This window comes from Cibotium barometz, chromosome 54, assembly GCF_041138505.1.
Source record: "Cibotium barometz isolate CiBa-2024 chromosome 54, ASM4113850v1, whole genome shotgun sequence".
In the NCBI taxonomy this organism is placed as follows: Eukaryota; Viridiplantae; Streptophyta; class Polypodiopsida; order Cyatheales; family Cibotiaceae; genus Cibotium; species Cibotium barometz.
The window spans coordinates 14,858,782-14,930,870 of NC_141099.1; positions in this window are offsets into that span (position 1 = coordinate 14,858,782).

Sequence of the window (72,089 nt, forward strand, 5' to 3'; positions counted from 1 at the left end):
CAGAAATTCTTGGTAGGACTTTATGACATCCAGAACTACAAGAAATTGTGAAGAAGACAGTGTTTTCTAACCAAATGATTTCGAAGGCGATTGTAGAGAACATAAAGACATCACTGAGCATGGTCAAAGGCATGGAAAGTAAAGATAAGCTAGCTGCAAAGAGAGCAGCACTTCACATGGTTGTTAACAATGTGGCAAAAAAACAATACGGTGATAGGAGAGTTGCTAAAGCCCTTGGTATCCAACAAGGAAATTTGAAGAAACATCATGCTGATGTACACGCTAAACAATTCAAATGGGTGGGAGAAGGTCGCAAATGCAGGAATAATTGTCTAAGTGAAGAGGTTGTTCACTCTGTCATTCAATTTTAGACAAGCAGCACAAGGGTGTCTCCAAACAAGAAGGATGTCTAAAGGTAGAAGATAAGTCGAAAAAACTACAGAGTTCATCCCAGCCATTACTTGGATCTTACCGAGGTATATCTACATCATTATTCTTTTCTTAAGAAAGGAAATTTGGCTCCTTCAATTATTATCCAAGTGTATACAAAATCTTGCATTAGAAGAGATACATCAATCAAAACTCCCTTCAACACCTAAACTAATCACTGGCCAAGTTTTTCTTTTTGCTTCTGCCAAAGGGAGTCAAGGGCACTATCTACATCATTATTATCTTCAACATGATATTACCTCTTTGATCTTCTTCTCTGAATTATTCAGATCATTAGTATGATTAGTACTAATAGTACTAGCAGTATCAACACTAAAACCACTGAAGCTACTATTGGTAGTATCAGAGTTCATACTTACAAACTCTTGGTTTTGTAAATTTTTGGTTTTGGTTATGCAGGCAGAATTCTTCATGAACTTCAAAGAACAACATCCCTCCATTAACATTGGCTTTCGTGCTATTGAGAGCCTGAAGCCTTATTTTGTTAGAAAACTTAAGGAGAGTTGTTGTGTTTACCATACAAGACTTGAATTAATGCGGCTTGCTATGAATTCCATGAGGACCGATACAAAATCATTACATGGAGATGCATGTGATTGCTTGTGTATGGTTTGCAGGCCAAATGAGGAGGAAAAGTACAATGCCTATGCAGTGTCAAAATTGTGGAGGTCAAGAGTATGCCCAAAGGAAGAGTCAGCTGAGTGGCACAAGCTTGCATGCTTACCACAAACTGTAAGAACTATCGGAAACCTTTTTTTTGTCCTCATGAGCTTGATGCAGCAAATCAAGAACTGGTAAAGTGGAAGACTTATGAGTATGCCAAAGAGGACATAGGAAAAGGTCAAATAAGGAAATGCATAAAACAAGACATTATCCCACTGTTTTTGCAGCATTTGAATGTGTTCATCCCCCATAACTTTCGAAGGTAATGGCAGAATTCTCAGTTCAAAGAATGCTTGAAGAATTTGCTATATGATGTGGTGATGTCTATTGTTGACTTTGCCGAGAATTATACCTTCAAGGTGCAGAACGATCCAGTCCATGCATTGGTATAGTGACTAGTGTACAATATTGGTGCAAATTTACTATTGAAAGGAGGATGGAAATTTAAAGAGGCAATCTGTCTTTTATATTTCAAATGATAAACAGCATGACCCAATGTTTTAAACTTCATTATCAACGTCTTCTATCTCAAGGACTAAAGTTTACAAGGCACTCGGTTTGGTCGGATTGAGAAGCATCTCGATTTAAGACAGCACGGCCATTTTACTTCATTTTGCAAGGTGTGTGTTGGTCTGTGTTACTACTATGTTAGTACTCTATGTTAGTCTGTGGTAGTACTCTGTGCTAGTCTGTGTTAGTTTGTGTTAGTACTCTGTTGTGTACTATGTTAGTACTATGTTAGTACTCTATGTTAGTCTGTGGTAGTACTCTGTGCTAGTCTGTGTTAGTTTATGTTAGTACTCTATGTACTATGTTAGTACTATGTGTAAGTAATATGTTAGTCTATGTTGCTCTGTGTTAGTACTTCTGTGTTAGTATGTGGTAGTACTCTATGCTAGTCTCTGTTAGTACTATGTTAGTACTCTGTGTTAGTTTGTGTTGGTATGTGTTAGTACTATGTTAGTACTTTGTGTTAGTACTCTGTGTACTATGTTAGTACTATGTCTAAGTACTATGTTAGTCTGTGTTAGTACTATGTTAGTACTCTGTATTAGTTTGTGGTAATACTCTGTGCTAGTATGTGTTAGTGCTCTGTGTTAGTTTGTGTTAGTCTATGGTAGTACTCTGTGCTAGTCTCTGTTAGTCTGTGTTAGTAATATGTTAGTACTCTTTGATAGTTTGTGTTAGTACTATTTTAGCACAGTCTCTGTATGTAAAAATCAGTATTTTTTTGCACTCAACTGAATTTTGTTGTTTTGGTTATTATAGGTACTATTCACTAACCATCAGTCGAATGATATGGAACTTCTTTGGTATTGGGCATGGTGGTGCGAGTGCTGTGATAAAGCGTGCTCTAACAACTAAGCAATTGGATGCAAATGGTGCTGAGCAATTGGATGCAAATGGTGCTAAGCTACAGAATGCCCATGATGTTGTTGAATGGTTAACTTGGAAGATGGCAAATGATGGAAAGCAAAGGTTTTTTGTGGAGGTGAAGATCAATGATGTTGATAGGAGCAATGTATACGCATGCCGAATAGTCAAAGGTACTCGTCACAAAACACATTGTGTGTTGGGATTCAGTCATCGCAAAGACTCTACACAAGTTCTGTTTCGAAGTTTGTCATGCTTTTGTTCCTTCAGTGTTGATGATGAATCTTGGGACAAGTGCATCAATCTAAGCCATGTAAAACCATGGAAGTTGCATAAGCTAGAGTGTAATAGAGAGGACCAGGGATTTTATATTCACGTGATCACAAATTTTTTTTTGTTAATAACATGTGTGAACATGTTATTAACATGTTCACAAAAAAGCCGGTGGCAAGCGACCTGGTAACCGGGAAAAATCCCGCCGGGCTTTTGCTTACCCCGGCGGGCCCGCCGGGCTTTTGCTTACCCCGGCGGGTCCCGGAGGGGTCGTCACATATCCCGGCGGGGTACATTTTTCTATATATATAGGCCCGGGGGGCCCTTTGGGATTTCATTGCTGACAGCATACACAGGTAATAAAAACTTGTGTGTGTGTGTGTGTGTGTATGTGGGTGTTCGTGCGGGCAGCCGCCCACTGTCGCAATGCGCGGCAGGATGTGGGTGGTCCGCCACACGATGGATGTGTGTGTGGGTGAGTTCGTGCGGGCAGCCGTCCATTGTCGCAATGCGCGGCAGGATTTGGGTGGTCCGCCACACGACTGGTGTGTGTGTGTAAGGCCATTCTTCGGAATGGTGCTTACCCTGGGGCACTTAGTCGGTAACGCGGCTAGTCTGTGTCCTATGGTAAGTATGGCACGCCGTAGCGGTACTAGTCGGTAACGCGGCAAGCATAGTATCGTTATGACGATGTCACCTTCCCTTCCCTTCCCTTTGTCAAATGCGGACATATGGTCGGTAACGCGGCCAGTGTATGTTCGTATCTTATTGAAATTCCCATAGAATCGGGCGGCATTTTGTCGTTAACATGGCAAGTTGGTGTCGTCCGCTAGTGCATAAAATGTTTTTTGCATATTGCGGCATTTGATCGTTAACGCGGTCGAAAAAGTGTCGTAAATTTGCTTGCGTATTTCGGCATATGATCGTTAACGCGGTCGAATAAATGTCGTAAATTTGTTTGATTTTACTTGTATTGTTTTTATTGTGTTTGATCCATGCGATACTTGGTTGCTAACGCGGCATTAGTATTTCAAGGATCAAAGTTTACATCATATTGTCTAAACGTTTTATTTTATAATATTGTGTTTCGTAACTCGAAAAATATGAATCTCTCTCTTCTTACCCCCCTCTCTCTCTCATGATACACTTCACAACTCTTTCTCTATCTTTCTCATGATTCACTTCACAACACGATAGATGTGTAGATAATGATTTTTTTTTATTTTTCTTAAAATACACATAATTTTTAATAATTTCTTTTTTCTCCCTCTATTTACTTAAAAATTAAAACAATACATTATTTTTCTCTTAAGGAACTCATAAAAACATTAAAAATGACATTTAATGTTTCTTTTCTCTATCTGTCACAACTCTCTCTTCCTCTCCTCTCTCTCTCTCTCTCTCATGATACACTTCACAATTCTCTCTCTCTCTCTCTCTCGCAATGATACACTTCACAACTCTTTCTCTCTCTCTCTCTCTCATGATACACTTCACATCTCTCTCTATCACGATAGGTATGTAGATGAGGAGTGCTTTAGGATTACAAAACATTATTTTTCTCTCTTTAGGAACTCACAAAATTATAAAAAATGTCATTTAATTTTTCCTCTCTCTATCTGTCACAGCTCTCTCTTCCTTCCCCTCTCTCTCTCTCTCTCATTCGATAATGAATACACTTCGTAAGTAATAATGCGCTTGTTGCGGTTGTCCCACGTTCGATAATGTATTGCATGATGTTGAGTTCAGTAATATTGTTTGATATATTCTGTTTTTGATTGATCATTGATAAGTAATGATACACTTATTGCTGTTTTCTCACGTTTGATGATGTATTGGATGATGTTGAGTTCATTAAAATTATTTGATATTCTGTTTTTGTATGAACATTGACGATATTGATATACTTGTTGCTGTTCTCTCACGTTTGCTTGATGTTTATTTCAGTAATGTTTGATATTCTGTTTTTTTGTTTGTTTAGTGACATTTGCTAGATTTACGAAGACAATCAACATGCTTTCTCCCGAAGAGCGTAAAATTATTCTGCGAGCAATTCGCGTTGAAGCGGTCATCACGGTATCACAATGTACTGATGATGTCGTCAAAAAGATCAACGAGTCTGAGATACTCATGCGAGATCTCATAGACCAAATATGGGAAAATGCACAGCGTCGGCTTCGAAGCGGAGGCAACGCTGAGCTGCTAGATAGACAGAAGATAGCAGATTTCAACCATCAGCACATAACACGAACCATTTTGGGGAGCATGCGAGTAACGTGCAGTGATCTTAGAGATGCTGCCCCGCCTGAAGCCAACATGCAACGTCTACAGTTATGGGACGTTGTATGGAGCGAGCAAAGGGCCAAGAGCAAGCGCATGAAGGCGTTGGATGCAGAGTCCCTCCCCAAAAGAGTGCGAATTGCCCAGGACGTTGCTGCAACGTCCAGTCAGGCAGATGCAAGTGGTACAGGTGTCATTAATCGTACCATCTACAATTCTATGTGCACACATCTTATTGGCATCCCGCACGAAGCTCTTCACGAAGGACGAACAATTGGCTCCGGTGTGTTTGGAACAGTAAAAGAGTATGCAATTAAAGGTATATCATTTTTACCGGAGCACATCACTTTTTGCGGAAAGCACTACAAAGGGGAAGACAGCGCGAAGTTCGAGAGCTTCCAAGCAGAGCAGGGTATGCAAGTGCTACATCCATCGATTGTCCGATGCATTGCCTTTACAAAAGAGGCTCCTTGGATCACAATTTTCCCGTACTATAATGGCGGCGCTCTTGGTGATACTCTTCTGAAGGTTCCCTTCAGATTCAGTGAGTTCACCAGAGCCATTTTTCGTTTGGATCGAGGATGGAGACAACCCCCACCTGATAATATCCCTTTAGGTCATCTAGAACTTTCAAAAATAAAAGAGGTAGTAATAAATATGCCACATATTATGCATGCCCTGGTGGAAGGGGTAGCGGCAGCACATATGGTAGGTATTGTACATACCGACCTACATCCTTTTAATGTAGTGTTGGATTATACAAAAGAGCTAAAGCCACGCATAGGTATTATCGATTGGGCGTTGCTGCTGAGAGCGCCCAAAAAACGGGTGTCTCTCAATTTTGTTTTTGAAGCAGACAAGAACCCGGAGAAGGTGGCACAGGCAGTCTCCTACGCAGACAGAGAGCGAAATAAACGGCCGTGGATAGCCCCAGAGCTTTATGATTCATTTTTGGCAGATGCATACACTCCTGCATCTGACGTTTTTGCCTTGGGATATTTATTACAAACTTTATATGACTTCTGGAAGAAAGTGCAAGAGTTGTGGATGGATAATAGTTCCCATGACAAAGTTACCATGGATACTATTATTCATAGAGTCAAAAATTGGATGTTCCTGCCTAATCGCGATGAGCGAAAATCAATTTTGCAAGTAGTTGAATTTTTTAGATCACTAAATACTGACCCTACGAGGGCACAACGTCCTCTTGTAGAGCTATCGGTGGCATTCACCCCAACTTTGTAATAATACAGTACCAAGGGATTAAGTTTCAGGAATGGCATTTTGGTTCTCTCTTCAAAATTTGATGTGTCCAATGTTTCAAAATTTTGTTTCTCTCTTCATTGAGTCTTTGCAACATCTCTCTCCTCCTCCTGTGGTGTTTAAGTTTATGTTTCCTCTTCAAAATTCGATGTGCGAGCATTGTTTGAAGTGTTTTTGGAGTCAAGTGGATACACTTCATCGAGTCTTTGCAATACATATCTCCTCTCGTGGTGTTTGACTTTAAGATTTTGAGATTATGGTCAATTTATCTTACGTTGATCTTTACAGTTCATTAAAATCCTAAAGTCATTTATGTTCATGCAGATATGGAGCAGGCGCAAGCGAACGAGCATCAGGAGTTAGCCAAGAAGGCTTACGAGCGAATGAAGGCCCTATCACATGGCCTGACAGCCCGCGAAGCGACACGAACAGCATGCAGGTTATCCAAATGGACTAATCCAACTTATGCCCAGTGGAAAGACATAAACAAACGCGTGACTACAGAGATGATAAAGGAAATATGGCCATGTCCAGATGGCAAAATTAAGAAGGAAAGATGGAAGATTTCTCGGTGCACCCACAACGATATCAAAACTAATGCCGAGCGCATTTTCTTGGAGGTGTACGGACGTCCTCTCCATAACGCCGACGCTCCACTGTATTTTGCTAAAATGTTATATGCTCAATTTATCTTACAAACTCCAGTGGACTTCGCCTCCAGAGAGGCCACTGTCAACACCCACGACATTCGTGAAGAGACAGTGACATTTACATGAGAAGAACTTGCACTCATGGTGGAGGGCGCTGGACTGGAGTTAAACCAGGTTAAAGAAAGCTTGGGGGCCCAGTTAGCAGAGAAGGAGAAAGAAGCTGACCGATTAACTCAAGCGTCAACTCCTCCCCCGGCCAATAGAGGGATTCAAGAGCAGCTAACAAAGATCAGCCAAGATGTACAGAGCATCTCTTCACGTATTGCTCCTGTGCGCCAAGGAAACCACATCTCTCATTTTTTGATACATCCTGATCTTGTGGGAGTTTCTGCTGAGGCTACAAGTTCCTCCACCCCCCAATGTCCTGTATGTTACAAAGTATTCGATGGGTGGAGCGGCCATTATATACTACCATGTGGACACTACTACCACTTAATATGTTTAGTGAGACAAATGCAAAATACTTCTACATGTGCATTGTGCAGTGTCCCAATAAATCAAGGTATTTATACAGTGTTCGGCATGGCTAGCGAATATAAACCACCAGGACCTTTAGATGCAACTCCGAGTGCAATTCGTAATTTATTTCAAGATGAGAGTTAAGAAAAACAAATCCTACTTTTGTATTGATAATTTCTTCAAATATGATCATTTGTACAAGTACTTTTTATTAAATTAATGAAGTGACTTCTTCCTCTATGTCAATATCTTGCTCCAAAATTCTTTCACCGTTTACTCTCTCGTCTGCTAAATTAAGTTCATCTAAGTCAATGTCTAAATTGTCTTCTATCTGAAGGGTGGTGCACAACGTACGTCCAACATCAAAGTTCTCGTCTACTACATCATCACAATTGTACATCCATCTGGGCATATCTTCTTCATACTCTTCGCTTTCAATGTCTCGCAAGATCTTTTCATTGCAGTACATGTAAACAAGTTTATCTGCTCGATCTGCAAGAAGTCGATTGCGAATAGTACTATGAATATATTTATACATGCTCCAGTTCCTTTCTGAGCCTGAGTTTGAAGAGCACTGACTTAGAACCTTCATCGCAAGGTTGCGCAATAAAGCATAATGCTCACCACCATTCATCATCCACCACTTCCATGCAGGTTGCTCTTTGGCCATTTGTTGAACAAGGGAGTTGGAAAATAAACCTTCTTTCAACCGAAATGAGGTCATCTCCTTTATGCACTGTACACGATCATCATCATTATTATAGAAAGTGTTTACCACTTTATAAAAATCTTGCACCACCTCAACGTTGGACATCAAATCCATATTCCAATATTCAGGATCTAACATGTAAGCAGCACTGTGCAGTGGCGAGTGCGCTCCAATCCATCTAGCATGAAAGTACTTCAACAGAACTTTTCTTTGTCTACTAGAGAATGGTACACGCCATTGCTTTTCCACCACTGAATGCTCTAATTTCTCAGGACACTCCAAACTCCGCTGGACAGTCCACCATTGCATCCATGCTTTTCCGAGATTAGGCGCTCTTTGATCAAGACTTCGTACAGCATACATAACAGGCATCATTACATGGTATGCATCCATCACACTGTTCCACCAACTTCTTCTCGTAAGCGCTCCCTTCAAGACTTTGATTTTCTCTTTCACTTTTTCAAGTTGAGTGTTCTCCCAGTCATGAAATGCCATGCATGTAAATGTTTCACAAACTGCATCTTTATTTCTAAGAAGAGACTCAAAAGTGTAAAAGTGAGTGCAAAACCTAGTCTCCGCTGGAAGCTTTAACATAACTGACATGCGAGGTCGAAACATATCTAAAACTCTCTGTCTCTTGAGCATGAATTTCACAAGCTGGCGAGCAGTGTCGACGATCGAGGCAAACCATTTGGTATCATCAGATTTATACCAATCTTTTAATACAAGATTCAAACTATGAGTATTACATCCTACCGGAAAAATATGTGGATATTGTCGCTGTAGGATTCTGGATGCATTTTTACAATTTTTTGCATTGTCCATGACGACTTGGACTACATTCTTGGCACCCACTTCCTCTATCACAGAGCTAATGACTTGAGCAATGTAAGCCCCAGTTTTGATTGAACCAGCTGAATCCACGGCACGGATGAAAGTCTCACCTCTAGGTGAAATAACCATTACATTAATTAATGGTTTTCTTTGCACATTAGACCATCCATCACTTACTATACTACATCCAGAAAGCTCTATATTGCTAAGAATTATTCTTTGTACACGTTCTTTTACTGACGCATAACATTTCTCTAATAGATCATTTTGCATAGCATGGTACGTAGGCGGTGAAAATCCTGGTCCAAACTCACCAATTTTCTTCCATGCTCTCTTCCAGTGGTCACTGTCCACCATCATCATAGCACTCCCAGAAAAGTAAATCACTTCAGCGAGGACGAGTTGTGCATCATCGAGTCGACCTTGACGTAGGCTTTCTTACAATGAAGTTTGACGCATGGGTATATTTCCTATGTCAAAGTTTCGCTTGCAAGAAGATGCACTGGGTAGATTACTTTCTGGTTGCACATTGCCGTTCGGGGTACAAGTAGGCGATGTAGCGGGAGTTTGATGATTAGAACAACAGTGTTCTTGCTGCCTTGATACATTAACGGTAGGAGTGTCATTTTTTCTTGAATCTTTCTTTTGCATTTCTTCTCTTATGCGTTTGGCCACTATAGGTGCAGAGGGGTGGGTACATGACTTTTTCTTCGGTCCGCCTAAAAAGTGTTCTCTTAGTCGAGGAGCCCCACCTGATTTTACTGCATGGCATAGCTTGCACTCCCAATCTATGAATCGATCACCAACGTTAATTGCATATTGCCACTCTATCCCAGGTGCCTTTTTTTTCCTACTATTTGAAATTTGGACTCTATTGGAGGTACCACTGGATCCAACATTGTCCTCCATCTCAACAAATAACCTATTCAACCAAGCGTATAACAATGAATACACAAATGAAAAAACAACAAATCACGCACGCATAACAAAAACATACATTAGCAAACAAATTACTTCGAAACTATCTTGACAAATTCAAAAGATCATCACATAACACAAAACTACTTCAAACTATCTTGCAAGGTCTTACTACAAAACTACTTCGAAACTATCATGCACATTGCACTCCCAATGAAGGATGCCTTTTGTACCCAATTAAGGATACTTTACACAATCAAAGATCTATACTTGCCCAATACTCTAGTATAGGACAATAGACCTTCTTTAACATTCACAAAAAAAATCAAAGATCTATGCTTGCCCAATACTCTAGTATAGGACAATAGACCCTTGTCTACTCTAAACTATATCAAGTATCAAGAACCAATACAAGCCCCTAAGCAGGACTCTTGGCTCCATCAAACCATTCATAAAGCAGAATGAGGTAGATTACGTACGTGGCTCAAATGCAAAGCTGAATGACTCCAAATTTGTCCCTAAATCTCCGCAAGTATTAGCTACGAACCACACCCTGCCCCCAGTTCAAAGAACTAAGGACGAGTGGCTCAATAGCCTTAGGAGTGCCTACAAGGAAAGACGACAGCCCCTAAAATAAGGACGTTCTTCCCAAGAGGACACTTCTAGCAACTCGAGAGCTCTACAAGTACTTTGAGGAGAGATATCACGCCCCCAAAACAAGGACTATCTTCCCAAAAGTTGTACGATGGGTGTCGGGCAGTGTTTATATACAGAATAGTACCCCGCCGGCATTTCTTATTTTTCCCGGCGGGCCCGCCGGGCTTTTACCTTTCTCGGCGGGCCCGCCGGGAAAACTACATATCCCGGCGGGCCCGCCGGGAAAGGTGAAAGCCCGGAGGTGTTACTGGAGTAGTGGGTTCCGGCAGGTCATTTCTCAGGTCATGTGAATATACATTGTGATCACAAGTTTTGATATATTAACACTATGTTTTGTTAACGTGATCACGAAATTGTGAAGACGTTAATGAAATCCCTGGAGAGGACAATAATACAATAGTTGTGGAGTAGGATGACATTGTCTACTTGGAGGAGCAGGACAAATTAGCTGATATGTTGGAGGTCGGAGACCACCTGACAGTGCTAAAGTCTCCTAAAAACAAAGACGATGAGGATTACTACATTGTGCTATGCAAACAAGGCAAGACAATCCTCTCAGAGCAAGTGAAGGATGGTTGGGGTAATGTTTTCAACATTGGAGATGCAGTGGTGCATGGTATCTATTATGCTAAATTGCCACAATGTAAAAATAGTTATGCCTTACTAAGGGAAGCACCTACAACTACGTTGCATGCTAATGCAATACTTGCAATAAAGTTCCCAATGTTACAAGAAAAGCACAAGGTCAAATGGTACACAATAGTTTATCGTGTCCTTCTGAAGGTGCATGAAAACATCCTAGGTAATGTCTCACTCCTTAATTCTTAGGTAACGGTGAAGAAGGTTCATTGAGGGACAAGATTGGCAAGCTGGTTGCCTACATGGTTGACTTGCTTAACCACATCAAAGAGCTAGCAAACGGAGGTTTTCCTGCATGAGAGTGAACTAGGACACATTGACCCCTTATAATAGTTAACAATTAATGGTCTCATGTATTGTTTTAACCTGTTTGGCTAATAGCATATCCTTCTCCGCGTTTTAAAAAACGTCTAAATCCTAAGTATAGGAACAAAATATTTCTTTGCTATTAATTAATCAGTTGAGAGAAAAGAACCTTAGAAAACCTTAAAGTGGATATGACTTGGGGATATGGGGCCAAAACCTTAGAGTGGATGTGATTTGATGTGTGGTAGTAGTGAGTGAATTTTCTCGAAGGGGAGAGACGTGTTAGAGAGGGAGAGAGTGCCTGAATATGCCTTCAATTTCATCTCCATCTTTGCACCCTATATCTTCTCCTCCATCTTTGCATGGCCGCCCTCTCACTTCACATTCACACACATTTCATTTCAAGGGAAGTCTCCACTCAAGGCCTTCTCTCCTATAAAGGAATGCAATTTCATCTCTACAGCCTCACTATTTCGCTTTCCTCTCTACGGCCTTCTCTACAGACTCACTAATACAGCCTCACTATTTCAAATTAATCTGTAATATGCCTAGATACAAGTATAAGGAGTGCCTGATGGGGACTTGTGATTGTACGGACCACCATAGCTTTTACTCTCTTCTTCTCCCCCAACCATTCTCTTTTTCTGAACTTCACTACTGGATTTCTCTTCTAGGTTCAACTTCTCAGCATCTTCAAAATCCAATGTGATCACCTCAGCTTTGTTCTCATCATCTGGATCACCCACAACATAGCCCCATCATAATTAGATGAGAGCTAAAAATGTGACATAGCAAAAATCAACACATAGAGACTAGCATGTAATAATTATGACTATCAAGGAGACCAACCTTCAAGATTGTAACAACAATATGTAAACCAATTGTGCCATACCTTGCTTTTGCAGATGCGCTTTTTTGACTTTTTATAACACCCATTATGCATTTCTTTTTTTAGAAATGGAAGTCCCTTGCGCTCGAGACATGCCCTCCACAACGTCAATGTCTATTGGACTTGAGTCATAAATAAAATGTATTATGTAAACCAACATGCCAATTAAAATGCATTATGTAAACCAGCATGCCAATTAAACCCGTATTATCTAAACCACATGCCAATGTATTATGTAAACCAGCATGCCAATTAAAATGTATTATCTAAAGTGCCTACGTTCACAATCTACTACCCCTTCTGGAAGAGGAGCTCCATCACTTGAATCCTCGTTTGGGTAGCCTTGAGTATTATGCTCAGAGCAGCTTAGAAGCTCTTTTTGGTGGAGGGCTTTCCTTTTGCATTCATCTTCATTGTATGAGTCTCCTGCATCCTCCTTTTGGTGGAGGGCTTTCCTTTTGCATTCATCTTCATTGTATGAGTCTCCTGCATCCTCCATGGATTCCAAGTGCAGGCTGCTTTGACCTCCTTTCTCCTCCTCCCCACCATCTAGGTGGTTGGCATCAAAGGCAGGTGGCACCGTATGAATTGGCTTCTCCCTCATGATGGCTTCAATATGCCAGATGGGCTTTGTGCAACTTGCCACATTAAGCAGCTTGCCAGATGAGCCTTGTGTAGACCCATGCACACCTATACTGGCATCTTCCTCATGTTGCTTTGTGCGAATGCTTCCAAGCATTTTATATTCAGCACGTTCAGAAGTGGATGTTGCACCTGCAAGCAGTACAAACACAACAATGTGTTAGTACTAAACTAAATCTGCAGGACAAGCTAAAAGTCATAGTGCTAACACAGTACTAATATAGTACTAACAACCACATATAGTACTAATATAAGATAGTACTAAGTAAGCACTATGATAGTACTGAATTGTACTAACATACTGCTTACTTTGTGAGTACTAATTAGTACTAACAACTACCAATTAACATTGTGTACAATCCTTTACCAGATACTACACAAAATAGTACTAAATATTGCTAACACAGTAGTAGCATAGAACTAAAGAGTAAAAATTTGTATAGTACTAACCTCTTTTATTGTGCTAATTCAAAAGCAAATACTACTCACATACTAGTACTAAAGAGTCCTAAGACAGTGGTAGTATAGTACTAAAGTATTAACATATATAGTACTATTCTAGTACTATAGAACAATGACCTATAGCACAATTGGAAACAAGGTCCAACCTAGTACTAAAAAGTACTAAAAGAGAGTGGCTAATAGTACTTCAAGAGTAGTCATGCAAACTAGAAAGCTTTAAATAGTACTAAAAGAGTAGTTGAATGCAAAGTGTATGAAATAGTACTAAAAGAGTAGTTGAATGCAAAGTGTATGAAATAGTACTAAAAGAGTAGTTGAATGAAAAGTGTATGAAATTGTACTAAAAGAGTTACAATATTAAGTACTAAATTAGTATTTTAAATGCAAAGAGTACTAAAAGTGTATGCAAAGGGTACTAAATTTAAAGAGTACTAAAAGTATATGAAACTCTACTAAGAGAGTTACAATATTAGTAAATTAGTATTTTAAATAGTACTAAAGAGTACTAAAATTGTAATGAAATACTAGTATATTAAATTGGACCTTTGAGTTTTAACAGAGTACTAAAATATATCTAAAATGGTACCTAAGGACTAGTAAATAGTTCTTGAAAGTAGTTCGTAGTACTAATAGGAACAACAAAGTACAAAATAGTAAGCAATACTAATCACTTATGAAAATGTACCAAAAGAGTTACTAAATAGTACTACATAATACTAAATTATACTGAGATAGTAGTATATTAAATTGAACAGGTCTCTGAGTTTTAAGAAAACACATACCTATAGGGGGTCTAAAACCCATTGCAGACATCCAGTGGATATGCTTTCGTTGCATGACTGAGCCACGCACTGTGTGGAGTTGGAGAAGTGATGTGATGTGCACAACATATGGTATGTGTGCATGCAAGGGGTAAACACAACGTCCAATGCCTCCAAGTTGAAGCGCAGGTCACAAAACACACACCTACATAGACAATGTACAAGAAGATCAATATAAGCTTCTTGGTATATAAGCACAAACAACATAAAACCCTAAACCTATTGCATATTACCAGAAATGTTAACAAGCAGGCTGGCAGGGGCTGAAGGATGCACAATTGGAGTTGGATGAATTGCACTAAACCCCTAAGCATAAAGAGCATGAGTCAGGCACATTATGTTCTACACAAATTGATCGTTGCCCTTCATCTGCTCTTCAATACCAACACGAGTGCGCTTTGCAGACTGTAGCTCACTTCTACTAGCAGTATCTAGCTCTCCTTGCATCATCTCTCCCTCTTTTTGCAACTCGGTTTTAAGCACCTCGCTCTACGAATTTCGGATTTTCCTTAAAATCCAATCAGAAGTGGCTGTAAACAGAGTCACACTTCTTCTCTGCTTCACTCTCCAAGATGGAGGCTTCCTAAAATTTGGCTTGCAATGACTGGTTCATGAGTTCTATAATACGAGACTTGCATATGAACAATGCACTAAGGTGCCCCCATAAATCAGTACTTCTATTCCTAAACCACCACCTTACTCACTCTCAGCCTTGCATGGTGTTTTTTGTTTGACCTTACCAAATTTCAAAGGGTCTGGATCCTCTAGTTTGATGCATGTGCTGCTAGAAGTACCTCCCCTTTGAAACGCAAACCTATGCTGAGCAAAATCATCCGAGTCAACCTCAATGCCTCCTTGTTGTTGCGATGAGGCAAAGGCACGGGCAAGGACATTGCCAACTTCATTGTTGATGTTGCTGTCGGTTTGGTAAATCCTCATGTACAATTTGTGAAACTCGTCCTGTGAATCCTTGTTGGAGGCGACTAATGTGGAAGCCTCTACGTGTGCCAGAATGCGAGGAGCCCCATGTAGTTGAAAACCACTTGTTCAACTCTGTTCCACCCGAGATTCACTCCTCTAGGAATCTCAAGTGAACTCGTATGCACCTTAGGCTCCTTCCTCTTTGCCTTTTCCCGAGCTTCCTTTTCTAGTGTACTCTGCACCTTAGTCTCTTTGCTCTTCAAGGGAGACTTCTTGACAGGCCATTTCTTCAAAGTTTTCACATGCGATTTCTTCACAAGGCTTCTTTTGGGGGGCAGGGGAGTTCTTCACTGCCTTCTTCATCGTTGATCGATGAATGAGAACGAGAAGAAAATGAGAGAGAGAGAGAGAGAGAGAGAGAGAGACGAGAGATGAGAGACGAGCGATAGAGCTCTCTAAGAGAGATGCAACAGGATGGCTCTGAGAGAGATGATGGAAGCTTCAGGACGACAGTGGGAATCCAAAATAAAAAATGAGAGAGGGAGAGAGAGTATCGTACAGTGTGCATGATGCATGGATTTCATACCAAATCCATACAAAATCTTAAAAATACACTAAACGTCTCTAATATTTTTAAGATTTGGTATGGATTTCATACCAAATCCATACCAAATCTTAAAAATACACTAAACGTCTCTAATATTTTTCTTATGAAAAAGGTACTAAATTACATATGCACAGTACTAAAGCATTTTGCCAATAGTATATACACCGTACCATGCTTTCATCCTTAAATGCAAGGGCTTCCTAACTTCGAGAGTCCCACAATGAGATCCAACCACTAGCTAGAATCAAGGAGACTTCAAACCCTTTCTTGCTATTATGAAAGCATTAAGATGGATGAAATCCTATAAAACAAGATTTATTTCTTTTTAAAAGATCTTTAAGTTTTATACTTACCACTTTTTTAAATTCTAATCACTTCTTACTCAAAAACAGCACCACCCAATGCTCCAAAATCAATGTTTCTATGTCGCAAAGCATATTGCTTGATAGGCTGTCCTCTTATGAGACAACAACTTAATAAAATATTTGACGATTATTTGGATGGGTTTTATGACCAACATAAGATGCTACCTACTTCTTTTTGTGGGAAGCTTTTTTAAATATGTTACCTCGGGGGGTTCATCTAAAAATATGTAAATGTAGCACATGAGTTCATCAGGAAGAGTATATTAATTCAAAAAAATTACAGAATTATATTTAAATGAGGGATTTTTTAAATCAACTTTGAAAAAAAACCGTAAGTTTACGAAGAAAAAAGAATCATTTTATTCATAAAAGTATATAAATGTAAGAGGTTTTTTAAATACCCCTTGAATGCAAGTGATACATAAAATGTCTTAGAGGTAAACCCTAAAGTGTGTTGCTTGAGTTTAATGAAAGCAAATAGTGTGGATGTGCCAAAAGAGCCCTTCATTGAATTATTAAGGGTGTGTCAAAGGTGGCCAATAAAGCTAAGTAACAATAAACAGAGGCCTTCATTGAATTATTGAGCGTGTGTCAAAGGTCACCAATAAAGCTAAGTAACAATAAAGAGCAACAACTAATGTTTCTGGGCCTGAACAGTTGTTTCATTTTCCAACGTGCAGATGAATCACAAGGCATTTAAGCATTCAGATGGAGAGCATAGATTACAAAGTTTGTATATCGAGAAATTTTTTTTCCATGACTTGTTTACTTATCAAATGATGTTTTATAATGTTTCCATGAGAACGTGGTTACTGTACAAAGTGCCGGCCACTACCACTATGCCACCCAAAAGAGAACTAATGGCTACACAGATGAGAAACACAGAACACCAGATACTAAAACAATACTACGCATGGGCTCCTTCTGGTTTTAATGTACACATTTGTCGTAAAGTAGGGTACCATGGGTCATGTCGGGTGATCCAGCTTGGAGCTGTGCGAAAGGGTGACCGTGGTAGCAGAACTTACAATGGCGGCGAGAGCAGCAATATGTTTTTCCTTGCGTGCTAGCTCTAGATCGTGGCTCTAGCAAGGCTTTGATAAACAGGAGGAAGTTATGAAACAAGGATGAGTCCAACGAGTTGCCGGCAAAACCCGCAGCAGAAATCCACTTGCCAGCAATCAACCGTCGCCTGGTGTCTGCTGCAAGGCCACTATCGCCACCCTGGCTCTCTACGTGCATAATCATCACATAATGGCTCTCTCCTCCTGCTCCCTGCTCCACCCCTCACTACTTGAAGCGGAGCAATGATCTTGCTCTCACATCTGCTATTTTTCTCTGGCCATGATTAAACATCGCACTGCATCTAGATGTAGATAAAGATATACTTTGGGCTGAATTGTAATCACAGCCACTACAAATATGGTTTCAGCTACCTGTTTTCTCTCCTCGCTCCTCTGCAGCTATATTGCGCCCAGGCACTCCCGGGTGTACAGCGAGACTACCTTTTCCTCGCATGCTTCCGAAGCAGATCTGGCAGCGCACTTTAGAGAGCTCCTAGAGGTGTGCGCTCCCTACCTTATCCTGAAGTGGCTCGCAAGTGTCGTAGATATGGTGCTCGCCACACAGGCCTCTCTGCAGGTCCTTGTGCCAAGCTTCCAAGCGTCCACCATGTCCACTAAAGTCTGTCGGCTAATCGAGCAATACATGGACGACAGCGTGAGACTGCTGGACGTGTGTAATGTGCTGAGCTACGCAATAGGACAGTATGCCCGTCGTGTCAAGGCGATTCAGGTCGCCCTCACCTACTTGCAGCACGGCAGAGGATCATCAGCTAGCAAGAGTAGCATGCTGCGGGCGAGAAATGTTCTCTCATCACCGCCCGTGGGAGCGAAGCTAGGTGAAGATCCTTCAAGCACCTCGCTCCACGTGCGGCCGCATTCGCAGCTAGCAGCGTGCATCTCCATGCTGAACAGAATGGGAGACAAGCTCACCCCTTCAGATGATCCTGTACAACACGAGGATGCAGTTGAGGCACCCACTTGCCCTTCTGAACTGCCCGCTGCGATATATGGACGGCAAGTTGCCACCATCTTCGTCTTCAAGCTTCTTGCATGCGCTCTCTCATCTGCAAACCCTAGGGAACTTCAATGCCGTCCTATCTCAGGTGGACGGCTATTGTGGGAGGCTCTTCTTCTCACCCTGCAAGGCAAACTTTACACGGAGCCTCTTCAAAGGCGCAAGAAGGCTACCACCTTCCTTCCAGCGCTTGGCTCCTTGAATGTCTTTGTCAAAAAACTCCATGAATTCTTGGGGAGAGCTTTGCAAAGCTCGGAGGCACTGCCTTGACAAGAGGGGGGGTCTGGTGGGACTGATCGAACGTACATTATAGAAGAGTGTAAGCTTTACAGGCCAATGGTCGTCATTGGACCATTTCAAATGTACACCTGTTCTTTTTTTCATGAAAAAAGCATTCGTCCCCACTTGTCATTTCACTACACCGACGAGAGCCCCCAATATGAGCGCCTCCTACATGAAACACCCACAAGCTCTACCAGAGGCTGCATGTATAAGCTTTTCTTACAAGAAATCCATCAGTAAATTCATTTCAAACCCAAATATGTTTTTTACGAAGCAATTCACGTCCAGAACTTCAAACCACATCTCTACACCTGTTCATAGATTTTGGTCGTTTCTAAAGAAGTATTTTTAAAAGGGAGCGTTTAGTGTACTAAACATGTAACAATCGATACTCATCCAAGTTGTATCAACCTTTGGGCTAAAAAGCTTATCTTCTTGTTTTAAGGCAACCACCATGAGATTAAGCTCTTCATTCAAGGAGGCATGAGGTAGTTGATACTCCTAACCAAGCAAATCGAGTTAAGATCCTCACTTATGTATTTATAACAAGGTCGTCAAATCAATTAAAAGTAACCTCGCTTGTTCTAACACAAGCATATTTCTCATGTACCTTTTCAAGATGAATGTGTTTTAAATAAAATCAATTTCCTTCATGCAAGAAAATACACATTCACAGTGATGCACAAATGCTCACTCACTCATATTACTATATTTTTTGTAGATATTTATCAATTACCCATACATTTTTTTTCTTTTGGATACTTTAAATATTACTAGTAGTAGTGCTCTAACAAGAATTACATAAAGGGTGGTTTTGTCAAAAGTAAGTCAAATGATATTTTACTACAAGAGGTTAATGCAATATCCACGCAATGTTATCGTGTGACTAGTGAGAGAAAGTAGTCAGAGAGTTGTAGTGTAGCCTGCATGCAAGAGGGTTTTTTTTGCAATACATAGCTATACATGTGGATCTTTTATGGCTATAGTTGCATGTATAGCTGCGCGTTCAAGTATGCAACTCATGCTCTCCTTTCATCTCCCATACCTCGTTTCCCCTCCTTTCATCTCCCATACCTCAAGTATGAAACTCATGCTCTCCTTTATTTATGTGCTTTCATCTCCAAAAGCAAAAGTTTTTTGGTGAAGGTAAGGCTTCTCTAGACTATTCTCTCTTATTTGTTTCAATCTGTATGTGTATACTTATGTCCTGATTCTTGTCTTCTTGTTCTTCTTCTTCTCCTCACATGTCGTCTCACTTTTCTATTTGTTTTGTTATTAACTTTATTGTGTGTGCTTGTTTTGTAGGTTTAGGGTTTTGGATGCTTGCTCATTGTAACAAGACAGTAAACCCTCTTTTCCTCCTTTATTTATGTGCTCATTTGGCTCTATGCATGCTCTATGTATGTTTGTCATCATTCAGATCGCCTCTTTCCCCTTCCTCATCACTTCACAATTTCTTGCATAAATATAGGCATTAATTACATGCTACCAAACCATAAGTTACAAGATTAAAAACCTTATTAGAATCAAATGGTCGTCAAGAAGAGAAATAAGAGATACATGTAGGTCATGTTAAAATAGTATTATTATTGAAGGAAGAAAATCTCACCTTTAATTAATGATTTGTGTGCTAGAATATGAAATGTCAAAATTGCTATAATATGAAGTGTAAGACATTTTATAGTCCCCTAAGAACATGTGTATAAGATGAGATAAATATTCTTTCAGATGGCAAGTGAGATTTAGGATAATTTAAATGAGTAAAAAAAGTCTTCATTATTCACTATCTGATCATCGTTGATGCTATATCTACAAATGATTTCATGTTCTACCATGAGTCAATAAAAATGATTTTTTGGAGAAAAAACTCAAGTTTTATCAATAAGAATCATGAAAAAACACTCTTCACGATCTTGCATCTAGATTTTCGACCATTCATCCTTAGGTTTCACTACAAGATAAGGAGAGCATAGCGGCATCCATAACTATACCACAACAAAGGAAATTTGGGACTTCAATTTTCCTTAGTGCTATACATCTGGCTATATACGCGGCTAGGAACACATGGCTGTAGCCACGTAGTAGCTACACCCATAGCCGTGGGTATAAACTCGTCCGTAGCCATGTGCATAGTCTCACCCTTAACCATGTTGTAGTGTACAACACAAAAGCGGGGATAAAATGGAAGAGTTGTATCCCAACATCTCTCCCAACATCTCTCCCATTCTATCCCCTGATATATATATATATATATATATCAACATCTCTCCCATTCTATCCCCTGATATATATATATATATATAACATTATAAATAATAATAAAAAGAAATTACAACTCATACACAAGAGCATTACACTACTTGGCAAATGTCATTATATTGCATCTTATCCATCTCCAAAAAATACATAAGTTGATTGAGTCCAAAACATAATAATAATAAACAATTACAATTCATATACACAAGAGCATTACACTACTTGGCAAATGTCATTATATTGCATATTATCCATCCCCAAAAAATACATAAGTTGATTGAGTCCAAAAAAAATGTTTACGAAAACTAAAAAGTTGAGTAATAAGAAAACTAATTAAGTTAAATCATCTGCATCTTCATCTTCATCTTCAAGATTGTGCTTGCCATAATCTTATGCATAGCATTATGTATTAAGGTTATGCATAAGCTCTATGCATTAAAGTTTATGCATGGCATTATGTAGTATCATCATGCATAAGCTCTATGCATTAAAGATTATGCACTAAGATCATGCATAAGCTTAATGCATAGATCTTAGGCATTAAGGTCATGCATAGCATTATGCATTAATCTGATGCATAAGCTTTACGCATAGAGTTTATGGATAAGATTTATGTATAAGCTCTGTGCTATATGCATAGAGCTATATTATGCATAGGCTTATGATTAAGCTCATGCATAATCTCTATAGACGCGTAGCATTATACTCTATGGTGCATTGACCTCATGCTGCATAAGCTCATGCCACTACAATAAAACCTGCCCGTGGCAATGCTTGTTTGCGTCACTAGCCACAATTGATATGGTGCATCGCTTATACGATGCACCGTGCATCGCATAAGCAACACGCCACAACATGCATCACTTTATTAGACACAAATATCTAGAGCCTTGTGTATGTGATGATGGGTATCACAAAAGCGACGCTCAACGAATATTTTAACGAATAAATATTTCACTTCTCAGTTCGTGCTCTATTGTCGCTCTAGCATTGCATTGTAACGATGACTTTCTCTCGCATGTATTTGCATTGTCACGCTCTATTGTCGCTCTAGCATGTATTTGTAACGCTCTATTGTCGCTCTAGCGCATTGTAACGATGATTTTCTCTCTCTCTATGTCTTTCTCATTACAATACTTCTCTCTCACACACACACACATATACAATATCAAAGTACTCATTCTCTCTGTCTCTCCCTCTCTCGATTGGAATTGGATTGAGCTCACACATTAAATTAGAACTCTCTCTCTCTCTCTCTCTCTCTCTCTCTCGACTCGAATTGGATTGAGCACACATTAAAGAACTCTCTCTATCTCTCTCAAATGTCGAGCACACAAGTGAGCAAAGATTAATTCAACATGGTGGATTATAACATTGGTAAGCAAATTACATTTACAGTGCACAAAGTTGAACAAAAATAAAAGCTCATGTAAATATACGTAAGCATATAAGAGTACAAAAAATATAAAGTGATAAAATGTCTATAAATGGAAAAATATGATGAGTACAAATGGTAGAATGTCATGCCAGCATAGTCTACTTAATGCTATACTCATGTCTATGGGTAATATTATGTAAAACTATGTAGAACATTGCCTCCAAATACAAAATGGGGCTCAAAACAAGCTAGGGATCTAGAGCAAGGAGAAGGAGGATCCTCTAGTCTCCATGGTACGTACCCTCATCGTCCTCATGATCATCGTTGGTGTTGCTTGATGTAAGGTGCTCAATCGACATAGATTTGCACCCCATGGCACTTTGTCGCTCTACCTCCATCATGTCCACATCCTCGTGCACCTAGTGTGGTTTAGAAAACTTAATTAGTTGATGGTTGAATACTTTAATTAGAAGTAGAATGACATTTAATCTATATTACTTACAAAATTTGCCAGTGGAGGTAGATGGGTCTTCATAAACCTATAACCGTGATAGGTGGTCGTCTCTATCTCTCCTGAGGAGTGGACTCACAACCATAGTCCTTCACTTTTTATTTAAAAACCACATGAGTTATCGGTTGATATAAAGAACATAACATACACAACTACATGTACATGCAAGAAAAAAAGTGAACCTACAAAAGTGGCAATTAAGCCCTTCTTGCCCATCCCGCCAAGATGTGATATATGCCCAGCTTATGGCCTAGCTTGTGCTGCATCGTGTAGACTATTCAAAATCAGAAAGCATGTGTATATAGACCTCACATTTAAGACACACATCAGTACATATCTAGAGAGTAAGATCACATAACTTTTGCTGATCTCAATGTGTTCTAAGTCACATCTCCCACCAAAAGGCCCTCCATGACTCAAGATGCAAACTAGTGGGGCAGGTATTCTCTGCCATTGCGCAATATCTCCTACACATTTTGAAGTCACACTTAAGAAGTTAGAATAAAAAATAAATGCATGTATTAACAACTGTGAGCTGTGAAACACTCACCCATCAAGCTGTCACCTAATGTCATATCACCTAAACATATAAAGGTTTTAAGCTTTTTAAACTTTGTGAGCGTAATAAATAAAAAAAGTTTTGTCAGCGGGGGCCACCTACATAAAGTAGAAATAAGAAAGTAACTTATGTAGAAGAGTCGACGTGTGTCTGAGAAGAGAAGAGATGAATTCTAGCTTATAGGCCAAGGGAAAGATGGTTTTTGAGCCTATGGAATAAGAAAATGGCATTTACGTTCTTTGATTTAAAGAACGTGAAGGATTCTCGAAAACCAATTTTTGCTTTAAATAGTTTTGGAAAGTAGTTTTCCACCTTTCTTTGCCTTGTGGTGGGTAATTGGTTGTCCAGTGGATAATAGAAAGCTTTCTTTTGAACCTTAGAATTCCCTCTTCAATTTTAATTTACTTTTTCCTTGGCGTCCTTCACCTCTTTGTCTTCTGGTCCCTCACCGCTTTAAGCTTTATAATTAATATTGGCTCTGATACCACTACTAGAGGAAAATGACCAGTAAATAAATTAAAAAATAATATTGAACTTGGCATGAAGTAAAATTTGCACATAACACAAGATTGGGTCCAATTTACCCCCACCACACAAGAGTTAGCCCAAGCTTTTGGGCTCCAAATGGTGGACCCTTTTAGAGGCCATTAAGATAATGTAATGCTAGCCCACAATAGAGTTCTTGGATTCTAGATCCATGTAACATGGATCTTCTTTATTAGAGTGGTCCCCTTAATTTCGATCTCAAAAAAGAGGAATTAAATATACTAGCATCATAAAACTCAAAAATAGAAGAATGTTAGGCCTAAATACCACCTACCAAAACATATGTCAGAAGGAATATTAAGAAAAAAGGCCATATCCATTGAGAGTTATTTTGATTGAAGACTTTCTCCACAATTTGAACTTAGTTCTCTTCGTTTCTCGCCTCTCTTACAACATCACTTATTTTCATCATATCTGTTTCATCTCTTCTTCTTCTTCTCTTAGTCTCTTTTTTATTCTATCTTAATAGTTTGGTAAACTTCATCAAGCTATGTTGGATAATCATGGTTTCTATTTAATTTGTTATGTTCATTAATCTTTCTAACCATGATGTCATTTGTGAACACTTACAGGGTTATTTGTCAACTCGACTACTACAAGAAAAAAGGAGTGCAAGATTCACAACATTTCTTTAAAGTTTTATTTTCGTTATTTAGATTGTTGAGCTCATTGAAATGATAATAATGTTCTCTTTCCTCTTTGTAGATGAGCTCTAGGATAAAACACATCTATGGCATTGAAAGTGTGGAGCTTTTTAACAAGAAGGATGTTGACATTAGGGAAATTATGAGCTTATTTTGCAGCCCTCTAAGGAGTTTCATGCTCTTTCTCTCTCAAAGAAATGGGGCCACAGTCACATTTGAGCACCATTCCCAAATTTTTTGAAGTTGATAGATTTGAAATGTACTCTTTAAGATCTTTCCAATGGTATATAACATGATGGGTTTCTAACACATAGGATAGTGAAACTCCCTAAAAAGTGGTTTCAAAGATGATGATGTGGCATGTAACGTTACATTTTGGTATCTTAAATCTTCTTTGTTGCATATCTTGCGCATTACTACTTGAAATTTATCGGAGATTGTATATTTGAAATCTACTCATCATAAGCTTCTCAATGATATGTCACGTGGAGGGGTTCTAGCATAAGATTGATAGGAATCACTATGGCCCCATTTTTTAGAGAGAGAAAGAGAATGAAACTCCTTAGAGGGCCCAAAATGAGCTCATAAAGCTGGATCCCTCAGCGGTTCAAGAAGTCAGATTGGATCACGATGAGACCTAGCACTCAAGGAGAATTCAAGGTAAAACAAAAGACATTGGTGATCCTAACAAGCATTGAAAAGGTAGGATCATGGAGTTCTACATAGGTGTTAAATGATACATTTGAGGTCCTTATGCAACATGTTTATATGCACATGGACATAATGCTACATCACCACCATGATGTTTATATGCACATGGACATAATGCTACATCACCACCACGATGAAAGTACAATAGTAAGCTTCAATAAGTAGTATTTGTTTTCTATGTGTTTAATACCTAATTGTTTTGTGCTCTATGGCTAAAGCATTAAAATTTGCTTATAGCTTTATATCCATCGACTATGGAGGAGTGGCAGAATGTAGAGTGCATTAGTGAAAGAATCAATGATTCCATATAGAGATAGACACATTGCTATTTGATAACCCACCCAACCATTTAGCAGCACATGGAATCTTCTTTTACAATTTCATGCATGTTTTGGCTAATGCAAACGATAATGTTGGTAGACTGGAGTTTACCCCACTACCACCATTTCTTAGCCACCAAGAATGGGTTTGTTTTTGCATAGACATCATGTATGTTTTGTCTAATTTTAATGATAATGTTGGTATACTGGAGTCTATCCCACTACCACCATCTCCTAACCAAGAATGGGTTTGTTTTTGCATAGACATCAATGCAACATACAAGAATAAGATAAGAATAGATATGCATACAGTAATGAACCCATCAATAGGTTCTAAAGACATCCATTTGAGTTGATTTATACCATTTAGCATCTTTGCACAGATGTTTGCATCATGTGAGGGTGTCAAGAAAATAAATTTAACATATCAAGTGAGGTCCCTTGATAATGATTGGATGAACCAATTTTTGGGGGAGGGATGGGATGTAAAGAGAACCTCTATAGAAGATGCCATTGAATGCAAACTAACAATACTAAATGTTACAGTCAGGTGAAATCAAAACATAAAGTTTGTTTGTGTTTGTAGTAAATTCTATTAGTTTGATATGCATTACTTTTAATCATAGATTGTTTTTCTGACTAGGTATTTCATTGGGAGGCAAACATTATGCATGTCATTTTTTTACAAAATATGGTGACTATGGAGAGGTGTCTAGCAAAGATTGGATCAAGACATGCATGATGGAACTCACTCTTCCGTCATCAATGCTATAATCCAATTACAAGGTTGAGACCCATTAGAGGTCAATCTAGAAAGACATTGACCATTCGACTTTCTTAGACAGGATATCCAATTGATGTGCAGGATTGTACCAAGGGATTTCTATTTTAAGTTAGATGGTAGGAAAATAGGAAGCTGAGTGAAACTTCAAAAATCTTCTTTGTTTATATCAAAACACATATCCTAGAGGTTGTGGAATCACCTTGAGATTGTGACCTTTCCATCTATACTATAATTTAAGAGTTATATTTGGTCTATATGTTATTGTATAAATGTTATTTCTTTCTTTTTTTTGCATTTTTTTCTTTCTATGGCAACCACACGTCTTGGACATCCTTGCTCCTCTATCTTGAAAACATCTAGATTTCCACATTAAGCCATAATAGACTATGATTCACATACATTACTTTGAATTCTACATAAGGGTCTTGACTTGCAATATACATGGTGAGAATAGCATGAATATGGAAGCCTACATCTTGATCAGCTGCGTTGCATACTTGTGCAACGTGAAACCATACAATCATTGTATACAACAAAAATTGTAGTATCGTGAGCTTTAGAGGTCCATTTGTTGCATATTCACTACTATATTTGTGCCCCCATAGCGTCGGGTATTAGCGTTGATATGTATATGTCGTGACCGACGCTTAACGTTGTTTATCTCAATGCTTAGCCTCTTCGATTTTTGGAAAAAAAATGAGACCCATAGTTTTGGGCTTAGCGTCAACTTCATCTTGCATTTCCCCCAAAAATGCCCGCATCTTTTGCTTAGAGCTCCCCACTATGTCATCCACCCGTTGATGGAAAAATCCTGCAACTTTAGCTTGGAGCTCCCCACTCTATCGTTTGCCACTCGCAACACTGGCATCAAATCCTCAGACCATGTCCTCTTTTCCGTCTATCGGGCTTACGCCTTCCTCCATGCTTCGCCACCGCCCTACTTGTGCTTGCTCACCCTTTGCTTCGCAGATTTAGAGTGCCCTAGAGCTTGATGCCTCTAGTTTGTACCCATTCACATTCTATAGTAGGAGGAAAGCAAGTTCTCTCTCTCTCTACACACGTCTCCCACACACACACACATTTCTCTCTTTCCCTCATTGCCATTAACACACACAACTTGCAAGGTGAACTCACACATCATGCACACGGATCCATTTTGCACGCTCCTCCTCACATTGTTATGCTAGCTACTCATTAAAGTGGCGTCGTAGGAGATTTGTTGGAGGATGCCATTGCACCATTCCAAAATTAGCCTGCATCCATGATCCAAGATGCCATCGATAGGCTGAAGGAGAGACCAGTGGTGCGTTGAATCGAGCATCCAGTGTGTATTGGTGAGAAGTGCCCGAGTGCTCCAGTTACCCAGGATCGTGAGGAGACACCACCGCACGAGGACAGGGGAAAGAAGCCAGCCGAGGAGCACAGGAGACCCTAGAAGGTGAGAGCTCGGAGGTATTTAAATTTAGTTTCAAGATGTGCATTTGTGTTTGTTGTGTTGGGTTAGCTCTTAATTTTTAGGTTAGTGGTGTGTCTGAGTTGGAATTCATAGGATATTACAAAAAGGATAGACATGAAGTACCAAGAGTGTGAGGGATTGAAGCCTTGGGGTTTACCTCAGGGTTTATCTACCAGTGCATGCCCCACCCCATTTGACACACTCCATTGATGTGTGAGAGAATGCCATTGACATGATCTGTTGGGCAATAATAATCCTAATCATCATAAGTCCTATCTACACTCATGCATGTAATGATTTTTTAAGTGTACACTATGTTCTACCATTTTGGTATTTAAACTTGTCAAATACTACCTTCAAATAATTGTGCATGCCTAAACCTTGACAAGAGCCAAGGAAGATGTTGAAATGTTCATGTATGGATTATACTTATATCCATGTAGTAAAGAGCCACTTGTTTATTGATTTCTAAGAGAATTACAAATTTGGATTTTCACGAATTTGCGCCAGGCAATTTGGTTTACAACTATGAATCAATTAATTTATCTAGCTTTCTTGATGACTATGAGATCCTCCCAAGGGAATGTCAATGGAATCACCTCTTGTTTCTATCGATCTGGTTTAGGTCTCTTAAAAGAATACTGAACGGACCATTCCTCCCCTACCCTCAAACCTTGTGTAGCAGCAACCAAAACATAGTAACGAGGCTCTAAACCTAGAATACGCTCATGATCTACACCATGAAGCTCCTCAAATAAACACTTTGGTTGTATTCCAGGATCTCCCACACTAATGTGGATTAGTCTTGCTATGTTTCCATTTTTGTAGGGGCGGCCGACACATCGTGTGACATGTCCTAGATGATTTGATGTATTGAAGAAGCATTAGACCACACTCCCTATGAAGACAAACTTATTATATACTGACTTAGCTGTCTCTTGTGAACATATCCATAAATAGGTCCACAAAACCTCATGAGCATCACAAGACTGCCTGAGGGGACATGCATATCTTGTGCAATGTATAAGCCATTGTTGGAATTAGGGTTGCAGGAAAGCACACAAAGCTTGGAGAAGAAGAAGCAAGAATGCACACAACACAAAGTGTATTAGATTGTGTCAATGTACAAAAGATAAGATAGCCCTAGAAGGATGGGCGTATATACAAGCCGGGGGAAAAAACCTCCTAAAGAGGGAAAAAGTGCCCCGGCGGTCCTAAGTGTGTTCACACACATCACTGCCTATATATATATGGCAACAAATCCCCCCTGGGAGTGATGGTGTGAACGAGAGCTGGCACTCATGTATAGGGGAGTGCCATGCCCGAAGTAGATCAGTCCACAAAGGGAAGCAAGCCCAAAGCTTTGCGGAAAGCTTCGAACTTCTCACGAGGAAGCGCCTTTGTGAAAAGATCGGCGAGGTTGTCCTGTGTTGGCACATAGGCCAAGCTGATCTCTCCTGCTGAGAGTCTCTCCCTGACATAGTGATAATGCACCTCAATGTGCTTTGTGCGAGCATGAAAAACTGGGTTTCTCGCAACTGCCAATGCACTCTGACTGTCAGTGAAGATAGAGGTGGCAGACTCCTGTCCAACACCCAAGTCAGCCATAAGCCGTCTGAGCCACACACACTCAACCGTAGCTGTGAAAGCTGCCCTGTACTCAGCTTCACAACTAGAAGTGGCCACAGTAGGTTGCTTCTTGCTCAACCAAGATATGCATGAGCTACCGAGCATGAAACAAAAACCACTTGTGGACACTCTTGTGTCATAGCAACCAGCCCAATCTGAGTCCGAAAAAGCATGTAAATCTGGCGGCAATGATCCCCCCTTGGGATAAAACAACCCAAGATGTATGGTGCCACTCAAGTAGCGAAAGATGCGTTTAACTGCCTTCCAATGCTGAGACCCTGGGCTATGCATAAACCTGCTCACCTGTGAGACTGCAAACTGAATGTCCGGCCTCGTAATGCATACATAAATGAGGCAACCAACAGCTGTCTGATAGAGTGTGACATCAAAGTGATCTCCAGCATCATGAAGACTCAACTTCAAACCTGTCTCCATTGGAGTAGCAATAGGCTTGCAGTCTTCAAGGCCAAATCTCCGCAACAATGTCTCAATATACTTTGTCTGACACAAAGCAATACCTCCATCACACTGCTTAAATTGTATTCCCAAATAATGATGCAAATGCCCCAAATCTGACATCTCAAAAGAGGCATTCAAATCAGCCTTAAAATCAGCAATATGACTCTCATTTGGTCCTGTGAGCAGCATGTCATTGACATAGAGAGCAATGATTAGATGTACACCATCCACACGTTTAACATACAAAGTGCTTTCTGTTGGACTATTCTGAAACCCATGTGCAGTCAAATATGCATGTATCTTTTCATACCAAGCTCGTGGAGCTTGCTTTAAACCATATAAAGCCTTTTTCAACCTGCACACTTTGTTTTCCTGCCCTCTTTGAACAAAACCACGAGGCTGCGATACATACACTTCCTCATGCAAATCTCCATTCAAGAACGCAGTCTTTATGTCCAACTGATGTACATTCCAACCATTATGAGCTGCCAATGCACAAATGCTACGAATGGTAGTCATACGACAAGTGGGAGCAAAGGTCTCATCAAAATCAATGCCCTTTTCTTGAGCATAACCCTTTGCAACAAGTCTAGCTTTATAGCGATCAACACTGCCATCTGGCTTTCGTTTCAACTTAAAAACCCACTTACATCCAATGGCCTTTTTACCAATAGGCAAATCACACAAAGACTATGTACCATTCTTCATTATAGCATCATATTCACTTTGCATTGCAGCCAACCAATTTTCTGAATTTTGTGCCTCATCAAATGAAAGAGGTTCTTCCTCTTCACACATACTAGACATAGCCAAAGCATAACAATCTGATGTATAAGAGGCATGCTGAAAACCTGAACGAGTACGACTAGTCATAGGTGCATCAATCTTACTATCATGCAAGGTTTGCACCAGCCATTTAGGCATACCTCTAGCCTGCTCATTTTCAGCCCTATCCTCATGAATTACATCCTGTAAATCTGCATCAGAAATAGGCTGATCTATGATGTCATTTGAAATCTGCGTAGGCTGAATATTTGCCTCATTAGGACTTACATTTGAATTCCCACCTGTAAAGAGAGGCAACAACGTATCAAATACATCCCGTGAGCTCACACCTGTCTCTTTGGTACATGATAACAAGGGCTGCACAGCATCTTCCACAAAAACAACATCTCGACTAATCAAGATACGCTTTGACTGCGGATGATACAATCTGTAACCCTTGCTCTCAGCACTGTAACCAACAAAAATGCATTTAACAGCCTTATCATCCAATTTTCTGCGTTGTTGCACAGGCACTAAAGCATAGGCCAAGCAACCAAAGACACGCAAGTGACCAATAGAAGGCTTCCTGCCATGCCAAGCTTCGTATGGAGTAATAGACTGCAAGGCCTTAGTGGGACACCTGTTGAGTACATATGCAGCACACATGACAGCCTCAAGCCAAAATGCATGTGGCAAAGCTTGGCTCTTGACCATACATCGTGCCATCTCCATAAGTGACCTGTTCTTCCTCTCAGCAACACCATTTTGCTGAGGGGTATATGGCACTGTACATTGGTGTTTTATCCCACGACTAGCCAGAAATGCATCAAACTCTTTAGACATGTACTCCCCCCCTCGATCAGTACGGAGGGTGCCCACAGTACAATTGGATACATTTTCAACCATAAGAAAAAATTGTTTGAAGCACAATAACACTTCGGACTTTGCCTTCAGTGGATATACCCATGCATGCCTTGAGTAATCATCAATGAAAGTCACGAAGTACAAGTGTTTACCAAATGATGGAGTTTGCATAGGCCCACATACATCACTATGTACAAGCTGCAATTTGCGAGTGGCCCGCACAGAACCATCCTTTGGAAACGCAGAACGCTGCATTTTGCCCAAAATACAGCCTTCACAAACATGTTTCAATGGTGCCTCAAGAGGGGGCAATGAAGCAACCATATCAAATTTCTGCAAACGCAGCAAACTAGTAAAGTTCAGATGACCAAAACGAGCATGCCATAGTTTTGCATCTGAAACTGCCTTTTCATCAGAAACTGCATTTGCTGAATCTTCCACACACTTGTCATAAGAATTGAGCCTATACAGCCCACGAAACAAGGTGCCAGATACAATAATCGTATCACCAGAAGTCAAATCATGAACAGTACATCTGTCATCCACAAATTTGATTACAAATCCAAGTCTAGCAAGCGCAGAGACAGACAATAGATTCTTCTTTATCCCTGGCACATACAAAGCATCTGAAAGTGTGAAAGCGCTGCCATTTGCAGCAGTAAGCATAATTTTACCAACGCCCTTCACTGGGTAAGAAGCATTATTGGCACATGTGACAGTATTCCCATTAGGGACAGCCTCAAGAGAAGTGAACATATCACGATGCGAGGTAATGTGCTTTGTAGCACCACTGTCAAAATACCAAACATGAGAGTCAACAGAAACTGCCAAACATGCATCATGTACAGATGGGTCATATTGGCAATACACGCTAAACGCCCATTCTGTATCCTGCACAACATTTGCAGAATCTGCATTTGTAGAAGCATCCGCTATTGTGGCTGCATTTGACTCTTTCTTCTTTGCCTCTTTAGCCTTTAGCTTAGGGCAATTCTTAATGACATGATCATTTGCCTTACAATAGTTACACCTGGTCTTTTTCTTGCCTTTATCAAGAGCCTTCTCAGACTTATTGTTGCTACCTGTGGAAGTAGAAGAAGTTGCAGACCTACTAATAGGAGAAGAAACAGTGGAAGGGGCTGCCTTACCACTTCTTCTCTGCTGCTGGGCAGCCATAAATGCTTGATCAACTGCACGTTGCCTGGCCCTGTTTTGCCTGGACTGCGCTTCTTGCAAGAGCTTGTTGACTAAAGTATCATACTTGACAGCATCAGGTCTGTCCTCATTAAGAAGTCTCCACGTGGAAGCAAAAGTCTGATATGTCTCAGGTAAAGCATCAAGAACAGTCTGCACAAGAGAATGATCAGGAATAATCTCACCTGCAGAAATCAACTGTTCTTTGAGATCTTTAATCTCAGCAAGAAAAACATTCATGTCATCATCTTCCTGCATAATCTTCAATTCTAGCTCTTTACGCAGGTAAGCGATTTTTGCCTCGTTACGACCTGCATACAAACCAGCTAGAATATCCCAAGCCTGTTTTGCTGTTTTAGCTGAACGAATATGTGGGGTGATGTTCCGTTTGACAGAAAGTGCAATTAAGGCATGAGCCTGCGCATCTTTACCATCCCAACGAGCTTGTTCAGCAGTGGGTAAAACAACAGCAACAGTAGAGCTGCTAGAACCTGCAACATCCTCAACAGATCCTACATCCACAGAACCTGGACGTACATCCATACCCTGCACAATGTTCCACACTCCTTTTGCAACCAAAACATGCTGCATCATGTATGCCCAAAGTGGGTAGTTGCTGTCTCCATCCAGTTTGTCTTCAGCAGACAACATGCGAAATACATCATTGCTGTTATTAGCCATGGCCACTGACTGAAACTGATGCAAAAGCTACCTGTAATGAAGCAAAGACTGAACAGAAAACAACTCGTGCTATGTAGCACGGTCCACAATGGAGTACGTATGCCTGTTTTGCAGAAAACTGCACTGTCGAAATTTCTGCAGAAAATGACGAAAACACCTGTGCAGAACTTGAAATGCAAAAACGGAGCCCGAAACGACCTCAGATGCAAATTCTGAGAACGCCAGCCCTACGGGCTGATTTGCAGAGTATAGGGACCTGCAAGCGCTCGTGAAAACTCACCTCAATCGGAGAACGTGAGTCGGAGGGTGCTGGCGGCGTAGCCCTGGGAGCCGATGCCTGCTCTGATACCAATTGTTGGAATTAGGGTTGCAGGAAAGCACACAAAGCTTGGAGAAGAAGAAGCAAGAATGCACACAACACAAAGTGTATTAGATTGTGTCAATGTACAAAAGATAAGATAGCCCTAGAAGGATGGGCGTATATACAAGCCGGGGGAAAAAACCTCCTAAAGAGGGAAAAAGTGCCCCGGCGGTCCTAAGTGTGTTCACACACATCACTGCCTATATATATATGGCAACAGCCATGACCTACACCATAGATAGTGGAGGGTGCTATAATAAATCATAATCCCTAGTGTGTGAACCCAGCCCAATCATCCGGAAGGGTTTGAGATAGCCAGTCACCTACACATCTATGATCATAAGTATTTTCACAGATATGACTCAGTAGGGGGTAGTCTCCACTAGTCTCAACAAGAGGACCTAGAGGGACATCCAAGCTTCCCCCAAGATATTGTAACCTATCTCTAATGGATCTCATTGCTTGCTAGCATCGAGTGACTCATCCTCTAATAATTTGGGAGTTGTCAACAAGTTCAATGTGAACTAGTGGGGCGCTCTATAGCCGGGATGGATGCAGGTGTAAGAAGGCTTATGCCTGTGGGTAAGGTAACCTACAAAATTACAATGCATAGAGTAAACAATCATGAAATGTAACTAATTCGTAGGGCATGATGTAGTTAAATATGTATTATGAATTTTTTTTTTCATGTAACAACAATATAAAACAATGTATGTTTACTCACCACTTGCTATCTACTTGCTATCTACAAATCGGTTGATGCACTTTCCACTTGTCCCCACCTTAACTCATGGTTAGACAATATGTCCTAGGTGAGGCTTCATACCCTTGCATTTAGGATAAAAACATGCTCATTTATGATTATATTCACATTGTTTCTCATCTGGTTGACCTACATCGTCATTGGCATCCAGATTACACATTCCAATATTATATGTATGTAAAAAAAACATAACAATTATAATATACATGGTATCCATTACCAATTCTACAATCCTTTATAAATTAAATTATTGTCTATTTTTAGTCTAACATGTTAAGTGGTGATTTTCAAAATGTAGAGAGGCAACAAGGAATCATGTGTATTCTCGTTGTCCCAGTGAAATAAGTGAACATGTTTAGAGACACATGAAGGAGGAGGTGCGCACAAGAAAAAGTTTTCCTGCTTAACGAAAGGCAACAGATGAACACCTTTGTCATGGGATCAAGCGTCGCCTTGGTCAAGGTGGCAAAGCGAGCTTCATTTAGAGATTTGTAAGTAACCCTAAACATTTCTACAACAAGTAGATAATTACAAATAAGGTATAATGTTCAATTTTCTAAATGCTTTATTAATTTGTTCACTGGTGGTGTGCTTCAAAATTACTTGTCAAAACCAGACAAAGAATTTTGATCACCCACCTACTATAGATGAGATCCGCTATGCCACACAACTTGGATATGATAAGTTGGTTGCCTTTCTAGTAGCCGTTGGGATTCATCCCCCACAATGGGCATCAATTCAGAGCCCATCGCACAACACACCGACAACATATCAGACGACGGATACAACTATGGGTGATGGTGAGAAGAGGACTAGTGGTGATGGAGAGCACACGAGGACATTGATGCATGACTCCATCAACTCAGATCGGCACTCTAGCTCCTTTGTTATATAGTAGTACTCGGTCGCTACCCATTTACGATAGAGGGCTACATGTTATACATTTTGTAGACTTTTATGCCACACGTTTCTTTGGTGTAGCCATTTTTGATGTATCATAGACATGTTTTGGATACATTCCCTAACTTTGTTGGCACATATTTATAGCCTTTGTTAATGTATCAGCAGAGACATGTTTTCAGATTTATACATATGTCAATGCACTTGTTCTCTTGGATACCCACATTGCATGTCACACATGTTTTGATATATTTATGAGGACCATTTTGAGTTGTTCACTAACTCTATAATTACATAGGAGAAAACAATGAAAATCAAATAACATATGAAACAAAATGTGTTCAAAGTAGTGCACTTACCTCCATTAAAGTAGATTTAAATCTCTTTGTTTAATCTTTGGTCAACAAACAATGCCGGTCGATGATGAAGAACAAGAGAGCTAGCTATTTGTGTGTGTGTGTGCGAGAGAAAGAGAGAGAGAGAGAGAGCTATGTATGTAGCTCAATACAAGAGAGCTAGCTATTTGTGTGTGTGTGTGCGAGAGAAAGAGAGAGAGAGAGAGAGCTATGTATGTAGCTCAATACATACATAGCGTCATATATTATAATATATCTATTATCGTGGGTGACGCTTAGCGTCATATATTTAATTCAAAATAATAAAATAATTAGTGACGCTTAGCATCGACTGGTGACACTTATCGACCTTTAAAACATTGATACGCTTAGTGTTGTCCTTCAACGATTAGCATTGCATTCGAAAACTCGACGCTTAGTGTCCTGTTGGTAGCATCACCTTTACCACACGGATGTGACCCCCATGCTTTTTTGATGCTACCATGGTGCTATGGGGGCACAAATGTAGTAGTGATTAGGGCAATATAGACCCTATATAGTGCAAGTCAGTAGAACGTGATATAAGTATTTCCCTTGCCAACATCCAACATAAATCCCATTGTACTGGCATGCAATATAAAAGGTCTTTTTAGCTCAAATATGGAACCCTATTCCATATCTTTATCTCATAGTCGTGTCTACTGAAATTTTAATAATGCAAACTTACTATAGCTTGAATTTGGAAGCGTGGAGAATGAAAGGAACATTTCATGTAAAGACATTACCGTAAAGAAAGTTTTCTTAGAGATCATCATTATAACATGAAGATAAGAAAATGCCTTGTTGAAACTCGGCATGACAAAATTTTCAACATGTTGAGAGTAGTTTAATACAAAGAATTTACACATTATCAGTTTAAATTTACACATTGTATAAAGGTGAATAGGCTGACGTAGAATATTATTCGTGGGGGGTAGGGGAAGCCTACTCTTGCTTACAGGGGGGAGTGCTATTGTTGTTGGGGAGAGTAAGTAGCTTGCTCTTGTTGTGCTTGCTCCTCCAACGAGATGGAAAATCTCCAAGGTGGATCCACTCCTTGTTGGTTGGCGTTTGTGCATATTGTTGTGAACGGCGGCATTGGTCTTGGCCCTTGTGGAGGGGGCAAAAATACGTATGGCATATTAGGATCTCGTAGCTCAATATTGTTAATTAGGGTTTCAATTATTATGAGCTTGTATAGTTGTACATCAAAATCTGTGTAATCCGATAGTCGTAGGCCATTCATGGATGCATCCATGGAGCCTTGGGGCCATGCAAGAATGGCCCATTCTTGGATGCCCCCATGGCCACTATTTCATGCACTATGATGCATTATAAAGTAAAACAATGGATATTTGAGGCCTTGGGGTCATGTAGGAATGGTCCTTACACTTGTTGTGCATGAAAAAAATGGCCCTAGGGCCATTCTTCTCGATGCCCCATGGCCATCCCAAAATGACACGTAGGCCTTGCAGTCATGCAAGAATGGTCCTTACACATGTTGTGCATGAGAATAATGATACCATGGCCATTCTTGGATGCCCCCATGGCCATCCCAAAATGACACGTAGGCCTTGCAGTCATGCAAGAATGGTCCTTACACATGTTGTGCATGAAAATAATGATACCATGGCCATTCTTGGATGCCCCCATGGCCATTATTTCAGGAACTGTGAGGCACTTTAAAGTAAAATAGTGGATATTTGAGGCCTTGGGGTCGTGCAAGAATTTTCAGGAACTGTGAGGCACTTTAAAGTAAAATAGTGGATATTTGAGGCCTTGGGGTCTTGCAAGAATTTTCCTTGCACCTGTTGTGCATGAAGAGAATGGCCCTAGGGCCATTCTTGGATGCCCCATGTCCATCCCAAAATGACCTTGAGGCTCTGGGGTCATGTAAGAATGGCCCTTGGGCCATTGTTGTGCAGGAAGAGAATGGCCGTAGGGACGATTCTTGGATGTCCCATGTCCATCCCAAAATGACCTTGAGCCCTTGGGGTCATACAAGAATGACCATCGGGCCATTGTTCCAGCCAATCTTCCACACCTTGAGGACTTGGGGTCATGCAAGAATGGCTCGATGGCTATTCTTCCACATGTTTTGCATGAAAATAATGGTCCTATGGCCATTCTTGGGTGCTCTTGGATGCCCTATGGCCATTCTTGGGTTCCCTTGGATGCCCGTAGGGCCATGTGCATGAGAAGAATAGTCCTCTGGCCTTTCTTAGCGTCCTAGGAGCATTCCCAAATCTGAAATTTGAATTTCAAACTAGAATTTTCTCACCGAATTTCCAAATCAACTTTGACATTTGAATTTCAAATTCAAATTATAATCTTATGGCCTTCCTCTTTTGTGCAAAGTCTCTCCACTACATAGTGGATATCACCCAATTTTCGAGCAACAATATATGAGAAAATACGTGGAAGAATGCCCCAATGTCCATCCCAAAATGACCTTGAGGCCTTGGGGTCATACAAGAATGGCCCTTGGGTCATTCTACCACCTGTTGTACATGAAAATAATGGCTAAGGGCCTTTCTTAGAAGCCCCATGGCCATTCCGAAATGACCTTGAGGCCCAAGGGTCATACAAGAATTGTTCTACACATGTTGTGGATGGCAAGAATGCTCCTATGCCCATTCTTGAATGCCCCATGGCCATTCCAAAATGACCTTGAGGCCTTGGGGTCATGCAGGAATGGTACTTACTATAAGAATATGGCACAACAAAAAGGGATAGCAAGACAAAGCACAATAGACAATTCAAAAGATACACAATGGAGAGAATTTAAAATTTGATTTTACCAAAGAGGTACAAATGATGGTGCTCTCCACCCATGCACTCTGAAAGAGTAGAGCTTAGATGGCAATCTAAACAGACTCTAGATGGAGTGGAAACTCACAATCATTGGATACCTTAGCTCATGGGAACCATGTCCATATATAGTACTGTAGCTGGTGTGGTACACAACAACACAAAGCAACTATAGACGCGCTTGATAGACACGCAAAATAGCAGGCGCGTCTATAGGCATTGCTTGAATAGAGAAATTATGGGCGTGTCTAATAGCGCGTTTAATAGCGCGTGTATTAACGCGTCTATTAGGGCATCTACACTGAGAATCTAACACTGCGTCTAAGAGCGCGTCGATTTACGCGTGTATTAGTGCGTCTATTTACGCGTGTATTAGTGCGTCTATTTACGCGTGTATTAGTGCATCTATTTACGCGTGTACTAGGGCGTCTATTTACGCGTCTACACTGAGAATTAGATGCGTATTTGGACGCAAAACAAAGAGTACAAAAAGTGAGATTTTGGTGTAGACTGGTAAATGTACATCACTGCTTTCCAAAAATTACCCATGATTACCAAATCACATAATTTTAACAAAAACATCAATGCTTTTTTGCAAACCCACATATACAAAAAATAAGTGAGGTGAGGAGAATGAGACAATATGTAAAATAGTTTAGCCAATATCAATGATGGGCTACGGTTCAATCTCATCCTCAATGAGATCAACCCTTGCCAAACTATCTACTTCAAAGTGTTTAGATCAATCCACATGAATATCCTTTGGAAGTGCTCTTAGATACTGAGGATATGGCACACGAGATCCGTGGTGTGTACGAAAGAGGGCCCTTTCTTCTTGTCTTCTTGCCTTCGCATCCTCGTATCTTGTCACCCATCTTTTCATCACATCACTATTAAGCACGCAATAGAGGTTGATATTATTAAGCAACTCGCTGTCTATTACTTTGTTGCGTCCTTTCCCTTGAGGCATAATAGAGGTCATCCTTAGGTCTTCATCATCTCTCCATAGTCGTGGGAGAGAGCTATCCACATCAACAAGAAACTTAGAAATATATACAGGTGACTCTTGTATCAACCAACCCTCGGCCATGCTACCTTCGGGTCTTGCATTTTGTCTCACGAAACCCTTCAAGGTCTTCATGAAGCGCTCGAGGAAGAACAACCATCGTGCATGTATAGTACCGCATAAAGCAATCTCATCCACCAAATGCGCTATGAGATGTAGTTGGCTTGTGAGAATAGAACGTGGAAATGTCTCCACTAAACAAACCACCTCCACTGACATAACTCGAGCATTCTCAAGCGTGGTGGGATCTATTTCCTTTGAGCTCACATATCTAGAAATGAAAAAATACACCATATTAGCAATATGAACACCTTGCATGGAGCATTGATACGCATCACATTTTGTATCATGTAAAGTACCTCACAAGCTCGCCCATCTTGTAAATATAATCTTTCACGTCCTTCGATGCACTACGAGAAATGCTAGTAGGTAGTATGAACTAAACACACGAGGAATGGTTGATTAGTTGCTTCTAATTCACTCACAAATTTGAAAGGAAAAAGATATTATGCACATAAAATACTTACTTGGAGCATCTTGTGCCAATCATGAGATTTCAAGCCATATAATTGCTCTACACCTCTTTTCTTGCTCTTTGTAAAGGCCCCCTTCAAACACCTCATACATCCAGTGGGAGTACGAATTGTAGTAATAGCACACTTCACCGCGACCATCTCTAGCTTTGATAACCTCCACGGTGCACGAGGTAAAAAAACACGGCCATTTGGTCTCTCTTGTGGCCAAGCTTCACGCATCCTCCCTATGGTACGTAGATCCTCCCTTATGTCTACGGAATCTCGTGTCCCATTCAAATGTTCCCAAATGGTAGATGCCACATTCTTGAAGATATGCAAGGGATCAAGCAGGTGATTGATCTTGAGGTGGGACCAATATTGTAAACGATAAAAGATGGAGTATCTAAACAAAAGCTGGTGTTAGCGGGTAATCTTTATATAGCACACAATAGTTACAAACCCTTACCGACTCATGCCAAGTGGTGGAGGAGTCGTTGAACCGTCCCAAATTCTCATCCAATCTCCCGCTGTGAGTGATTGTGGGAGGACTTCATTCCAAGGGGAAACATATCTAGGATGATCAGGTGGGAGAAATCGATGGTGATTCTCATAGATGACCTTATTCAATGTGTCTGCCCGTGAGGCAACAAGCGAAGGACCACAAACAGGACATGCATGGTAACCCGATGTAGTGAGACCTGAACAATAGATGCAATTAAGAGTTGAAGGTGGGTTTAGGGTGCCACATCCTTTGCCTACTCATAATTAGAAGTGCAGTGCTTACCTGAACACTCGCCATAGCCTGGGAAGTCATTCATTGTCCAAATCAAGATTGCTTTGTAGTTGAAGTCTTGTGAGACGAGGGAGGCTTGCTCACATCATGAACCTCAATACCTCTCCAAAGTATCTCTAGCTCATCAATCAAAGGCTCCAAATAAACATCAGGATTTTTTACTTTATGTTTCCCTGGAATTAGAAGGGATAACATAGCATGTCCTTTCTTAATCGCCATAGAGGGTGGAATATTATAATTCACCAATATCACTGGCTATACACTGTAAGAGGTGCTTTTGAGGACCAAATGGTTCACATCGTCCATACCCAATCCAAGTCTCAAGCTCCTAGGTTCTTCCTTGAAGCTTGGCCATGTGTCTTCAATATGCTTCCACGCAAGAGTGTCTGCGGGAGTTCTCCACTTGCCATCGGTTGATCGATGGGAGGAATGCCATGACATGAGCTCTGCAATGGATTTGCACTTGGATGCAAGGGATTATGGAAAAATGTTGCAGAACCTTACGAGGCACGTCCAAAGTTTTGAGATTTGCTCTATATCTTGCCTCTCCACAAGTAGGACACTCTCTTGCATCCTTATGTAGTCCACAAAACAAAACGCAATCGTTGACGCATGCATGGATACGCTTGTAATCTAATCCTCCAAGAGAGGTCACATGTTGCCTTGCCATATCTCTTGAGGTCGGTAATTTATTCTCCTTTGGAAGCATTTTACACAATAGTCTGCACGTGAAGACCATGAATGAGGAAAAGCATTCGAGTAAAATAGCATGTTTGCAAAATAGACTTTAAAGCTTACTTGAGTAATGCATTCAAACTTGCATTGCTCCATCCATAGATGGTTTGCAAGTTTAGTAACTCAAGGGAGGCACGTAGAATAGAGAATGTGCACCCCTCAAATAGTGGAGTCGATGCTGCGGTAAAAAGATCGTCCTGCTCCATGCTATCATCCCTCCCTTCGGATTGATGGACATATAAATCCCGCACCATATCATCAAACACCTCCTCCTCCACGGCTTCATGAGGTAATGGCGGAGGGCTACTATCACCATCAATCCATGCATCTGTAACGATCCCCACCTCATATCGCCGATGCTTTGCCTCGTCACACGAGCATAGGGCAACATATGCGGGTGTGGCACTACATCTTGTATCAAATTAAAACGGGATCATAACTCAAACATATGAACACCCATAGGTATCTCAATCAACCTTAACTCTTTAACACTTACCATGTTTACGGTCGCATCCCATTCTCCATACTTTGAGATGTGATTGAGTGTAATCTTGCATGCACGATACATGTTTCCTCGACATCGATCACACATACATTTGATTTTTTGCTCCAACCACATTTCGTGATGGTGGATACAGAGGGATTCATCCTCACTGGAGCTACTTATTGAAGATGAAGATATCCTACAAATAAACAACCCAAAAAAATTGGTCTTATATCAAATATTTAATCTTAAAACTCTGTGGCGCATCTATTTGCGCGTCTAAAACCGCGTCTGTTCTGTGTGGTACACGTCTATAGGCATGTCTAAACTTCTGTAAACGTGCAATTACATGCGGTTTTAGACGTGATAGTAGATGCGACATTAGACGCTCTTGTAGACGACGTGATTTTTATTTTCAAACCTACTTTTAGCGTGCTTGCTTTTCTTCACATACTTTTAACGGGCTTGCTTTGCTATTAATAGATCCATAGCCTAGAATCCACACTTATCTTCAAGCACCCACACTTATCTACAGGATTACACAATCATCTCCAAGCACACAAGAGAAGAGGGTGAACAAGGAAGAGAAGAAAGAGAAGCAAAGAGTGAACAAGGAAGAGAAGAAAGAGAAGCAATTTTAAAGAAGGACAAGAAGCTTCCATACCTTTATCCAAGGTAGGTCTCTTTAGGGTTGATCTTCTTGGAAAGTTGCTCTCGTTTGATTCGTCCTTTGCTCTCTTTGAAATAAATGTTTTTGGTACAACAACTGTGTTTTTGTGTCGGGAACATCGGCGGGCACATGTCCTTTTCATCTTTTTAGAATAGTATGTCTGTCAGAGCGCGTCTATAGACGCATCTGAGAGCGCGTCTAAAAGTGCATCTATAGACGCGTAAACTCTATGCTGGAAACAAGTAGCCACGTCTGTAGACACTATTAAACGTGCAGATAGACGCTGTGTTTTTTCTTGTCCTTCCTCCTCTCTTTTCCTATCCTTTCTCCTCTCTTTTATCCCCACTTTTTCTACTCTCCTTTCTCCTCTCTTTTCCTCTCCTTTCTCCTCTCTTTTATCCCCACTTTTTCTCTCTTTTTCTCCTCTCTTTTCCTCTCCTTTTATGGAAATAAGTGATTGAATGAATGAAGAAAGGGATTGCATGAATGATGGAAAGGGATTGCATGATTGAAGAAGGGGATTGCATTAATGATGGAAAGGGAAAGCATGATTGAAAAAATAGATTGTACTCTATATTTTCTTCTCTTTTTCCTTCTCTCTTTTATCTTCTCTTTCATTCTCTTTCCTTCTCTTTCCTTCTCTTTTCGTCTCTCTTTTTCTCTCTTATCTCCTCTCTTTTTCTCTCTTTTTTTCTCCTCTCTTTTCCTCTATTCTCCTCTCTTTTTCTCTCTTTTTTTCTTCTCTCTTTTCCTCTATTCTCCTCTCTTTTTCTCTCTTTTATCCCCCTCTTTTTTCCTCTATTCTCCTCTCTTTTTCTCTCTTTTATCCCCTCTTTTTCTCCTCTCTTTTCCTCTCCTTTCTCCTCTCTTTTATCCCCGCTGTGCATGTCTTTTCTACTCTCTTTCCTTCTCTCTTTTTCTCTCTTTTTCTCTTCTTTTTCTCTTCTCAGTTCATCAGTAATCTTCTTTTTTTCTTTTTTTCAGTTCATCATGTGGCCAGGAAGCGCTTGAGGCTCACCTGATCCTCGGGAGTTATTTAGTGTTGAAGAATGTTTTTGCGTGCTGAAATTAGATAGAGCCATCCTATGTCCCTTCCCCCATGCCGTCTCACAGGAGGCCCTTCTGCCTCGTCTTCGGGGGTTATTTAGTGTTGAAGAATGTTTTTGCGTGCTGAAATTAGATAGAGCCATCCTATGTCCCTTCCCCCATGCCGTCAGGAGGCCCTTCTGCCTCATCTTTTGCCTCGTCTTCGGGGGTTATTTAGTGTTGAAGAATGTTTTTGCGTGCTGAAATTAGATAGAGCCATCCTATGTCCCTTCCCCCATGCCGTCAGGAGGCCCTTCTGCCTCGTCGGCGTACTCCCGTGCAGTCGAGACGTGGTTCTCCAGCAGCTTCAGGTGGCCAGCGTACTAGCTGGACACGACATAGTAGCAGGCGTAGTAGCAGGGAGAGCGGTGGGGGATGCATGGCACAATGCTTTGGGAGGGGTGGTGGTGGGGATGAGAATGATTCAGATGATTTAGACGTGCCTCCGGGTGATGGTACGATCTACTATGACATCACTTAGATAGGAGGCATCTTGATGGATGCAAAGGGGAAGGACATCATGGCCTTCATGCGCTCAACAATTACAAAGATTGCTTTATTCACTACAAAGATCAACCAAAGAGGTTAGTTGATGAGACCCTCGCTGCTGTTTGCTCTAGATATCCTAACCCCCCCAATGTTCAGTTCACAGATAAATGGGCCAAGTCAAAGATTATTTCGATACTTAGCAATAAAAGATCTTCGCTTAAGAGGCATGCACTAGCGGAACTTGCCAAGCTCCAGGGAGGTCAACCACCAAGGGGCCCGCCCACACCGCTCACAAGCGTGAGTGGAAGAAAGCAATGAAGTCAGCGAAGGAGGAACCCAGTCTAAAGCATGTGGAGGCACGAAGGATCCAAATGAAGCAATATGGAAGCGTGCATTTTGGAGCAGGGGGTGTTGAATCATGGGAGGCCCAGTTTGTAAGTATCAATCTCAAATTATATTATTTATGTAGTTTATTAGGAGGTTGTTTCTTTGTACTAACCCCTCCGCAAATTGTGTCATTTTGCAGCTTGATATCGTGGGCAGGTACCCTACTCCTGTCGAGACAGCCTACCACCGCCACCATCGCAGAGGAGATACATGGAGGCACTTCTATAATGACGGGTTGATTACTGAGGAGAGGAGCAGTATATCCAGGCTACTGGAGAGTCCCCCGAGGTATTTGAAAGTAATTAAATAATGTCAATATTATAAATAAAGATTTGATTTTTCATACATTGATATATGTTGTCCCTTGTTTACAGGACCCTGTACAAGAAGATGAGGAAGAAGACGAGAAAGAAGGAGACGGAGAAGGGAGCACAGAAGGGAGCGAGGAGTAGTGCTAACTACTCTTTTTTGTACTTAGCCACTGGCTTGGCTTCGTGCCTCTTGTATATACACTCTTATTTTTGGTACTTGAAGCCACAGGACGTGGCTTAGCTTCGTGCTATATGTATATACAAGCACTTTTTGAGCTATCAATTAATGCCTTGTAACTAAACGTTTCGGAGTTGTAATGTTTTATTTGGAATTGTAATTAATGTCGGCTATAGACGTGCTTGCAAGAGTGCTAATTAAAATGAGATTGGCTATAAGAATTGAATTACACAATGTGAAAATGGGATTCCTGATACTACATTGCATACACAACATACACAGCATTCTGTTAAAGAACACAAAATTTAAAAAATATTCTGTAGCGTGTCTATAAACGCGTTTATTTGAGCGTCTATAAACGCGTCTATGTATGCGTCTGCCTGTTTACGTATATAAACGCGTCTATACATGCGTCTGTCTTTTTTTAAATTTCTCCCCGATCGTCTATTTGCACGTCTGTGTGCATGTCTATAGGCGCATCTATAAGCGCGTCTGTTTTCTACCTTTTAAACGTGCCTTTAGACGCGAGTCTATAAACGTGCTAATAGACGTGCAAATAGATGCACCCGTAAGTTTTTTTTAGTTGAGTAAACTCGTCTATGTGTGCGTCTGTAGGTGCTTTATCTTGTTGTGGTAGACGCGTATACAATGAGGGCGGTTACACTGCATAGACACGGTCACCACCGGCACATCAAGAACGTGATCCACTGACCACCAACAAGCACTGCCCACTAATGATAGACCTAGTATCCCAGGGAATATTCTAGGTAATATTCCTCATACTGTTGTCACCTAACGCTCGTACCCCTGACCATCTCCCAACCATCATCAATGGTCACAATAATGACCCCATCGATGTCTAAGCCGGGGTTCCCACACTAAAGACATATGCACCATGGCTACTCATCATAATAGGGGCCTAACAAATGTGCATTATACATCAAAGTGAGATACATGTTGATAGGCGGGCATTGAATGTATACTAACACCTCCCCTGAATGTATACTAACACCTCCCATGAATGTCCTGAACTAGGTTTTTGGCCCAATGCCAAGTTGATGAAGATGCCGAGTGAGCTGGTCCTTTCCAAGAGCCTTGGTGAAGATGTCGGCACAATGTTTCTCTATAGAGTAATACTCCAACTCCACTATCTCATCCTCTATAAGCTCCCGCGCACATAATGATACTGAATCCCAATGTGCTTGCGAGCATGAAACACAAGGTTCTTGGAGATAGACATGCAACTCTGATTATCGCACCTTAAGACTTTAGCCTCCTTGATCTGAACTCCCATGTCAACCAAGATTCTCCTCAGCCATACTACCTCACATGTAGCAATGCAAGCTGCCTTATACTCAGCCTCTTTGGAAGAAAGTGCCACTATAGGTTGCTTTTTGCTTGTCCAAGAGAAAGCACTAGAATCAAGTGAAAAACAATATCCAGAAACTGATTTCCTAGAATCATAATCTCCTGCCCAATCTGAGTCACAATAACCTATTATAGTTTCACCCATGTTGTAAGTGATGCCATACTGAAGAGTACCTTTGATGTACCGAAGTACCCTCATCCCTTCCTTCCAATGACTCTCTCATGGCTTGTTGGAAAACCTGCACAACACACCAACTATGAAGTTGATATTAGGTCTAGTGTTAATGAGAAAGATCAAACTCGACTTCAACTTTATGTACTTCTTGATGTTAACAACAAGTGATGAAGAATCCTCTACAGAAAGCTTCATGTTCACTTCCAGTGATGTAGACATAGTCTTGTAGTTTGTCATCCCAAATGCTTTGAGAATCACCCAAGCATACTTTTACTATGAAATGAAGATTTTACTTGACTCTTGCCACACCTCAATCCCCAAATAGAAATGCATAAGACCCAAGTATGTTATCTCTGTTGGAGCTCTATATATGGCTCACTCTACCTAACTTGGTCTCACCCATATATATGTATCTTGTCCTCAATATGAATCAGTCTTTGGGAGCATATGATGTGTCTCTTGTCTCGTCTCTTTCTCTCTACATTTCAACATGGTATCAGAGCATCTATGAGGGAAGCATCTATGTCTTCTTGTTAAATTCATGATTATAATTTCATGTCTTACAAGATTGTTCTTTGATTATGTGTTGTCTACATGATTTTATAGCTTAACTTGTTGTAATTAGAGTTGTTTCTTAATCGCATCCTTAAAACCAAAACCAAAAAAGTTTGTCAAAAAAGTTTGTCAAACGGAGTTGTGAGTCAAAAGTTATGACAGTTCAGGCAAACTGCATCTGTAAAACAACAAAACAGGTTCTTTGAATAAGCAAACAGGTTCTTTGTGTGAGCACACAGGTTTCGTCTTCGTCAAGCGTCTTTGTGAGCACACAGGTTCCGTCTTCGTCAAGCGTTTTTAGCAAAAAGCGTCTTTGTGAGCACACAGGTTTCGTCTTCGTCAAGCGTTTTTAGCAAACTGCCCAAATCTAGCTTCTTCGTCAAAAGCATTTTTAGCAAACCGCCAAATCTAGCTTTTTCGTCAAGCATCTCTTATTATTTTGCTATTTTTAGCAAAACGACCAATCTAGCTTTTTCATCAAGTGTCTATCAATGAATCTTACGTCCCACGTCTCGCTATTTTGAGGACTCTTTTCTTATTGACGTCTCTTCTCTCTTGCAGTCGTCCTTGTCTATGGTGTGCAGATTTTGTGATTTTATCTTATACGTCTTCTCACAGATAGATATGGCTATGGCTGTTCTTGTCAATGGTTTTCCTTCTCGCCAACGTTCTATTCCTTCTTTTCAAGGCCAAGGGTTTCCCGGTTGGAAAGCAAAGATGCTGTTAATTCTTGAAGGCGATGAACTCTCAGATGTTGTTATTGGCGATTCTCTATGTCTGTCTCAGCCTACTATTCCGAATTCTGACAACGTTCTTATCACGAAAGGCCCTGTTTTTGATGCATGGCGTCTTGCTTATATGGATTGGCAGAGGCCTGATAAAGCAGCTCGTCAGTACATTCTTTCTGCTCTTAGTGATTCTCTCATGCTTGATGTGTATGACTTTCCTACTTCCCATGACGTATGGGAGTATCTTATAGCAAATTTTTAGAAAAAGTCTGTTACAGAAACACTTTATTTGAGAGGTTTGCTTTCAAAGTTATAATATGAAGTTGGTACTGCTATGACGGGGCATATTGATTCTTTCAAATCTATTATTAATCAACTTGCTGTTGTGGGTGATCCTGTTCCACGAAAGCAACTTATTACAATTCTTCTTGATACGATAAAGGATCCGTCTTATGACAACATTGTTACCATTCTTTCTAACAAGGATGGTCTTGATTTTGACCAAACTTGCATATCTTTGATTGAGTATTCTCAACGTCAACAATGACGTAGCGTTGGTCATGATGCAGTTATGTATTCACAACAAGAGAAGCCTGAGTCACAACAGTTGGAACGGGCCTTTAATGTGCGAAGGCGTCCTTTTCAACGAGGCAACCGTAGAGGTGGTGGTCGTAGAGGTGGTTGTCGTGGTGGTAGTTTCTCTCGTCTCAAATTTCCTAACAAGCATTGTTCTTACTGCAGTAGGAATGGTCATACTGAAGATGACTGTTGGGCACGTCAATATGATGAAGAACACAACATTACCACAAAACAACCACGTTTATCTAGAGATTCTTCTTCTTGTGATTATTGTGGAAAATCTGATCATCCCTCTTCCATGTGCTTTAAGCGTCGATTTGATGTAGATCGAAATCGAGCATATGCAGTTGAGCATCATGATAATGTTATGCTTGAAACAAGTTGTGTTTTATGTTCAGTTCCCCCTAGAGAGAATACTTCATGTACGTGATGGTTCGCTTTTCATTATTGATTCTGGTGCTACAGGAAATATGACATATGAATCTAAGTGGCTACATAACTATCATTCTTTACCTGTTAAGCGTGTTGTTTATCTTGCTGATGATACAACTTGCCAAGTCAAGGGCATTGGAGATTTATATCTTGGCACCTTATCTTCTTCAACTCGAGTTTTACGAGGGTTTTTACATGTCCCAGAACTTCAACGTAATCTTCTTTCAGTTGCAAGACTTGTTGATCTTGGTTTGTTTGTTGGATTCGACCACACCAAATGCCGCATTGAGAAAGATGGACAGGTTATTGCAACTGCTTCTCGTAATGGCAATTTGTTTGAGCTCTCTCTTAATGATGCTATTCATCATGAACATACTATTCCATATTCACCTCAACAGAACGGTGTTGCTGAACGTAAGAATCGCATTATTATCAATGCTATACGATGTATGCTGATTCATTCTGGGTTATCTCGTGTCTTCTGGAGTGAAGCTCTCTTGAGAGTAGCCTTTGTTCAGAATCATCTTCCTACTACTGCTCCTTCTGGTAAGATACCCATCACAGCATGGACAGGTGAAATTCCTTCTGTATCTCATTTTCGAACCTTTGGGTGTATTGCTTATATTCATGTTCCTAAAGAAACACAAGCAAAGCTTGATGCTCCCTGGCTTAAAGTTATTTTTATTGGGTATTCTGACACTTCCAAAGGCTACAAATTCTATGACCCGTCCTCCAAGAAAGTGCTTGTGAATCGTGATGCTATTTTCAATGAACAGCTTATGGGTGGTACATGGTCCATGGATGATTCTGATGATACTAAATCTTTGCTTCAAGCTTTTCCATTCTTGTGTGATGATGAATCTTCTCCTATAGAGCAACTTTCCTCTTCACAACCATCTAAAGAGCAACTTTCCTCTTCACAACAACCATTGATTCCGAATGCTGTCATTGATGATGTTGACATTTTTATTGATCTGCCTAATGATTTTGAGCATGGTTCTTGTCATGTTTATGATGAAGATTTTGAGGCTAATGTTTTCTCTACTTCTGAAGATCCGGCCACGTACAGTGATGCTATATGTTCTCCACAAAAGGATCAATGGCAAGAGGCTATGGAAGCAGAGTACGATTCTCTTATCTCTAAAGGTACATGGATACTCACTGAGCTGCCTCCTGGCCGTACTGCCATTAAGTGTAAGTGGGTATATAAGACAAAATTTAAAGCAAATGGATCCTTTGATAAATTCAAGCCACGTTTAGTTGCCAAAGGTTATTCTCAAGTTGCTGGCATTGATTATCATGAAACCTTTTCACCAGTCGTTCACATTACTAGTATTCGGGTTTTATTGGCATTTGCTGTTCAATTTGACTTAGAAATTCATCAAATGGATGTGCGCACAGCTTTCTTGAATGGAGATTTGAATGAAGAAATTTACATGGAACAGCCAGAAGGATTTGTTATTGCAGGTAAGGAGGATCTTGTTGCTCGTCTTCATAGGGCTTTATATGGTCTTAAACAAGCTTCACGGGCCTGGTACATCAAGTTTGATCTTTTTCTTACCTCCCATGGCTTTCTCTCTTGCTCTTCTGATCCCAACTTATTTTTACCAAACACCAAAATTATAGTTTTGTAATCCTTGCCCTTTATGTGGATGATACAATCCTTGTTTCCAATGATTTGGGATTTCTACACCAAAGTAAGCAGTTGTTATCTTCGGCATTTGATATGGTGGATCTTGGAGAGCTTCACTCGTGTCTTGGCATTCAGATTCAAAGGGATCGCAGCAAAGGTATTTTATTACTTCGACAGTCAAAGTTTATTGAAGATACTATTAAGAAGTTTGGTTTGGAATCTGCACATTCAACAACTACTCCTTGTCTTGCGAGTTCCATGAAAAACACTTCTGATGGTGGTGGCCAGCTTGTTACAAATCAACCATATGCTAATTTGGTTGGATGTCTTCAAGTTGTTGGTTTGAACACTCGTCCTGACATTTTGTTTATTGCTAACTATCTCGGGCAACACCTTGCATGTCCTTCTCTTAAGCATTGGTCTTCAGCAAAGCGCGTGTTGAAATACTTGAAAGGCACTATAGATTATGGTTTGGTTTATCAACGACAATTCACATCCGACTCCATTCCATCTCTTTCTCTTTTGGGTTACACAGATGCAGATTGGGCCAGCTCACATTTATCTCTGCGATCTACTAGTGGCAATTGTTTCTTCATTAATGGTTGTCTTATTTCTTGGACCAGCAAGAAACAACGTTGTGTTGCAGTTTCTACAACCGAATCTGAATATGTTGCGGCATCACTTGCAGTTCGTGAACTCATTTGGCTTCGACAAGTGTTGACAGATATTGGCCATTCTCCTCTTTCTAGTACACCCTTGCGGTGTGATAATCAGAGTGCAATTAGTCTTGCAAAAGACTATGTCCAACATAACAAGTCAAAACATATTGCTGTGCATTACAATTATGTTCGATACGAAGTACGCAAAGGCACTATCATGATTGAACATTGTCCAAGTGACCAGATGATTGCAGATATTCTTACCAAAGGTCTCAATGAGTCACGCTTCATTCTCTTGCGCTCAGAGCTTGGAGTTGCCTCGGGCTCACTCTTTCTAGATTAGGCTCTTTACTCTTATGGTAGCTTTGTACATATATCATTGTAATCTTCTAGACACCATGCACTTTGCACATTCCACAATTACACACTATGACCTCTTGGTCCTTTTGTATATTTGTACATAGATGCACAATGCACTTTCACATCATTACTTCTGGTTCATATTTTCACATTTGTATAGGGGCTTGGATTTTTCCCTTGTACTTCCCAAGGGTTTTTTCATCCATAGCTAGAGACCCTTGTTTGAGTGGGGGTGTTGGAGCTCTATATATGGCTCACTCTACCTAACTTGGTCTCACCTATATATATGTATCTTGTCCTCAATATGAATCAGTCTTTGGGAGCGTATGATGTGTCTCTTGTCTCGTCTCTTTCTCTCTACATTTCAACAATCTCAAACTCATGGCTTATTAGCATATCCATTGTTTTGTGGATATGAGATCCCCCCTCCGGGGCTCCGGCGAAGGCGGAAGCCTCCTGCGGGGGGCGGGGATCCACACTCAGGGCCTTGCCCGTGGATGTCCGGACGAGAGGCTAGCCCGGGGGGTTCGTCCGAAAGCGGGCCCGAAAAGACTCCCTTTGCTCGGAAGGCACAGGCGATTCTGCCATGGGAAAAATCTTCTAACGAGGGAATTTTTCTAACGAGTCAAGTCTTAACTAGTTAAACTGATCTCACCGAACGTGAAGTCACATGGACAGATCAAGAAGAGACTTGCACTTGGTCAATGGAATCACTGCCTTTTTCCCCATTTACAAGGCACAACCACTGATCCCCTCCCAGAGAACAAGGTCTTCTCAGGATTTAATTTAGTTAACGTAACTAATCGTATCTAGTTGTTTCACAGGAATCCTCCGATCCAACCATCTGGAGTTAGCCAACCACCTAACCAGAGAACAAGGTCTTTTGAGGATTTAATTTAATTAATGTAACTAATCGTATCTAGGAGTCCTCCGATCCAGCCATATGGCCCATGAGTTAGCCAACCACCTGGCTGCCAACCACCCGACCACTGTATTGGGGGGATTCCTTTATAAAGATTTGGTTGTGTTTTTGCCTGGGTACCGAGGAAAAGAGTTCCGAGGCCCCCTAGCCGGCGATTCATGCAAAAATTAAGGTAGGCATACCAGGTAGACACCCAATATGAAATTGCCATTTATAATAGATTCAACTGGCTTTAAACAATCCTTCAATAGAAATCATAATATTTTGATTATCATTTTTCTAAAATTCTAAGTCCACTGTATTACAAAATGTGTCCTTTGGACTCTCCGTTGAAGAACAGCTGGCCAACCAACGAGATCCAGTATCAACATTTGGTTCCCAAAAATCTTTCCTTTTAGTCCATCCGAAATCTTCCTCGACGTACGCATGGGTGTCCTAGCAACCGCGAGCCCGTGCATCGCCTGGTCACAACCCTCTAGGATCCTCCTTAGGTGTCCTAGCACTTCACTTAGGGACCGTGGAGAGACGGAATAACTCTCTCACTTGTAGCAAGAGTAGTATGATCCACACTTAGCTCAATCCAATGGGATTTGCATCCCTTTCGGAGCTAGGGATTCAACCCGTACCGGTGCACAAAAGCTTATCCATTTGATGGAGAGAATGCTAAGAAAACTACTACTAATGACATAGACTCAACACACACTCAAGCTCAATCTTGCTATTGCTCACTCAACTCCACATTCCACTCATCCATACATCCAAACAAGAAGAAAGCTTAGCTATTGCTCACACAAGATCAAAGCATTCTTCATTCTCAAATACTCATTTCCCTAGCATGCACACAATCCTTGAAGCTATCAATAAGAAACATGCACACTAGAGAATTGACATGAGAAGAGAGACAAATATCAACTCATTGCATTGAATTAACAAAAGAATAGAACTTACAACAATGTAGATGGGAAGAGAGAAGAGCTTGCACCTCTATGGAAGAAGAGGGAGAGCTAGTCTCAAGAGAGCTCCAACATGAGTTTGCCCAATGTGTCTATGCTCTCAAATGAGCCACCTTTTATACAAAAATTCTAGAACTCCCAAAAGTTCCCATGTGGGATTATTGTCAAGCCCTCTCCCACATTCATCTACAAAGTGGAACTCTTTTCAAGAGCCCTAAGTGTCTTTTTTGTTGCATCCTTGTATTGATCTTCATTTGTCATGCAACACTCCCCCCTTCCTATTTTACGTACGTCCTCGAGCGCGGTAGTAGCAAGAGCTGCAACAAAAAACAATTGATACATTAAAGTCTTTTATTGAAAAAAAAAGAAAAAAAAAGAAAAGAAAAATCAGCAATGATGATTTCACACGTGAGCATACAAGTGCAAGGCTGATTAAAGTTTTAATGAGTCGTAAAATAGGTGAGTAAAGACTAGTCCAAATGAGACTTAAGTGGTAGATAATTCTATGCAAAGGCAAGTGTGCTTTGTACACTACCGGTTATGACCGCAGTCTCAATGTCCTACAAGTATGTAAGTTATTCCTAAGTGGCAAACCTACTCCTAAATATGAGCAAAGGTGATTGGAACTCTTTTTTTTTTTGATGTGTGTGTAGAAGGTGATAAAGATTAAGGTTCCATCCCAAAGAGACCCAAGCAATGGCCAAGAGACCTCCGCCAAGAGAATCTAAAGACCGCTAAGTATCTCAAGGGCGACAGACCCTTTTTCTTTCTTTTATGACCTAAGGAGTACCCCATGAAGATGAGGGCATCGGTCTCGAGGGCCCATAGTGTACCCCAGAGTCCTACCAACATCCATCAAGGCGATAGATTCCTCAAAGGTCTTTTTCTGAAGCTTTTAGACATCAGTGTTCACCCCATGGAAACCAAGGCATCGGCCCCAAGGTGCTAAGACAACCCCAGGTCCTACCAAGCATTTCTCATGGCTGTAGACACGTCATGTCTCAATTTACTTTGGATATATATATATATATATTTTTTGGGTATAATTTTTTTATAAATTTTTATTACTCCTAGCACCCAGCTCATATCTAAGAGGTAGCTACCACTAGGGATAACTAATATACCTTGAAAGCATAAGAACTTGGCATATTCCCTTGGTATATATCCTACACTGTCTTTAGATAGAAATATCTTTTCCTAAGTCTTCTAAGACTCTAGAATTCACTCACCATATTTTAACAACTAATCAAAAACTTAAACCAGCCAACATTGTGTGAACATGCAAACCATATATTCGAAAGATAAGAGCACAAAAAGAAGTAAAGATTAAGATTTGAATACACCTGTTGTAGTGCCCTGTTGATGTTGTTCGTTTGCATTGATGCATTGCTGATTTTGTGCAGATTACTCCTCCTTGATCTTTGTAAGCGTAGCATGTCTCCCCCCTTCCTAATTTGTTTGCACGATAGGTGGACTATTGGGGCGTGTTTGATGCTCTTGTTTTTTACGGAGATTTCTGTAAAATTTTTATTAACAAACACGAAAAGAAAAGAAAAAAATAAAATTTGCCATTGGTGCCAAACACCGAATATAGCCTAGGGGAAAAACCCAATGGGAGAAAAGTGCCCTGGCTTGTCGATCTTATTATGGAGTCATTGAACTTACCCTTGCGCTGGTGGTGGACCCGTGTCCTCGTCTGCTGGAAAGATGGTATCAATTTCCTCAGGATGCAAAGACAACCCCTCACAAAAACCGGCCGCTGGAGAAGGTGGTAGAGGAAGGAGTGCTTCCTCACTAAAGTATGGCATTGATTCTATGGGAAGGTTAATCAGACAGTTTCGATTTTGAAACTGTGCAATGTAGGTACTCATATTGATCCAATATTGACATGTGGAGGCTTGGGGAAGGAGGGCTTGCAAGATCGGTGGTTGCAAGTCATTTAGGCTTGTATCCCTCCATTGTTGTGCTTGAACCTCCTCAGGTAATCTACGTTGATTTGGTCCTCTCTCTGGTATTCTCACATTAAGAAGATTATGGCGTTGGGGTGTAACTCCCACAATTTGCTTCATTAAGCCCGTGCCATATCGTCTAAAGTAAGAGCGGCATATCCAACAAATATGTGAAGCTTCTTCTAATACAAGCCGTGCACACTCTTGACAATGTGGAAATGGGTGATGCTGTTGATAGAATAATGTGACAAAGTGATGCCCACAGCAATTTTCACCTAAGGGAGCATAGAAGTACCTAGAATGTGTTTGAAACGGAGGAGCACTATAACCCCCGCGATGATCTGGTCGAGTACTATCAGGGTCAATGCATGGTGGACATGTATCTCGCCAAATATCCATCAGGAGTTATCTGGACATAGAACAATGAAATTTAGAACACTCATATCCATCATGACAATTCCAATAAAAAACAAGATTATCTCAAAGAAAACACATCTTCTAAAGGCATAAGGAACTACATTATTCAAACATTGATTTACCAAAGAGCTTTAATTGTAGTGTTAATACCTTATCTTTAGTTTTTGGTATATCCTTTTTAAGAGGTGGAGACTTTAGCAATTGTCTTGGAATTTGAGCAAGATAAGAGGATTTAGGCATTGAAATGCTAGAATCTATGCTCAAATGAGACTCATTTGGACCTGTCGTAGGTACACAAGTTGATGGTTGAATTGTGTAACAAGGAGAAATCGGGACAACCGGTGTTTCAATACATGTTTTAGGAAGATCAACACAAGTAGTTTTGTAGGTGCTATCACAGCCACCTTTCCTTTCTTGAAGAGTTTGTGTTGATTTCTTTTGCACCCACTGATATGGACAATCAAGGGTGGCTTTTGGAATCTTTCTGAAACACTCTTTTATCCCTGCCAAAGCATGGCATTTTGGAAGCCAAATTGCTGTTGCACCCTCATAATAGCCTTGTGCTTTGAGCACATTTTTTGGGACCCATCGATTAACAATCCGAGGTTTGGGCTTGGAAATGATGTGCTTCTTAGGAGGCTTAGCAACTGGACTAGATGGTACAAGTTTGTACGTATCTTTGGGTAGCCACATTGATAATTCCTTCTTGCCTGGCCTTCTTTGAGCAGCAACTAGAGTAGTCGGAACATGCCAGCCATGGCCCTCACTTGAGTACTCATCAATTATCCACATCATTTGTTTTGGAGCTACAAGAGCAGATTTTGATTGTGGGTTGGGTAAGGTAGAAACATTACCCCTTTGACACGATAAAGCTCGTGGAGTAGCAAATCCCAAGATGCAATCAGAATCAATTTGCAACTTGTATTGTCTATTCTTCCAATCTAATGAGCAATTGGTAGCACTTAACCATGATCTACCGAGAACAACCTCTACTACTGCCTTGGACTTACGTGCCACATAAAAGGGCACTGACATCTGGTGATCCTGAATGGTCATCATAATGACACATTTTCCCTCTATAGGGTTTTCTTTTCCGGAGAAGCTTCGTAGGTCCACAGGAATTTGCACAAGTGGTGGTTGACCCAAGGCTATCCAGGTGTCAAACGAGAGAACATTATAATCTGCACCAGAGTCAATTAAGGCAGAGACAAAGTAGGTAGTCTCATGAAGATGAAGGCACACTTGAATATTGAATGGTTCGACATATGGCTCATCAGTAGCCAACTGTATGGCTAACATAGAAGCTTTGCGACGCTCCTTGGCTTTTGCAACTCTGGCTTTAGCCTCCTCTTGAGCCTGACGTTTAAGTAGGTCAAGTGCTTCTTTCCGTGTTTGTGCAGCATGCATCTGTTGAAGCATGGCTTCAGTTAATGGTTCATTGTATTTCTTGAGACGACTTCCATTAATGAAGTTAGGCATTTGCTCACCTTCTAGTGTCTCTAAACGCACTGCACCACTTGGGGTAAGCTCATTAATCACAAACGGTCCTAAGCCACGTTTTTTGAGCTTTCTCTTATGCTTTTTAAGTGTGTACAAGAGCACCAGGTCTCCTTTTTTGAATCAGCCAGTTGTTACATTTCTATCATACCATTGCTTTTGTCTCCTCTTCTCGGCATACATCCCCATTACCGCCAATAAGCGGGTCTCATCAAGCTTTTCCAATTCGTCAACGCGTTGTGAAAGCTCATGACCAGTCCAATCCAGTTGTTTAGCTACTCGTAGAGTAGGTACAAGAAATTCAATGGGAAGAATTGCATCTAGCCCAAAAGCAAGTTCAAATGGGGTTGTGCCCACAGATGTTTTATAGGCTGTCCTATATGCCCAGAGAACTGAGTGCAACTTTTGCTCCCAATCAGTCCTATGTCCCAATCAGTCCTATGTCCCTCAACAATCTTTGCGCAGAGAACTGAGTGCAACTTTTGCTCCCAATCAGTCCTATGTCCCTCAACAATCTTTGTGAGTGCTGTGCAGAGAATCTTATTAGTACTCTCGGCTTGTCCATTGGTCTGTGGGGATGATAGGGTGCAGAACGCTTGTGAATTACCAAAAATTCTTGAAGCAAAAATTCTATGACTTCATTTACAAAGTGCACACCTTGATCACTAACGATCTCAATTGGTAATCCATAGCGTATAAACATGTACTCATACAAGAACTTGGCTGTGGTTCTGGCATCATTTTTGACTGTTGCCTTTGCCTCTACCCATTTGGTCAAATAGTCGGTTGCGACTATAATATATTCTGCATGCGTGTTACGAGCTGGAGGTTTAATGGGACCGACAAAATCAATACCCCATTTTGCAAAAGCACGTGTGCTTAACATAGGTCGCAATGGCATATTGTCCTTTGTGATGGGAGGTTTGGTCCTTTGACAATCGTCACAACGTTTCACATATTCTTCAGCATCCATTTGTAAGGTTGGCCACCAAAGCCCAGACCACCTAATCAACTTAGCTGTGGTATTGCCAGAAAAGTGTCCACCACCAACACCTGCATATGCATGAGTTAAGATTTTCAGATAGTCAGCTTCACATACACACATGCGTAAGTTGCCATCCTTGCCCCTCTTGTAGAGTTGGCCCTCTATCAGCATATAGTTTGCCGCTTCAATTTTAATAGCCTGCTTTCGATGTTTAGGAATTGTTTGATCCGTATGACCATGCTGAAGATAGTCCACAATATACTTACTCCAACTTGGTGTAGTTGAAATTTGGAATAATGTGACATTATGAATTGGCTTCTAAATTACATAAAGCACAGTTACGAACAAATGTTTCAGCATCTGCATGCATGGTAGGCCACCACTGCCCATCTTGAGATATACGTCGCACACAAGTGGTAGCTGATGCATGGATTCCATCGATACCCGCATGTGCCCATTCCAAGATCTCCTCATATTGGTCGGGGTTAGGTATAAGCCTCAACACTCCATCATTACCCTGACGATATAATCTCCCTGAGATTAATGTGAATGGTCGCCATAGGTCCACATTAGGACCCGCTAGTTGTATCTGCCCACTTGTCAAAATTTCTAAAATGGATTTAGACCATCTAGGAGCTGTCTCTACAAGGAAAAGTGTTGAATCTAACATATCATCATCCACACCCACAGGAGCTTCGCCAGAGGTGATTCGAGACAAATGATCTGCCCTTAGATGAGTTGTTCCTTTTCGAACTGCAACTTCAAAATCAAACTCAAGAAGGATGATAAACCACCTTACTATCCTTCTAGTTGCACAAGGTTTATTCACCAAATATAGCAATGCTTGATGGTCCACAAAAAATATGAATTTGTTTGCCAAAAGGTAATGGCGAAACTTTTTCACTGCATATATCATGGACAATCCTTCTCTTTCTGTTGTGGTGTAATTCCTCTCAGCATTGTTCAACTGTCGACTAGCATATGAGATTGGGAAATCCTTATTGTGTTCTCCCGATTGAGCCAAAATACATCCAATTGCAAAGTTGGAAGCATCAATATGGACATGAAAGATTTGGTTCCAATCTGGTGCCCGTAAAATGGGTGCAGTCACTAATGCTTGCTTCAACTTTTCGAAGGATTCCTCACACTCATCCGTCCAATTAAACTTTACAAGAAGAGCATATAACGGTCTGGCTAGGACAGCATACATGTAGATGAATCTACGGTAATAGCCACAATGTCCCATGAAAGTTTGTACCCCCTTAGGGTTGATAGGCCGAGGTAATGAGACAATGACATCAATTTTATCCATATCTGTTGAAATCCCATTGCGAGAAACAATATGGCCCAAAATTTTTCCTTGTCTTACCATGAATTTGCACTTGTCAGGATTCAAGCATATACGATAAAGTTGACACTTTTGAAACACAAGTCTCAGGTGTTCTATATGATCATCACGCTCTTGTGAGTGAACACATAAATCATCCATGAAAATCTCAAGAAATTGCCTAAGGTACTCCTTGAATACATGACTCATTAACCGCTAAAAGGTTGCTGGTGCATTTGTTAGACCAAATGGCATAACACGATAGGCAAAGATGCCATCTTCAGTAGCAAAGGCTGTCTTGTGTTGATCCTTTGGATCAATTGACACTTGGTTGTACCCGGAGAATCCATCCAAGAAACTATATGCCTTTTTCCCTGCAACTCGTTCCAGAACATGATCCGTGATTGGAAGTGGGTAATGATCACGCACAGTAGCTGCATTTACCTTCTTGAGGTTTACACATACTCGAAGTTTTCCATTTTTCTTGGGCACCACTACAATAGGGGAGACCCATTCAGTGTGTTCAATCTCATAGATAAATTCTGCCTCTGAGCTTGTCTATTTCTTCCTTTATCTTCCGTGCAAAATTTTCATTGTAGGTATAAGGACGTTGCTTGGAGGGTTTTGCATCCTCTCGCAATGGAATTGTATGCTGACATATGCTTGGATCAACTCCTTTGAGGTCTTTATAACTCCAAGCAAAAACATCGCGATACTCCTTTATTGTTTGTTTTAATAACTTCTCCTCATCTAAGGACAAGTCTGTGGCAATCCACACATAGCGAGGCTCTTCTCCTGGCTTAGCAATATCAATCTTTTTTGCATCCTCTGGACCATCGTATGAAACCCCTGGCACGCTTGGTTTTTGACGCATGGGCTGTTGAAGAACAATCTTCCGATCTTGAAGAGTGTACTATGTGAAATTGGGAGGAACATTGAGACCCTGTTCTTGTCCACTTGAGTCTTCACTCATTGAAGACCATGCGGTTTTGAGCTCTCCTTTGCTATCTTGCATCGGATTTTTTTGTTCAACCGTTGTCTTTGCACTTCCCACACTCTTTTTTGAATCGGTTTTAGACTTGAGTTGTGGTTTTTGTTTCTTCGTTTTTTTACGATTTTTGCTAACAGTTGTTAGCTTTTCCCCTGCTTGGAATCCATCTGATCGTTTGACTTGGTCTTTGATACTGTCTTGTGCTTGGACATAGTATAGATATCCGTTCTTTCCTGAGAAGTGAGGTGGTGGTCGAGAGTTTTCACTCTTAGACTCCTCCTTTTCTTTCTGCAGTCTCTCACATTGTTCACGCTCATCTTGTCTACGGATTCTTTTATGGCTCTTACAGCATTTACGTTTAGGTCGGCTTCGAGGGATCTCTACTTGAACCTCCCTTCCTCTCAAGAGTAGGCGTGCCTTTCCTAACTCTTCCTCAGGGATTGTCACATCATTATTAAAATCAGAGTCCCAGCCATCTTCCTTATCAGCATCATTAGCAGATTCGAGTGTCAAATCCTCTACTGAGACTTCCTCGACATGCATAGCTGTTGTGGATGTATCTCTATAGTACAAATCATCTAAAAGGGCACGTGGTTGTACCATTCGTATAGGAATAATATCATATCCATCTGAGTCACAAAATTGAATTGGCTTCGGTAAAGCACATGTTGATAATGTTGCAAGGACATGACTCCATTCTAATGGATCAATTAAATGCTCAGGGAAGGGTTGTGGAATGTATGCCTCGTACCCTTAAGTCTCTCAGTGTTGAAATCCCTACATGAGGCTCCACACATCCATAGATCTTCTCGCCCATCAGACAATGTAACTCTTGAGCCCTCAGATGAAGCAGAATCAAACTCATCTATTGGAGACCTTGTTACATCACGATATGAGTGATTCCTTAGGTTGACCCTTGTGATGACAGAATCATGTCGAAGGTACAAATAATTGTATCCCCAATCTTGAATCATTTTAAATTGTCGCATGAATGGTCTACCCAATATCACTTCATAGTTTGGATGCTTTCCAAAATCCACTACTGCAAAAGTGTGCTCATATTCAATCCCACATGTGGTGACCAATATGTTCTCAAGTAGCCCAAGGGGATGTTCTAAGCTTCCATCTGCTAGTTGCAAGCGCATCCTTGTACTCCTAATAGGCCCCACTTTTCCCAAATGGACCTTGTCACAATGCCCACTCCTGCACCACTATCAAGTATTGCAGTTGAAGATACTTTTCGCACTTCTAATGGGAGGGTAGCATTTCCCTGATCGTCTTCACAAAATTTTCCTACTTTGTTGATAGGAACTGGCATAACATGTTTTGTCTCAGGGTGTATAGTACACTCATGGTGACCCTTTTGTAGCAATACCTGCTCTGACAAACATGTGGCAATATCATTCCACAACTCAGGTCGAATTTTTATCAAATCGAGCAAAGGTAAGGTACAAGCCACTGGTGCGGACAAAATAGCTTGCACCATACTTATATCTTTCTCCTTTGTCAACCTTTTATGCATGGAGGGTATCCTCAAGGTTTGAGAATAGTTCTCATATTCTCCCAGATATGATGGTAATGTTTTCATTGTCTGCTTACTTCTAGGAGAAACAATTGTTTGAACTTCCTCCTGGATGCTTGGGCGTCCAAAGTTGTTTTCCGTGCCTCTGGTAAAATCCACCTCAGAGAATGGAGGCGAACTAATAGAAGACATGTTCTCATTAACTTTCTCATGAACTGCGGCCCACATCTCATTTGCCATGTCCTCATTAGCATCAATAACTTCATCATTGCATGGGAAGACAAGGCTAGGTGGTGGCAGATTACCCCCTTTCAATTGGGTGTCAATTAGTGCAGACCTTTCGCTATGAGCTTGTGAAATGAGCTCACTTTTCATTTCCCGACTCGATGACACTTCTGGTATGGTTTCTAATGTTGGCTTAAGAGAGGTTGGGCCCCGAGGAATAGGTGGTGGTGGTCCCTCAAGTATTGACTGAGCTTCCCTAATGAGTTGCTGATGTACAGCTAGATTGATCTTCTCCTCACGAGGGTTTGGGTATTCTTGAAGCTTCTTGGGTAGCTCAGATAAAGTTGCAATGCGACTTCTATGAGCATCAATGATGGCCTCTAGAGTCTCATTCACTTTATCCACAAAAACAGAACCCCCAGAACTAACCTCAGTCGTACTAGCCTCATCTTGTTTAGCACTAGGCTCAGGTTGAGGTTGATGTTCCTCATGCACTTCTTGGGAAGTAAAAGTTTTATCCCTCATGTTTTGTTTTGAGGCTTCTTGAGAACTAGTGGATGCACTTTTAGTTTGTTTGTTTCGGTTCTTCTTCCTCCTATAGTGGTCTTTTTTCTATTGGTGGACTGTAGGATCTTGTCCACCTTATTTGTCTTTGCATCCCTAGTTCGAGGTGTCTCATCAGTTTGTATTTCTGCATTTCGTGTCTGTGATCTAGTCATGACTCTAAGTGGCACGACATCCTCATTCTCAGATGAAGGTGGCGATGGAACTGTACCTACAAGGTTGAGTGAGACCTTTGGTTGAGAGGTGCCTTCCTCATGTGGTTTCAGCAGACAGTCTTTTGGGAAGTGTTCTACACAACACCCTAGACAATATCTTTCAATTGGTGGAAACTGTTGTACTGTTGTATTGGACCGAGATGCTTGCCTAGAGCGATGTGGACAATCACGAGCCCAATGGGGTTCTCCGCACTCATAACAGGGGCCCAATGGTTTGGCCTCTACTTTCCTTGGCTGCCCATTGACCTGAGGGGCCTGGAGTCCTAGGTTGGTAGCCGCCTAGCAACATTAAAGAGTTTTGTTCCCGTGCTTGGCTTGGGTATGCGGGACTTTCAAAGATATTTTCTTTGGAAGAATATGATGCGTATTCTTCTTCCACATAGCCTGGGTTTACCAAGTCTCTACACATATTTGAATTGTCATAGTCCACAACCCTTACAGGAGCCGTCCCAGGAGCAGGAGGTTGAGCACCAAGTACAGGTCGTGCTTGCTCTTGTGTCATCGGTGGCTTACGTTCAAAACTAGTATACTGTTGATACATTTGTGGAGCCACTCCACCCCTCGGCTGCTCACGTTCCTGTCTCATTCTCATGATGCGAGTACATTCCTGTGTGGTATGAGTAAAGTTCCAAGCACATGCTTGGCACCACTTCTTTGTGGGTTGGTTTGTGACTAGAGGAGAAAAGGTATTACAGTCCTCTGTTTTATGGTCACCGCCACATGCTCCACAAAGATGAGGACCTGTAGGAAGTACACTCCTCATTCTCTGCTGCTGTTGTTGTGGCTGCATGGGTGGACGATAGGTCTGTCCCAATCTCCTTAGTACTAGGTTAGCTATCTGGTCTGGATTTACTAGCGCGCTAGACCCTGATCTTTGGTCATCACCCCACTGATCTCTAGGTTTCACCTCAGGGCCAGAACCATCCTGGAATTTGAAGTTATCGGTGAAATCCATAGCATCATGGCAACACTCATTGAAACTTGTATGCTTCTTCGCATAGAGATGTGTATGCAGTGTCGAATTTTTGAGGCCTTTTAAGAAGAGAGAAATTAATCGACTTTGGGCGGGCTTCTCATCTTTAATGTACTGCTTCATTCTATTTACACAGTCTCTAACACTCTCATTCTCACCTTGCTTGAAAGAGTAGATGTGTGCTACCGTGTCATGTTGAATTCCCATCAAGGAAAAAGCAGCAATGAATCTCTCTTCCAAAACTCGTAAAGAAGATTTGTCTGAAGCCTCTAATGCCTGAAACCAAGCCAGGGCTTTTCCCTCAAGAGTGAGTCCAAATCCTTCAATTTGAGTATGCTTATCAGCCACTTGCTCAGCTCGAACTACTTGCCTAAATGCTGCTACATGGTCGTATGGATCTCCTGACCCTTCATACTTCTTTACCAGTTTCTGAAGAGTTGATGGCCTTACTTGTCTTGAATACTCATCATAGGGCCTACGGCCTCTCATTCTTAGTGGGAATTGTTCCTCTCTTTGGAAAGATGGTCCACATGTTTCCAAAATTGGTGTGGGTACCCTATTACCAGCCTCACCAAACCCCTCCAAAGATCTTGTCACCCGCATTTCAGAAGGTGCATTTATGGGAGGCCGAGTTGGCTCCCCTCTCCTCCGATTGTCATAGTGAGAAAGATGTTGTTGTGGTGTGACCTGTGGTCGCACATTTGGTGTAGGACGATATCTGGGTGCTAGAGTTGGGCTACTAGCAGTGGTCCACTTAGATGTTGAGGGTCCCTCTCTAGTGAACTCTCGTAGGGGAGGAGCAACAGTTTCTCCAAGAAAGGCTGTCTCTCCTTGTTTGGCTGTATTTGTTGAGAACGCTTCCATAAATAATGGTTGTCCTTTCCACGTGAGTTCCCGAATCTCTTTCCAATCTAAGGTTCGGTATTCATTGGCCCATTTATCAATTATTCTGTTCATGTGTCCTGCAAGCTTCTCAACTACCACCACATGAGCTAGAAGAAGATCCAGCTGTGGCAATCTAGTTGTGGCATAATATCCCTCTAACGAGTCCTTATAGACCTCTTGAAGTGGGTCATCCTGTAAGACCTTTGTCACAGGAATTTGTCGTACAAATTCCCATTGGCATTCAGCCCCCTGATCCAGTTTACACTTGCCTTTCCTATCCTTTTCCAAACTTAGATCTACAAGAAGTAAATCATCTATGGATGGCCTTGAGGACTGGGCATTGGAAGGTCCAGGCATGTCCGGCTCAATGAGTCAGTCATCTCTAGACTCCCTTGCTCTGGAAAGTTCTGATAAGTCTAAGAACTCGGTTTTAGAGAGCTCCCCTAATTTGTCTACCTTTTCTGGATGGTAGGTGACCTCGTAGCGAACACCATCTCCACCCATATACATGTTACCCTGGTCATTGACTAGAGGTGCTCTATCAAGTTCTGAGAAAATGTCTGCAATCTTAACAAGATACCGTTGTTGTGGGTCCCTAAAGATCTCAGCTCCTTGAGCATTTGTGTAGACATATTGGAGTCTCACATTGAGTGTTAACCCCATGGTGTCGGCTTCAAATGGATTAAAGGATCTTGAGAGTGTCCTATTTGGGGCTACGGGATGACTATTTGTCGGCCCTAGATTGTCCATGGACAATGAACTAGTTGTTCTGGAGGAAAGGGTATCGGATTGGGATTCAGAAAGGGTTTCAGTAATATCTGCCAAATTTCCTACCGTTTGGGACCCACTTTCTTGCGTAGGTACTCTAGAAGGTGCCCTAGGCCCTATGGCAGAATCTACAAGACGTCCTGACCGCAAGTGCATAAGGTCAAATTTTTTTTGTTTTTTTATGCGTTTTTGTTTTGTTTTGTTTTTTTTTAAATAATATATATATATATATGTGTGTATATATATATATATATTTTTTAACCTACCTAATCACTAAATACACTAAAAGGAGTATGTGCGGTGTAACTATCTATCCTATTTTTTTATTATTATTTTTTTTAAATGATTTTTTTTAATATGATTTTATGTTTTTACTTCATTTTTTTTTAAATTACAAAAATTATGAATCACACTAAAAAAATACTAAGTATGCACAAAGTTACAAAAAAATAAGAAATGCAGGTTACACTAATTATGCAAAAAAATTAAAAAATAAAGAATTACAGAATATGCAAAAAAATAGACTCTTAAAAAATACTTAAGTTATAATTTTTTTATTTTTTTATTTTTTTAAAAATTTTCTTTTGTTTTCTTTTGTTTTTTTCTCCTTTTGTTGTTTTTTTTTACTAATAAATTTCGTGCCAAATAGAAAAAATATGAATTTACTAATTATGCATCATTTACAAAACTTCTAAAAAAGATAAAAATAAAAAATGCAAGCTACTTTAATTATGCAAGACTTTACAGAAATTGAAAAAATGAACAATGGATTCAAAATACAAAAAATAAAAATTGTTTTTTTTTCTCTTTTTTTTTTAAAAATAAATTTATTGTTTTATGGTTTTTTTCCTTTTTTCTTCTTCTTTTTTCTTTCTTTTTTTTCTATCTCTTTTTTCTTTTTTTCTTTTTTTTAAAAAATATTTTTTTGTTTTTTTATATTTATTATTATTATTTTTTATTTAAAAAATAAAAAAACATGAAAAATTAATAAAAAATAAAGAAAAAAAAATCGCACCTACCTTATCCCTCGCCGCTCGCCGCTACACACACATATATATATATATAACAAAAATAAAAAAAATACAATTTGCAACCTCTCTCCACGCTTTATTTTCTCCTTTCTCCCTTCTCTTTCCCTCTCTCCTCTCTTCCTTAAGCGGGGCTTCACGCTTGGGAGCCTATGGATCTTGCATAAGCTATGGAAAAGCTTAGCAATGCACCTCTTTTCCTTTTTTTATTTTTTAATTAAACTAATCACATGTTAGCGAAAAGCATGAAAGCATGAAATGGTAAAAAAAAAAACAGTGAATGTAAGCATAATGACGGTACTTGAAAAGCAATAAAACATAAAAAACAATGCGAGAGAAACCTCAACCGCTCAATGGTTTTTTTCTTATCCTAACCTTATCCACTCACACCGGGATCGCACACCCGAACTTAACCTAATCACTCAATGGTTTTACAACCAAAAAGAGGAAATAGTGGTGGTTTCCACACACTCTCAACCGGATTTGAGTCTTCTCCCCGGCAACGACGCCAATGGAGAGACGGAATAACTCTCTCACTTGTAGCAAGAGTAGTATGATCCACACTTAGCTCAATCCAATGGGATTTGCATCCCTTTCGGAGCTAGGGATTCAACCCGTACCGGTGCACAAAAGCTTATCCATTTGATGGAGAGAATGCTAAGAAAACTACTACTAATGACATAGACTCAACACACACTCAAGCTCAATCTTGCTATTGCTCACTCAACTCCACATTCCACTCATCCATACATCCAAACAAGAAGAAAGCTTAGCTATTGCTCACACAAGATCAAAGCATTCTTCATTCTCAAATACTCATTTCCCTAGCATGCACACAATCCTTGAAGCTATCAATAAGAAACATGCACACTAGAGAATTGACATGAGAAGAGAGACAAATATCAACTCATTGCATTGAATTAACAAAAGAATAGAACTTACAACAATGTAGATGGGAAGAGAGAAGAGCTTGCACCTCTATGGAAGAAGAGGGAGAGCTAGTCTCAAGAGAGCTCAAACATGAGTTTGCCCAATGTGTCTATGCTCTCAAATGAGAGACGGAATAACTCTCTCACTTGTAGCAAGAGTAGTATGATCCACACTTAGCTCAATCCAATGGGATTTGCATCCCTTTCGGAGCTAGGGATTCAACCCGTACCGGTGCACAAAAGCTTATCCATTTGATGGAGAGAATGCTAAGAAAACTACTACTAATGACATAGACTCAACACACACTCAAGCTCAATCTTGCTATTGCTCACTCAACTCCACATTCCACTCATCCATACATCCAAACAAGAAGAAAGCTTAGCTATTGCTCACACAAGATCAAAGCATTCTTCATTCTCAAATACTCATTTCCCTAGCATGCACACAATCCTTGAAGCTATCAATAAGAAACATGCACACTAGAGAATTGACATGAGAAGAGAGACAAATATCAACTCATTGCATTGAATTAACAAAAGAATAGAACTTACAACAATGTAGATGGGAAGAGAGAAGAGCTTGCACCTCTATGGAAGAAGAGGGAGAGCTAGTCTCAAGAGAGCTCAAACATGAGTTTGCCCAATGTGTCTATGCTCTCAAATGAGCCACCTTTTATACAAAAATTCTAGAACTCCCAAAAGTTCCCATGTGGGATTATTGTCAAGCCCTCTCCCACATTCATCTACAAAGTGGAACTCTTTTCAAGAGCCCTAAGTGTCTTTTTTGTTGCATCTTTGTATTGATCTTCATTTGTCATGCAACAGACCGCTTCGTCGGTCCTCGTCCATCATACCAAAAGCGCATTATTTTAATTGTACAAGCTTTGCCACGAGTGACGTTCCTTGACGACTCCGATTCTCCTCTTAGTAAAACACATGCCAAATGCTTTCTCCAGCATTTTGGCATAAAGCAATCCTTTAAATGAAAAATAGAGGTTCCAATGCAAGTAAATTTCAGTTTGAGATTGATTCTAAAAACTCCTTTTTTCATAATGAGGATCCTTGATCTCTCATGAGGGTAATCTACCCATCATTTTTTCTGTTTGTCCAACTAGATTCTTGGTGAGTTCGGTTAAAGAAAAAACTAGTTTAGTTCCGGTAGTTTATTCTTTGTATTTAGGAATTGGAATTGGTAGTTTTTGCTTGATTCAGTTCGAGAGATGGACAAGTAGGTTTACTGCCCATCCCTCTCACAGTCTAACCAAATTCATTCGGTTTAGTTGTAACAAGGATTCCCTTTAGATAAACATCTAATTTTGGGTAAATATCAACTTAGTGATTTTTTCAATTAAAATATCCAAAGATATTTCTTATGCCACATAATTTCTCGACCTTAATTCAGTAAGTAGAATTATGGTGGAAATTCATCTTTTGACACTAAGATTTAATTCAAATCCATCTTTTCTTAAATATCATAAAAATTCTTCTTTTAACTAAATACCAATACCTATTTTTTTTGAATAAATTTAAAATCTCTCTTTTTCTCATTTAATGAGTGCAATCCAACTATCATGGGAATTCCTCTTTTACCATAAATTAAATCTATCTAAAATTCTTCTTAAAAAATACATAAAAATATCCATTAATTCCATTAAGTTAGAAATTTCACTTTTCTCATTCAAATGATTGAATTCCAAATATGGTGGAAATTTCTCTTTCATCATTTAAATTTATCTATGCAAAAAGATAAATTTATCTAAATTTTCTCTTAAAAATTTAATAAGAATCTCCATTATTTCTTTACACTAGAAATTCCATTTTTCTCATTTAAATGGTTGAATTTGATTTATGGTGGAAATTCCTCTTTCATCATTTAAATTTATCTATGCAAAAAGATAAATTTAACTAAATTTTCTCTTAAAAATTAAATAAAAATCTCCATTAATTCCTTTATACTACAAATTTTATTTTTCTCATTTAAATGGTTGAATTCTAATTATGGTGAAAATTCCTCTTTCATCATTTAAATTTATCTATCCAAAAAGATAAATTTAACTAAATTTCTTCTTTAATTTTTAAATAAAATATCCATTATTTTGGTATTCCAAATTTCTCTCTCTCCTCATTGGAATACATGGATTTCTATTATTATGGAAATTTCTTTTTTATCATAAAAATAAATTACTAGAAATTTCTTTTTTTTCTAATTAACTATTTATGTATTGACATAAAAATTAAATTTTCCATGGTTATGATGAGAATTATTCAATTAATCTAGGATGATTAATCCTAGAATATGGTAGGAAGTCCTCTTTTCATATTATGTAAGAAAACTATTTATATGTTAATTTTTCAAAAATTTTACCATAGCTCCGCTGTTGTTGAGATATCGAGCTCATCTAGTGAGGCGGTGGACACACTGATGACTCGCCTGGGGGATAGGCCCCACACATATACCACTGGCATGGTTGGTGAGATCCTGGGTGATATGTGGCCAGTGGGATGACAGGCTGTGTGACAGCCACTCCAGAGACTGGCATAGTTATAGTGCCAGCTCACTTTGTTGGGTTCACACTATAGAGAACCCTTGTATGTATTGGTTGAGTACCTTTCATATTATGTGTACTCTTATCTTGTATATGGTGTGTTGAGTGTTGAGTGAAGAAAAAGAAGATTTTCAGCCTCTCACCTTGAGTGTTCTCTATTAGGGTTTTGTGAGTGTGTGTGTGTGCTTGCAAGAGCTCAAGCTCTCTTCCCCCCTGCATCTTTTCATGGTTATCAAAGCTTGGTTCATGCTAAGGGCTGAGCTGCAAGAGCAAGAGAACCATAGGAAGCGGTACGAGGGTAAGAGCTTCAACTACTCTTCCCTATTTGTATTGGTGACTACACCCTTGTTGAGTGCTCTATGGGAGGCACCGGTAAACGATCTCTGATTGAGGGGCTTTCTTCGCGAGAATAAAGCTATAAGGCAACTATATTGTCCTTTCAGACTAATTTTTTGGGCCGAAAACACGTTTCAGGCGCGTCTGGACCTCCGTTTTTCAGAAAGCAGGCGATTTCAAGCACTACGGGTAAGTCATTGATTCTCTCTAGAACTCTGTTTCAAGAATTGCAGGAAGACAGATTGGCTATGCAGACACACTGTGTGTGCTGAAAAGAGGTCAACAGTTGCCATTGGGTGTATGTATGCACATTGAGGTCACTGGTTGTGGCATTTGAGTGTACTACAGTACCGCTCTACAGAAAATACAACAGTTTGTGCAGGACAAATCAGAGTGTTGTTTCTGGTAAAATTGTGTGTCTGGCAAGATGTCAAATGATGGCATAACCCAGATTGTGGCTGAGAAGCTTGATAAGAATAACTTCCATGCTTGGAGGTTCAGGTTGACAAATTTCTTGATGGGAAAGGGCTATTGGGACTACATAGAAGATGAGCATAAAGAGGCACCAGAGATATCGGCCGAATGCTGCTCTGCAGATGTGAAAGAGTTTAAAGACTGGAACCAAGGAGCGAGGAAAGTTATGTATTGGCTCTCCATTAGTATACAGGACACCATGATTGGGCATTTCTTGATGGGAAAGGGCTATTGGGACTACATAGAAGGTGAGCATAAAGAGGCACCAGAGATACCGGTCATAAATCTTACTGCTGCTGCTGCAGATGCCAGTTATAAATCTGACTGCTGCTGCTGCTGATGTGAAAGAGTTTAAAGACTGGAACCAAGGAGCGAGGAAAGTTATGTATTGGCTCTCCATTAGTATACAGGACACCATGATTGGGCACATTCAGGATGCCAAGTCCCCCAAGGAGGCATGAGACACCTTGGTAAAGCTCTATGAAACAAATACCAAGGCACGTAAGATATAGTTGAAGAATGAACTTCATACTCTATGGAGAAAAAGAGAATGTCTGTGAATGACTATGCATTAAAGATAAAGGGTATTGTGCATCTATTGGTGTGTTAGTAAATGATGATGATAAGGTGGAAGTCTGTCTATGTGATCTCCGGCCACAATACAAGGCATTCAAGATGTCTATTCAGACTCGGAAAAACATTCCCAATTTTACAGATTTGGTGTCTATGCTGATTATAGAAGAGAAGAGCTTGGGTGAAGACCAACAGTCTTCACAAAACAAAAACAGTTCAGAGCAACAGGCCTTCTACA